Source organism: Lepisosteus oculatus, chromosome 14 (assembly GCF_040954835.1).
Source record: "Lepisosteus oculatus isolate fLepOcu1 chromosome 14, fLepOcu1.hap2, whole genome shotgun sequence".
Classification (NCBI taxonomy): domain Eukaryota; kingdom Metazoa; phylum Chordata; class Actinopteri; order Semionotiformes; family Lepisosteidae; genus Lepisosteus; species Lepisosteus oculatus.
In genome coordinates, this window is record NC_090709.1 from 50,827,160 (window position 1) to 50,899,248 (window position 72,089).

The following is a 72,089-nucleotide window of genomic DNA, read 5'->3' on the forward strand; positions in this document are numbered from 1 at the left end:
AATGTTTTATTTTCAATTATCTAAATAATACAAAACACAATCACTCATCGTAAGCGTCTGACCATTGATATTCCGGAATTATAAGCCCGTACACAGGCATTGCGAAATCAAACGCTCACAAGCAATTCAACGAATATGATGCCTTTCAGGGGCCGAATATTAGATACGAGTCATCATGCGGAGCTTTTTCCTCCTCTACCGCAGTCTTTGCTTCGGACCGCCCCTTTGCCGCATGTGCGCTTTATTTTCGATTTTCGAATATCTTGAAGAAGTCTGGCAAGCGAGGACTGCTGGATTATTGACGTGTAAACATTGGTTCAAAATCAACATCCTCTGCTATTGCCGTTGCTTCTTTGATAGTATCTTCAAATTCCTCATCTGACTTTCAATATCGAGGGATATTGTGCATAATACCATACTATCTGTAGCTTTCTTTTGATCACCTGTTTTATTAAAATGCCAGCCTCTTTTACAGTTATTTTAGATGTTTGGCAAGGTGTAATATCCTCCCTCGCATCCTCAGCTAAAATATTTTAAAAGTACAACAAAATTACATTATATTGAACAGCACTAGGTTAACATTTAGAATTCAAATTAAGGTAAATATACGAAAATATTAAAATATAACTCCGGCGATCTGTCGTTTTTGCTTGTCAAGTTCTCAGATAATTTTGCATTGTATTTTTAATTATTTTAGCTGAGGATGCAACAGGAGTATAAGTGAATTTTCCCGCCACACATTGGGACATAAATTTCCATGGGTAAATACTATCTGCTTGAAAGTTTCCCTTGTCGGTAATTATTGGAAATTCCCGGTAATGTTGACTCTACCGCAGTCTTTACCTCTGACCAACCCTCAATTGTTTACTACTGCAAATATCAAAATAGTTAAGGTTTTGCGGACAAATTAAATATCTGTGGTGATGATGTTCACTATGGGAGGAAGTGCGTCCCTGGGTGGGCTCAAAACACCCAACGTTGGGTAAGAGCTGAACACGCCAAACAAATGCTTACCTGCCGCTTTTTGCCATTTACATACTTTTGGTGAACACAAAATTCGCTCACATTTCATCTTTCGTAAGATATAAAATTTTAAAAAGTTCCACAAAGGAAATGAATACATGCATTAAACCAAATCAAGCCCTCTGTGAGTGTCCCAAATTATCTGTTCTGTAAAACAAGACAGGAAGAAAGGTTTCGCTAGAATTTGAACGCACGATGTCCTCTTTATTAAACAGGTGCTTTTACCAGCTAAACCACAGCTCCTGCAGAGCACTATTCTTACAGCCATGTGGACATACAGTATGAGGTCCTGGGTTCAGTCCCCGGCATCTCCACGTGCTTTATATTACTCTGCTCATATCACAATCTTCTGTTGAGTGAGAACTCTTTGCTCGTGTTCATGGAGAGCCAGGTTTACACAATCAATTAAATTAAGACACATTCGAAGTGCTACAGTGTTTCTCTGCTTTTTCAATTATACCTCCAAAACATTTAGTTCTGTTAAATACTAAATGATTTGAACTAATTTAACGTCATATTCGGGAAATCCAGAGAACGTCTTCACACTTGTCGTGGCTGCTGCAGAAAACACCTGTTGAATCTCACTCGGGATTTCTTGAGAGATCATTCAGCGAGCGAGTTGTAATTAGGAGATAATTTGGTAGAACTCAGGATTTTTTTCCTTGGTGGCAATGCGCTTCCGCAATAAATCATAGACTCTGCTTTCAACATAGCTGCACCAGGCACTCGGACACAGATAAACACAGGGATTTAAAATTCAGGAATATGAATGGTCAGCTGCTTCCATTTGGGGTTTTTACATTTCGTATTTAGTGATTTTTGTATCAATCTTTTAAAAATGCATTAAAATGCTAACAATATGTAAAATAAAAACAACAGCACCGACAAATGCTGGGGAGACGGGTAGTTTTTTTTGTAATCAGATTCCAATGTCGAATACTGTGTGTGAGAGCTTACTGAACGTAACTTTCCTTTTCTTATATTTTCTGACGACTATTCCAAAGGCACCCTGTCAACTCCTAATACTCCTACACTGACCAGACTAATTGAAATGGTCTGATTCAGAGCCTCTGCAGTTCGTGCTAATTAGTACAATGCCAGTACCGTACTGACTACTACGCACAAGTTCAGCTGTTCTCCATCTTTGTAACGCGCAGTATTTGCATTGCTATGGAGCTCAAAGCAGGAGGTGATCTCCAGACAGTAGTGTTAAATTGTCTGCAGCCTCATGCAAATTTCGACAATTTATCCAACGCGTTTTCTATAGCTTCAGGGGCAGTTCATTTATATAAAGGAAGATAAACCGTTATAATGCAATCTGAACCAGGCAGGAGTTGAACCTACAATCTCTTGGTGAAAAGGTTTTACATCACTGGCCCTGGTCTTATTACTCCATTGTGAGCTCAGCGACACTATTAGTAATACATTGCCCCCAGTCCACAATTTCTAAGTAAAAAAAAACATGTTTTCTACACTTTTGTCTGTTTAAAAATATGAAGACAAAGGGTTTGTGTGTGGGGCTAAAATTCTGCTTCATTTTGAATGCAAATAAAAACAATTTTCTTCCAATAAATCATACATTTTGTTCCATCCTTCTTACTATACTTCTCTCTTGTAGTAGTAAAACATTTTGATTGAAACCGAACAATACATTAAAGTTTTCATCTATATACTTATGCTGCTACACGTCCGGACCCCCGCTGAACGATCACCAATCAATAACATTTGAACTCTGCGATATAGGCTCCTGCGCTCCGGATCATGTGTGAGAGAAGACACTGAAATAGTCGTGTTGAAGTGGATTTTGCACCTGCACCAATGCTGTAGTGGTATCATACAGACGCCCATACAAATCCACGACATGTTGGAAGCTCTGGAAGGCAACGTAAAATATTACAAGTAATAGGTTTATTCCATGCTGAAAAAAAGAAGAAGAAAGAGAACACAACGTTTCGGCCGTGGAGCCTTCTTCAGGTGTGAGAGAGACAGGGCAGTAGGCAAAGAGAGAGACAGGGCAGTTTTGCCTACTGCCCTGTCTCTCTCACACCTGAAGAAGGCTCCACGGCCGAAACGTTGTGTTCTCTTTCTTCTTCTTTTTTTCAGCATGGAATAAACCTATTACTTGTTCCTTTGCAGCCTACGCATGCTGACGCAGCTACCCACCTGAACTACAACGTAAAATATTGTTCTGCCCGTTGGTTGATGAGGTATGCACGCTATATTTCAATTTAAATATACATTGAACCTATCAAAAAATCGATTTTGAGTCAATGTAAAAACTGATAAAGGTAATGCTTTTTTCAGGGCTATAGCTACTGTTTTTAAGAAGTCTATCGCGATTATGAAAATTAGATAAGGTGTACCAGCGGGTCTTCATATCGCCAGCTTCAGTCTTGCCTGTAGCTTGCCTGTAGCTGCGAGAAGGTTAGAAGCGCACGTGTGAGCTGTCTTTCGTCAAAATAATTGCTGGAGCAGCAGGACGTAGAGCACCATCCAGCAGCTGTAGACGGTGCTCGTGGAAGAGCTAATTCCGTTTTCAGCACAGGGAGTGAGAATGAGCTCAGTTCGGCTCCCAGCAGAATCCGTTCTGGTTTGGTCACTGTCAGACTGTTTGGATCGCAATGTGAAAAAACAATCGTTCTCATCGTGTGACTTCAACTAGAGGAAGGGAAGATCTCATGTTTAAAAAAAATCAGGACTGAAGATAACGGGAACTGAATCCGGGGCTTCACACTTATCAAATTATAAAATAATAATTATTAAAATATCAGGTTGTTTTATGCGGCATTTTGTGCAAAGTACGTCGTATTTATCTAACAAAAGAACAACAGCCTACCTCAAGGAGGGCTTTACACACAGTCTGGGGTATTTTCCCCTTTTACATTTTTGCAATTTTATATCGAACCTGTTATACTCCCAAAAGTGCACAGTAGCTTGTACTGTGTGTCCTGTTTGCCTTTGCAAGCATTTGTTTAAAAAAAAAGTTCACAATACGATAAAAATAGAGAAAGCACAAACTTAATAATATAACGATTCAAAATCAAAACCAAATCATAAAGTCAATTAAGTACCTAACTTTTGAAAACACTTTTTATCTACAAAAAACTTGACATTTGCATCTATTTTTGAATTACAAAGCAGACAGAGCAGTCCCTGAATTCAAAGAACAGATTTGTTAAAATCCTTTGTACCACTTTAGATTGATCTCAGTCAGAACAAGACCATCAGACGTGAGGGGAATTCGGAACAGGAGCCTCTGCTTCGTCGTTTATTGAGCTTCTGATCAACGTCTGAGTGAACATTATTTATTGTCTTTGATTAAAGTACACAAAAGGCACCTTCCTACAAGCCGGAGTCAAACCAGCGACCTAAGGATTCAACACTGTTTCCACAACAGTTCTCCGCTCTATCAACTGAGCTATCGAAGGGATGACAGGAGTTGTTTCCTCACACATACTGCCCAATGTAGTGTTATGTTCCGGGTGATTTAAATCCCACTTTAACATCAAGTTTCCAACTTGTTTCCTTAGTCTTGTTTACCTTGAATTTAAGACACGAACCAGGATTCTACTGTATAAACGTCCAGGAATATTACACAATGTTTGATGGGGCATCAATCACTCCAGCCGGAAATTGACTTATTTTTTTCAAAAGGGATCATATTAAACCTTTCATTTGGATCGAGAAGAGGATCACCATGAGACACAAAACATACCTGTCTTTTTTCAAAATCGAAGAATTCTTGAATTTAAGACTACAACGAACTCAGCCCGCAGCTCCTTAATTAACCTGTTCTTAACTTCAAGGAACCCAATCCTGCGCCCTCTAGAGGTTACTGAAATAGAGGACTGACTGAAATGAAGAAATTCAGAAGCAAACTAAGCGGAACACTGGATCAAATTAGAATATTACCCTTTATAGTGGGAATAAAACTGTCATGACATAATTAATTTACGCATCAGTTGCTTGGAATATCATTGTAATATTTAATATTGTAATATTTTCCTGTCACACCACTTTTATTAATTATGAAGTTTATCAATACACATTTATTTAAAACAATGTCATTTATTATTAATACAGTTTCATTCCGTCTTTATTAGAAGCTGTATCACAGATAATGTACGTAAAGCCTTCAGTATGCGATTGTGAGTTCAGTTATCCCAGGGAGTGAAGAGAACTGAAATTAAGTAAAATGACATTTAAATAGAGTGTAAATCTTCAAAGTTATCTCTCACTTCAAAATACTTACAAGACCCGATCAGGAGTGGGGCTTGAACCCACGTGAAGATTTGTCCATTGGATCTTGTCCAACACCTTAACTACTCGGCCATCCTGGTCAGCACCTTTGTCTCCGTTGTTTAACATTTCAATATGATTCAACTATTCTAAAAAATAAACCAGGGCCCTGTAACAAAAACGTACCCCGTTCTGCCGCACAACAAACAGGGGTACTTAGCACTGTTCTAAAGAGGAGCTGTGTTTAATGTCAGCAGACATTTCCTCATTTCGAAAGACATTTTCGCCTTCTCTCAGCATTTTAAAGATGCTCATAAATGATCAAGAAGTAATTAATTTCAGTTTGAAGTCTTTTTCTTTTGTCTCCACTTTTGATGAAGAAAAGCTGTGCGTGGGAGACTCCCTCTCTGAAGAAGATTGCCTTGCTGGTCACATTCCTAGGCTCATGACAGCATTTACAAACACTCACCACTGTGTTGGCAGGGAAATGAACCCGGGTCAACTGCTTGGAAGGAAGCTATACTCACCACTATACCGCCCACCGTCACCCTGCAAGAGAGAAGATCCATCATTCACCGAGGCAACCACTGAGGCAATTAACAGTAATTAACGTGAAATGCAAGATGCTTTCTACCTAGGGATTTTATCATTTCTACTTTGTCAGAAGTGGGATTTAAACAAAGGTCTCCAGGAAAAGCTGCAACCTAAACGCAACGCCTTAGACCACCAACCATCCATCCTGTGTTTCTTATATGGAATTATATTTTATTTCTTTCTACTTGTTGAAAAGAAAAAAAAGTGAAATCATGTAACGAGGGAAATGTCTTTTTTCATGGGAAAAACTAGTACGAGCAAATGTAAAGTTTAGAGCAGCGCTCAATAAAAACGATCAGAAACCGAAAGCGCTTCTTATGCGGATCAGTATATTCCGATACCAGTGGTTCTGCAGAAGAAATAAGAATAGCTGGACTTCAAGCACTGTGTTGCCATTACGGCTACTCTGGCTGCAGCTGTTTTAAGATTTACTCAGCGGGCACAGAAAGTTGTAGGAGGTCAGACTGGTTGCGCTCTCTGAATAACAGTATGCGAATTTAAGCTTATTTAAATAAGAGTATTAACAATATAGTACATGCTCCAAAACCGTTAATCCTACAACGGTGGAATTTGTCAGGATGGCCGAGTGGTCTAAGGCACCACATGCAAAGACTCATACTCCCTGTTGCTTGGGTGTTCTGGTCTCTGAATAGAGGTGTGTTTTCAAATCCCACTCCTGACAGCTAATAGCTTTTCTCTGTCTTTCATTTTCCCGTCTTGTTTTGCTCGCTGACAATGACAGGAGAGGAAAACGGATAAACCGGTTTGCTGGCACATGATGGGCAGGGAAATGCTTCGTGAACACTTCAATGTGATTAGCAGAAAGTCAAATAGGCTTTGATTCTGCCTTAAGTTTGGGTTGCCTGTAATCGAGGAAAGATTTACTGCAAAGTATGTATTCAAATGTGAAAGACCGAAATATAAAACCAGAAGAAGATTTATTAAAACATATCTGTTGTCCCTGCGGTTTCTCCTTTATTTAATTAAACGTGGCATTGTGAAATCAACCTGTAGCTCTACGGAATGCAGTCACTCTCCCAGTGACAGTGGCAGGAGCAGAGAGATTATATCAGAGCTCGAACAGAGAGTTCGGAAATCGAGGGAAATTGATTTACAGAACATTTTATAAACTTTCCCATCTGCTAGGCCTTCCTGAAGTATTTTAGCTTTTTTGTCTATTTCTATACTTTACAGTAGAAAACTTAAACTTCTCTGTTTAGCCAGAGAAGAGAGATATAAGCGCTAAACCCCACAGTAACCTTTGATTCCAATAACCTTAACTGAAGCAGGGAGATCAGTTTCTGCTCGAGACAGCCGTTTTCTGAACTGTTAATCTCCAGCAAAGGCTGGGGACGCTGTATGTCCGAGTTCAGCGGTTATACAATTCGCGTGTCCTCCCTCCTTTATTACCTTCATACACTCCTCTTAAACCACAGCAAACTCCAGGAATATTTCGGTGAACAGGTAGTGGGTCTTTCTTTCCGAGATCACAGGCAGAAAAAATAAACACGCTGAAATAAATTTCCTAAAATCCAAAGAAGTCAAGCCACATTCAGGTACGATTCTGATGTATCTCAATAGTTTTGGCACGGATTTGCAATGCTAATCTATTGGGCTCTGCACGCGTGTTTTCGAATCCCAATTCCGTCGGTTTGTGCCTTTGTGTTCTGTTTCTAAGTCGGGTTGGCGGTCTTTTGCTACTGTAGGAGAGCAGCAATATTTCTAGCGTTGGCTGAACATGGCTTAGTAGCTGACAGACAATAGTCTCTTAATATTTTGGCTAAATTTATGTTTTGTACTGCTTTCACCTGATATTAATAGTAGTCCTGATAAACGGTTTTGGGACATGGCGCATCTTAAAAAATGTTCTTGTGAATTTCAGTTTGAAAAAAATGCACTCACCAGAAACCGGAACTGGTCGTGTTTACATAACGCGCAATGCAATAGCAAAGTTTGGGTTTGAAAAAAAAATAATCTTGCTATGAGTCCTTAGCTGTTACAGGAGGCGCTTAAGGACTTTTAGCTCAAAAATTCATCTTACATTTCTACTCCATCAATATTAGTAATGTTATCTTTATCTAGCACTAAATGTAGCTCTAAATAAATGCAAATGTTAAAATACAATTAAAAATAAATGCTATTCCATATATTGTAACTTTGTGGTATTTAGAATTTTTATCTGAGGATGCAGGGGAAAATATTATACAACTGTGAAAGAGGCTCAAATTTTAATACAATTTCGATCAAAAGAAAACCAAAATCAGTAAGATTTTACCGTTAATATCCCTCGATATCGACGTTCAGTTGAAAGATTTGAAGAAACTCTCAAAGAAGCAACTGCAGTATCAGAGAGTCTTGATTTGAACCGATGTTTGCACCTCAATAAGCCATTAGTTCTCGAAAGAAGCAAAGACAGGTGATTTGAGTGTCACCATGATCCTCTTCTCAATACCGGGGTAAAGTTAGCTCGAAGTTCGAAAACGATTTTGGCACGCCTGTAGCGCTTTCACGAAACCTCTTAGAGTTACAAAAACACTTGCTTTGTGTATAAAATACATTGTGGATGATTTCTCAGCCTTTACTTTTTCGGTTTTATGACATTTTTTTTACCAAGCACGAATATTCTTTTGTCCATATCTTCGCAATGGAAGCACAGAACGCCGTCAAACCAAATGCATTTTAAAGACCACGACTTGTGGATATTTCCACAGCCTTTACATCAAACTATCAGTGAGCTAATTATCTTTTTTTAAACCTCCAGTTTTTCATCGATGCGTAATTACGCACGAACTGGAACCCGGGGGACCGCTGTGTGCACACGTTCACAACGCGAGAAATACTGTTCAATACGGCTTCATGCGAAAAACCCGTATATGACCATAGGAAGCAGAACAGCGCAGTCTCCCATTACCCAGACTGTAAGCACGGGAATAAAGCTTTGTTTGATTTCTGAAACCCTTCCTTTACATCCTGTTTTCATTCAGGTAAGAGTCAACTATATGCACAATACTACTGACAGCAGGAAGATTAAAATATTCTTTTCTCAGCAGCTTATTAAAAACAGCTCCCATGATGTTCAAACCGACGTTTTACACAGAACACTGACACAGCGAAGTCTGTCGCGATTGTGAAAGTTAGAGAATGTGTTCCAGCGGGTGCCTTCATCTCGTGAGCGTCAGTCTCGCCCGTAGCTGCGAGAAGGTTAAAAGCGCACAAGTGATCTGTCTTTCGTCAAAGTAATTGCCGGAGCAGTAAGACGCAGAGCACCATCCAGCAACTGTAGACGATGTTCGGGGAAGAGCTTATTCTGTTTTTAGCACAGGGAGTGAGAATGAGCTCAGTCCGGCTCCCAGCAGAATCCATCCTGGTTTGGTTACAGTGCGTCTGAGGCTCTTTGGATCGCAACGTAAAAAAAACAATTGCTCACATCCTGTGACTTCCACGACAGGAAGGAAAAATATCACTTAAAAAAATCAGAACTGAAGATTTGGATCCTGGGCCTCAATTTGATCAAATTATTAAAATAATAATTATCAAAATATCAGATTGTGTTTCTGCAACATTTCGTGCACAGTACACCATTTTAATCTAAAAAAGTCACAACGAGGGCTTTACACGCAGTCTGGGGTATTTTCCCCTTTTATATTTTTGCCACTTTATATCGAACCTGTTATACTCCCAGAAGTGCACAGTAGCTTGTACTTAATAAAAATGTACAATTCACCACTGGTATAAACAGATGTGTGCCGTGTTTGCCTTTGTAAGCATTTGTTTAAAAAATAAGTTCACAATACGATATAAACACAGAAAGCACAAACTTTATAATACAACGATACAAAATCAATACCAAATCATTATGCCAATTAAGAACCTATCCTTTGAAAACAGAGAACACCTTTAAATCTACAAAAAAAATTGACATTTGTACAGATGCAGACATTCAAAATGGGTGAGGTATTTCACGGCATACCGCAACACGCCCACCGGGGTATCACGCGGTATCACGTGTGTCACGTGACTAGCTATCCAGCGTCGCCTTGTAAAACCGCCAGGGGGAGCTTAACCTCTCATGTACAGCATTCGAGCCTTTAATTTTGAACTGTGTATTACAGCATGTTAATCATCAGTCATTCAAATGTTGGTATATTTTATGAAAGCAAGATTGCTCAGTTGGACAAAAGTACACAACCTACCTTTATCAGAAATATTTATGCATCAAAGCCTTTACTGAGATATTACTAATAGTATTAATAATGGATGACTTTGGACAAGCTGTATACTCAAAGTATAATTTCTTTAGCACATTTGTACAAGCACTTGGAATCTGTCCAAGCCATACTTTGTCAGGCATTTTGTTTTACTTCAACGGGCATAAAAACTTCCTTGCTTTTAACAGGGCGTTTCATAATTTCTAGCTACGAAAATGATTTAAAATGTGACACCTATCATTCAACTAGAGCTTAAAATATCACAAGGAAAAATACACACCGGTATTCCATTTCTCCCTAAACATTGTAAGCTTCGAAGTCTTTAACTAACGTGATACCGGAGTCAACAAGCATACTTTTAGAATTTGATTAAAAGGGAATATAATATGGAATCGCGTATCTAAAGAATTTAATAACGGCATGATTATATCCGTGTACTGCGGCAGGGCTGTGTAGGGCTGTTTCGCCTGCCTGATCATGCGAGCTGTCTTGTAGCTTACTGGTCTAGGTGCGTGACTACTAGCTGGCAGGTTGTGTGTTCGAATTCAGCTGGTGCTGGACTTTTCATTTTTATTTATTTATTTTTTAATCGCGTAACATAAACATATTATCGTATGCAAACTGTACTGTATACAGTATGTATATGTATATTTAATGTCTTAACTGTGCCCGTTTAATTGAATTTAAAAAAATTATTTAACACGAACATTAAGCTGTTTACATCTTCCGCCTGAGAACAGTCACCCGTTGCTACCCAACGCAGAATGGTGATTGGCTGACACCATCTGACACCCCTCTGATTGGAGAAAAAAGACGTGCTGGTTTGCTATACATACTGTACCAGGAAGAGGATTTCTTTCTATTCAAAACATGTATTTTAAAAGTTTAAGAAGTAAAAACCTTACAGCGTACACAAATTTCTAAACTGATCAGGATCGTTATCTTTGTCTTATGCATAATAATGGTCACCGCTCTGTCCAGCAAATTAATAATAAACTTTCTTTTATATAGCGTTTTAAACGAATAAGTAATTAGATTGCTCATAAACCTAATCACTTGCTTTTTCTTTTTATTTAGGCTCAGATTTCAACTATAGATCGTATTATTAATAACCATAATAACAACCAACCAACAAAAACAACCATATAAACATAATGGTGGTGCTGGACCTTCCAGTTTTATTTATTTATTTTTTAATCGCGTAACATAAACATATTACCGTATGCAAACTGTACTGTATACAATATGTATATGTATATTTAATGTCTTAACTGTGCCCGTTTAAGTATTGAATATTCATATCTAATTTTACCACTGAAGGGAAATCTTAACATAAACATACAGTATATGGCTGGTCTCGGTACTTTAAAGAAAAATATACACACCGGTATTCCATTTCTCCCTAAACATTTTAAGCTTCGAAGTCTTTAACTAACGTGATACCGGAGTCAACAAGCATACTTTTAGAATTTGATTAAAAGGGAATATAATATGGAATCGCGTATCTCAAGAAATTAATAACGATATAATTATATTCATGTTGCAAAAGAACTGCAACGGACATAAAAACTCCCTTGCATGGTTTCATTACGACCAGAATCGGTCTTCAGATATTTTTAACTTGATTTACAGTATTTGAGAGGTATGTCTTAACACCGATACTACAGTGCTTAAGTACTGCTCACGTATATGTTTCTAGGTTTATATTATGCATTTCATACGGTCAAATTACTTTTGAGCAACTAATAAGAAGCGCGAAACGGTATGCGTTTTACTTTCGTTTTGTGCTGGGACCCGTGGATTGATTAGAGATATCAAGTACATACAAGTCATTTTTTAAATGTTGTAGTTCGTCTTGAAAAAATGTTACGAGTACATCATCTATCAACAATTACACAGGTTCTGTTTCCATATTGCGGATATTGGTTAGGTAATATTATTTTCTAGATTTCACGTTGTGAATATGATGGGATGTCTGATGGGATGTTTCTAAAAATCCATCCTCTGTAAAACGTCTTCTCTAGTTGTCCTGCATATGTATTCGCTAATGAAGCTGTGTGTTCTGAGCCTGGATCTCTACATTTCTGTATGAACCAGCTTAGAGGGCTAAAGACAGCTTGTGTTTAAATTGAGTGTAAGGCAATTTATGCTTCTAAAGTCATGGTCAGCATTTATTTTTGTACTGTGCTGTAAACTTGTTCTGTGCCAAGTCACATTATTTTATAGCGTTTTTATAGCGTTATCAAATACGGTGTTACTGTAGTTTACTGAGTCCCATGTCACATGGTCTATGATTGAAACCTGTAAATCCGGTTTAATTCGTCACAGCCAGCACTCAGGTGTGAGGGTCTTCTGCTCAGAATGAAACGCTAAAATGTTTGTGTATATTCTAATGGTAGTGGGGGCAGGGTGTGTGGGAACAGGTTTGGTTGAAATTGCATTGGAGATCTATGTTCTTCACACCTGAAACATTTTCTCTGAAAGCATTTTCTTCGCAGTTTAACCGATCTTGTTACAGCATGTTACGGTTTACTATTATTAACCATATTAATTTTAAATGCTTAATGTAAAATCTTGTAAAAATATATTTTCATTGTTCAAATATACATTAAGTCTGACTATCATATAATAAGTTAAATACAAAACTAAAGAAAAAATAGGGTTAAATATAATTCAAAATATTTTGCTAACAATGTTAACTGTTTATGAATAATAAAATGTATTAACTAAGGAGTAGGATGGCACAGTTGTTAGTATGTTTTTTGTTTTGTTTCTTTTTCATAAATACAACAGTAGTACCTGATGTCTCAGTGGCTTTCAAAATTAAATTATGCATGCAAACCTGTGAACTAGAAAGATAACTAAGATATCCATCCATTATATTCCATAATATCCATGAAATATATGGCGCTGAAATACAGTATGTGTGACGCATAAAAGACACCAAGGGATTGGGTGAGCTCCCATCACAAAAAAAAACTGCGAACCTGCACTACAGCGACCATAGTACAGTATGGAGACCAAGGCGTTTTACGGAAGAGACGGGGTGCTTCTGCCGCCCCAGCTTCCAAAGAGCGAAGGGTAAGCAAATACAGCAGACTTCATCTGAAATACGCGATTACAGCGCATATTACAAGGTATTATTGCCGTTTTGAATTTTAAATTCAATTATAATTATTTCTTCGTAGCCTGTTCTTCAAGAAAACACCGCACCGGCGAAACGATCTACCACCAGGACAGTAAAAAAGAAAGTGGTAAGATGGAAAAAAAGAAAAGTTTATTTTGACTTCTGTTCCGCGACTGATGAATACTACTGTGTGACTTTATTTCTTACATGAATTATGTTATTTTGCCACAGGCCGTGGGTCTCTGCTCTCGGCCACTGGCCAGGGTGCCAACCTGTAGAAGCAGCACCTGTATGGAGACATTTCGGCAGCAGCGGGAGCATTATGATGCATTACTGGGGAGAATTGGGAGGCTAGAGTTCCAGCAGTCAAACAGTTGAGCAGCTGTCTCCCGAAAAGTGCCTCTCCCCACCGCGCAGGCTGCAATGCCTGGCGGAAGCTCTGCCCCCCGCAGAGCACACACCGCCTCAGGACACTCCATCCCGGCCTCTCAGTTCACCACCGCGCAGGAATCTGTTGATGCTGTCCCCGCCGGCTATCTCCCCCCAGGAAGCACAGCGGAATTCACAGATGCCAGTGGGACGAATAATTCTCCCAGATGTCCAACTGCTACCCATCACCCCGGAGATGGAGGGGGGGTTGTACTTGCAGTGCATCGGCATAGACGGGAAAGCAAGAGCCGACCGCTACGCCGCCCTCGTGTTTCGAAATCTTGTGACTTTTGAAATTTACTGGGGGTGGACCACGTCTGTAAATTTCGATGGGTCCAGAGGCAAAAGAGCCTTGCCTTGCAATCTCCGGGAAACCATTAGTACGATGGTGAATCGGAGATTCTCAACCCTTGCTGCGTACGACTGGAAAAGAATTCGTGATCGGATCAACGAAATGCTTCGTAGGAGGAGGCGGTCTTTTCCTCTTGTCTAACAGTCTGTCCACAAACAAAACATTCCTGTTAGACAAGAGGAATTGAAAAAAAACAATTTTGTCAATGAAAACCGGTGTGTGTGTCTCTCCCTGCTGGATGTCCCTCTCACAAACTGCTGAATGAATAAAATAATTTTATTGAAAACGAGTTTGCGATTGTCTGGTCTTTAAATTCTTGAGATACGTGATTCCATATTATATTCCCTTTTAATCAAATTCTAAAAGTATGCTTGTTGACTCCGGTATCGCGTTAGTTAAAGACTTCGATGCTTAACATGTTTAGGGAGAAATGGAATACTGGTGTGTATGTGTGTAAGTACCGAGACCAGCCATATACTGTATGTTTAAGTTCCAAAATTAATATCGTTTATGGGCTTCACACGCGTTGCAGTATGCTCAGGCACTAAGTAAAAGGAGATGCTTCGTATTGCTTGACTAATTTTAAAAACTAAGTTATAAATGCAGACGCTCCCTCGATGCGCTGCTCTGGTGCGTCGGCTCCTACACAGTGCCTGTCTGCCGTAAGCGTTACAATATACTAAATACTAAATACTAAAGCCAATACTGGCTCAATGGGCTTTGACGTGCTAATGCGTTGGTTTAACAGTCCGGGTGTGGCAGGCTTCCAATGTCAACTCGACTCGATTGGAAGACAATGAACGTATTTTAGCCCTAAATGAATTAACAGCAAACATGGTTTACATAAAATACATTTTTCCAAGAAAGTTTATAATAATACGATCTATAGTTGAAATCTGAGCCTACTTTAAAAATAAAGGAAAAGCATTTTCAGAGAGCAATCACACTGTGTTTATGTAGAAAAAGTGATTAGGTTTATGAGCAATCTAATTACCTATTCGCTTAAAACGCTATATAAAATAAAGTTTATTTAGAGATGAATGATCAGTGTCGCCGTTTAAATAATGTGAGTCAGGAAACTAACACAGCGCCACCGGATTTAATAACGCAATAAAAACGCTATAAAATAATGTGACACAGTACAGCACAGTACAACAATACTGACCATGACTTTAGAAGCATAAATTACCTTACACTCAATTTAAACACAAGCTGTCTTTCTGTATGAACCTCTAAGCTGGTTCATACAGAAAATGCAGAAATGCATTAGTCTGATCATGATTAAAAAACACATAATTAAACACGCGTTTGCGATTTAAATCAGAACACGATTTAAATCAATATAAATGTTTATATTGTAACGCATACTGTCCAGCCTCCATTTCTCTATAAAAATTTACTGTTGCACACACACACACAATAGAAGCAGGAACCGCTGTCAGGAGGGAAGATATGTTCAAAATATCGCAAATATCGATCATGTTGCGATATTTTGAAATATAAAAGTCAATTGATTGTCCATAATATCGCTTACCTATTTTTTCGAAGAAATGTTTGTTAAAATAAAAGTCCAGCACCAGCTGGATTCAAACACACAACCTGCCAGTTGGTAGTCACACACCTAGACCAGTAGGCTACAAGACAGCTCGCATGATCAGGCAGGCGAAACAGCCCTACACAGCCCTGCCGCAGTACACGGATATAATCATACCGTTATTAAATTCTTTAGATACGCGATTCCATATTATATTCCCTTTTAATCAAATTCTAAAAGTATGCTTGTTGACTCCGGTATCACGTTAGTTAAAGACTTCGAAGCTTACAATGTTTAGGGAGAAATGGAATACTGGTGTGTATTTTTTTCTTTAAAGTACCAAGACCAGCTATATACTGTATGTTTACGTTCCAAAATTAATATCGTTTACGGCCTTCACACGCGTTACAGTATGCTCCTATTCTTTTTATGCTCAGCTACTAAGATTTCCCTTCAGTGGTAAAATTCAATATCTACAACGGGCACAGTAAAGACGTTTACAGTAAGTCTTTCTATGACAGACCAACGGACCACGAGTGCCCCTGTCGGTCAACCAATCACGCACCGCGGTACCCCGTGTCATCATACCTGCGGTACATTTCTGTACCGCTCACTTTGAATGGCTGCATCTGTAATTACAGTGACATAACCTTGTTGCTAGATCATATTGTTCCTAAAGGTTTACAACATCCTGTAAAAAGGAGGAGGCAGATTGGCGGATACATGACCCAAATGATGAAGAAGTGTCCATCTAAATTAAACCACACGGACATGGAGAGGAAAAGATAGGCGGCCGCTTCTAAAAAGAGGTAAGGACTCCTCTTTTCTAAAAAGTCCCTTGTCCTCTCCATGTTGCTGTGGTGGGTTCAGGGTTTTCCTGAAGCTGAAGCAAATACAACAGAAAAATGAGTTAATGGTGTATGTGTTTTTAGATGCCTCTTTTGTGAAGGTGGGGTAGAAAAAGAGGGATTGCTAAAGGAATAGCGTCTCGCCCTGCCCGTGCGAAAAAATCCAGGTGTTGCATCCTGGTACACGACTGCAGTACGGCTGAAGGTAGTAACTAGAACTGTACTCGCAGAAGAGCCGAAAATGGTAACTCAATTCAACTGTGTGTTTAAAGCCAGGATTTGGAACCTGGTCCGTGTTCCCGTATTGTGATAGTTCGTCAGTTTGTCTCGACTGGGGGATTCCGCGGGGCGCGTGGGAGAAGTGAAAATGGTTTGGTGTGAAGAAAAAAAGTTTGATTAATCCAAAGTGAAACTTAAAAGAAATATTGACTGTCAGACGGAATTTAGGCTGAACAGGAATGTAGAAAAGTGTATGAATATTTGGATAAAAATAAACAATAGTTAGAGGAATATTTGAGAATTCAACAGAATATCATAGATGAGACGCAAAAATCCCTGATGGAAAAGCTAAAAGCAATGGCTGAACGAAACGAAGTTATATATGCAGAAAAAGAAACAGCAAAAGAAGAAATAGAACGCCTTAAGAGAGAATCTGGGAGAAGGGTGGGAATTAGTGTGGAGATTTTTGAAAGAGCATTACCCACCGAAAACTGATTAGAGAAAAGTAACAGCATGTCAGCAGAAGGAAGTGAGGATGTTTTCAGATTTTACAGAAAGGTTTATAGCTTTATGGATAGTATACTCGGGGTTAGCCGATGAAAAGGAAGTGAATGAAGATACTTCCACAGTAATAAACCAAATTTACTTGAGTGTGTTAAAACCTGATGTTGCCAAGAATGTACAACTATGCTTTCCTGATATTACGGACAGTGGAGACAGATTTGATTTAATAACTCGCGAAGCATGCATGCAGAAGTGCGAGCGCTGCAAATGGGAGGTAAAAAGACTCCCAAGGAGGAGAAAAGGGAGCCGCCAGTTTGTCGAAACTATTGTGCGACTTTCATGTTATACCGAGATATAAAACCCCAAAGACAAAACTACTAATAAGCTGGTGTGCAGTTACTAAAAAAAATGTGTTTTTTGGAGAAATTGGAAGAAAGAGGCTTGATTTCACAATTAAAGAACATGTCAGAAGCTGAAACGAGAGCCGTGCGTGAACTAACAGCTTTAATCTAGTAAACCCCTCTTTAGCCTTCCTAAATTTATCTCAGGATTGAAATAAAAGTGAAATAATCTTACAGTGTGCAGTAACTGGGGGACACAGGAGCACAGCTGTTCCGTTTTTAGACTAAAACAGCATAAAAATGTGATATAAAGTTTTCTAATAGGTAACAGGAGGCTACAGGAGAAGGAGTGCAAGGGTTGTGTTTAAAGCAAATATAAGCTGTCAGAGTCTGCTTGGGTAAAGATGTACAGTTTCAACTACTGATGTGGGTGGGGGACACCCCAGACCTATTTTAGGCCCAGACTGTAGCATTTTATAAGGAATTACTGCATGAAATAGCATTTATGTAAACCTAACTCAATAGAGTTATGTGATATTGTGATTGTTTTACCTAATGAGGGAATCCATAAGGCCGGGCTACTCCAAGTACTGGATCTTGAAAAAAAAAGGAGTATAAAACCAACTACATGATAAAGCCAGGGTGAATGCCTTCTCAGAACGAGCTTGTCCAGTGACGTATTGGTTTAAGGGGGGTAGTGCAGTCTAAAGACAAGATTGCCTTGACCCCTGCAGCAGAAACCGGTTTTGATGTTTTGAGACAAGCTTTTTTGCAGGCACTGGCCCTGGACTGGATTCCCTCAGACGGATCATCTGTATGTAATCTGTCTGTAAGTGAAAGAAATGGGTTGTGAGCCGTTGTGCTGGTGCAGGAACATGGAGATAGGCATCGTCTGGTGGGTTATTATTATTCAGGACCCCTTGATGCGGTGGCCAAGGGGCCGTGTTTATGTGTTGTGCAGGCTACCTGCCTGGCTGTATAAACTGTGAATAATCTGGTGTAGAACTAGCAGACCGAATGAAAATATTTAATTGAAACTTGTAAATATGCTAAATGGAAAATTGTAGCAATTTATATAGACTGTATATATACATTTGGTGTATGCTACAATTTTGGATGGCAGTGAAGGAATAGGGATTTCCCCAACATGGAAGGGACTCCAGTCAAGAATGCTGGGTTTGTCTCTGAACTGTTAGAAGCTTTGCAGCTACTGGCTGAAGTAGCTGTGGTAAAGTATAAATCACATAATAAAGAAATGTTTCCAGTAACTCGAGGGAACAACTTTGCAGATGTAGCTGTCAGGTGCACAGTCCAGGTAGAACAGGAGTCTGAGACCCCTGTGAGACCTCTGTTGGTGAAAAGGGGACAGCTACAGGATATTCAGGCTGAGGCCTCTAAAGCAGAGAAAAGGACATGGTTAGAAAAGAGTGTGGTGCTGCCAGCACACTGGACGCCCTGCATGCCCTCACAGCCTAATGCCCTTTGTAGCTCGACAAATGCACTCTGTCGGACACCTGGGTGGGGACCGTGTTTGAAGCAGTAGCCACTTATGTGGTAACTCAATGTGATGCTTATCAAAGGATCTCAACTACAGTTCAGGTGCAGGTGCTACAGCTCAAAAGGCCTGCTCCTGAGAAACCTTTCATGCAGTAGCAAATGTTTACAATTTACAATTGTAAAGGGAAACCTTGGCTCTTATCATCTGTTTTCCCAATGGGTTGCTGTCACTGCCTCTGTGTCTACCAAACACTTGATGATGGAGATAAGCCCTCGGTGGGCACTGCCCTACCGCTTGTATTATGATCAAGGGACAGGCTGTGGCTGCATTATTCGGGGTAAATGGACTGAGATCACCCTCAGTCTGCTGGAACAGTGGAATGAAGGAACAGAACTCTTAAAGATCGACTAGACCTCAGACTGAAGGAACGCCATGGGATGCGGGCTGGATCAAACAGAACTGTGTAATAGAGCCTGTTTGATATCATCACAGGCCAATCAACGAAACTTCCTGGAGGGATGAATTTGGCTAATGGATTGTTGAATTTGCTAATTCTCTATTGTAGTATTGTAGGTTGTTAAAAGCATGGGGCTGGTGAATAGGTGCTGGACGCTTGGAGACCTCCAGTAGAGGGAAGACACGACCTGATACCTGGCGAGTGGGTGTGGTGAGGAAGATATACCCTGCCAGATGTTGCAACCCTGCTGGGAAGGACCATATCAAGTGCAACTGACTACCGACTCTGCCATCTGAGTGACAGAATGAGATCGCTGGATCTACGCATTGCGCTGACACCGAACCACTGCACCAGAGACTGAGTGAACATTAATTATTATATTGTCACTGTTTCTGTGTTTGTTGAGCTTCCTGAGGGGGGGCGACAGTGTACCTGTTAAGTGTAAGGAGCTTTACTTTGATAAAATGGGGATATGGAATCAATACTTTATCAGTCAGCCACAAATAATAACCAGAGCTCATGTTGGGATTGTATTGCTATAAAAGATGCTCATGGGAGTAATCCCCTTTGATAGAGGTGATTATTTAGGTTTACTGGCATGGGTAAATAGCCCTGCTTTTAGTCTGAGTGTAACTCAGATGTATTAGAATGGAAATAACTGTATGCTCCTTGCTATAATCACAGTTTTAGGCCATTCTCTATTAGTGTGATAGACAGCTGTTTAGGTGAGCAAAGACTAAACAGTACTTGTATTCTAGACAATTATTAGCAAATTAATGACTTAGCAAAGCACATCTATGATGAAGAAAAATATATATCATAATTATAATCCAGATGATTGGGGCATTGGTGCATGGCTACAGTCTGTGCTAGGAACCTGGAGAGGGTCTCTGGTTTAATACATATTTGTGTGTCTGGTATTATTCATTATGATCATACTGTTAATATCCTGCTTGAAAAACATGTGGACTAAAGCTGCTGCTTCTGTGCTAATTGTACGCCCTGAAGGGATCATGAAGGTCAAAAAATGATTTCATGGGAAAGGTTCTCTTATCTAGTGGCAGAACCTGATGGGTAGAACAATATAGTTTTAAGGGGGGTTACCCTTGGGAGTGATTCCCCTAGATGCAAATTATTATTATGGTTCATAATAATATTGTTCATAATAAGATGTTTTGCAGGAACGGACCAAAGAGAAATTTTACAACTTCAGCTGGAATTGTTCTGCAAAACGGCACAGCTGAGGCAGTGGAACAATGTGTAGATTTTTCTAAGAGTTATTACCCAGCTGTTGACCAATCTTGTAAAAAAAAACCCTAAGAAAAATGCTGGGCTCCAGCGCACAGGGATTTACCTGTGCTGTAAGAACTAAAGCGTGAATAAGGAGACTGGATTCTGGTGAAAGACAGGAAAAAGAAGTGGTGTTCGCTCAGGTGGAGGGGAACGTACCAAGGCTGCTGATCACTGCGACTACTGTGAAAGTCACGGAAAGGGTGCCCTGAATTCATGCTTCCCACTGTAAAAAGGTCACAAACGAACTGAGCAAGGCACAGGAGTGATGTCTCCACAGGGATAGATGGGGATCACATGCTTGGTACTGATGTGCCCAGCCCTTTTCCTTTTTATGTGGAAGCCTGTCACCACCCAGAAAGAGGAAGAATCTAAACGCGAAGCCTCTTTGTATACAAACTGGCTGAATGAAACTGATAATGAGGGGGATATGAGTAATTTGTGGTATAAACTTATAAATCATACTGTAAAATTAAAGAAATGTAATGCATCTTGTTATGTATGTGCTTTAATGCCTCATTCTACAGCCTCACCCATTTCTCTCCTGGTTAGAATCACTGTTTGGGCCAGGGGGAATGTTTTTCTTTAAGTTACTAACACCGATTATAGTAGCTGTGATACTTGTCTTCCTGTTTTTGTGTTGCTGTACGACATATATTTTTCCAATGCTTTGAAATATGGTAATGAATATGTTTGCGCATCAGTATGTTCTGATAAGAACGCAAGAATCCGAAGTATGGGAGCCTCCTGGGAGTCCATATTGTAACACCCTCGCCTGGTGGTGAGGAGGAAGCGCCCCTAGGCGCTCGTAGTACAGCTGGGCATGCTGGGAGTGGTAGCCGGGGAGAGTCTGAGGGTCAGCACGATGACCAGCGGCTGACCCTACCTGTGTAAATAATGGCCTAGTAATTCTAGTGCCCTGTGTAGTCCTGTAAAAGTATAGTGTGTTGTTAGGTAATTACCACCCTAAATATGTGTACGTGTTCCATCAGTCTCGTCATGTGTGTGTAGATCCTGTGTTTGGTTTTGTGTGGTTGTAAACGAATAAAGTTAATGCTTGTTTGTTAATCGCGTCTCCACTCGTCCTTGTTCTGAAAAGAACCTGCAAATGCTACATTGGTGTCAGAAGCGGGCAGAATGGACAACTCGTGGCAGACACTACCCGATTCTGTTAAGCACCGGCTGACGCTGGAAGAAACAGAACCCATTGGCAGCGCACATAGGGAGCCTGAGCAACTCCTGGGTGCGATAGGTGGCCACAGCCCTTACCAGGGCTATTCAATAGTGGTTCTGCCGGTAGAATTGGGGCAACTGGCCGCTACTCCTGGTCAGCGGGCACCCCAGAGGATACTCTCCCTGCCGGAGCCGATCAGAGATTCCCACACCCATCAGCGCGGGTGCGACCAGGTCGCTACAATGGGGAAGCGCCCTGGGAAATCTACGAGGTGCAGTTCCAGCTCGCGGCCCGGACGAATGGCTGGAGCCGGGCGGCGGCGCTGGAAGGAGCGGCCTGCCAGGCGCTCCTGGACGTCCCGGAGGAGGACAGAGGCGAATACACGGCGCTGGCGGCGGCTCTCCAGCTGCGTTTCGGTATAGAGGAGGCGCCGGACTTGATGCGGGAGAGGCTGGCCCTGCGGCGGCGCCGACCAGGAGAGCGACTGGGCCCTGTTGCCGCTGATGTCGCGTTCCTCGCCCGCCGAGGATACCCAACTTTCCCCCGGGAGGCGCAGCGGGAGATGGCTCTCCAGGCTTTTCTCAAGGCCCTCTCACCCGAGGAGCTGCAGCGCCACGTGCAGCTGGCCGCGCCTACATCGCTGGAGCAGGCCTTGGCCCTTGCTACACGGGCTGAGGCGGTGTTCGGGGTGACTGGAAGTGCCAGCAGACGCAGTGCGCCCTGCCGGCTGACCGAGACGGCGACGGAGGAATCCAGCGAAGGGGAAGAGGAGCCAGCCCGGGCAGCGACCCCCGCGGAACAGCCCCGCACGCTGATTTGCAACCGCTGCGGGAAGAGAGGACACCGAGCCCGGTTCTGCCGGGCACCCGAACCTCGCACTCCCCGATTGGCGTAGGGAAATGGGAATGGGGCAACTCAGCGTGGGGAAGGCCGCCCCTCGAACACCTCAACCCCCGCTCCGGAGAGCTTTGTTAAGACCGGCGCCCCTCACGCCACCGTGGGGCGAGTCGGCTGTAGCCGGGGCCTGTACCTCCACTGCAAAATCGAGGACCAACCTTGCCTGGCCCTACTCGACACCGGTTCATCGGTAACTCTACTCCGGCCGGGCGTCCTCCCCGACACCGAGGGCACCAACCCCCCAGGATGGGAGGCCTCCAGTCTGCGGCTAAGGACCGTGACAGGACAGCTCGCTGCAGTCCGGGGGAAACAGGTGCTTGCCTTCCGTCTAGGTGCAGCGACGGTGCGCCACCCCTGCTACCTCGCACCCATCCAGGAGGACTGCATTCTGGGGCTGGACGTACTGCAGCGAGTGGGGGCCAGTTTGGACTTGAGTTTGCAGGAGTTGGTGTGGCAGGGAGAGCGACTTCACCTGGTGGAGGGCAGGCCCGTCGAAGGCCGAGGGACGCGGGCTTGCCAGAGCCGGGGGAAAAAGAGGCAGTGGCAGCGGCGGAGGCAGTCGCCGGGGAGCGAGCATGTCGGATCCTGCCCCTGAGTTGCTCAGGCTCTGTATGTGTGCTGCCAGTGGGCTCGGTCTCTTTTAAAGTCAGCCAGTGCTTGACAGAATAAGCTAATGTCTGCCACGGTTTGTCCATCCTGCCCACTTCTGACGGCAACGTAGCGCATTCAGGTTTCTTCCGGACAAAGGATTAGTGGAGACGTGATAACTTAACCAAGCAACTGTTTTTATTCTTTAACAAGCACAAAACCAAACACAGCATCTACACACACATGAGGACACTGACGGAACACGTACACATCTTTAGGGTGGTAATTACTTATCAACAGGCTATACACTTATATACACTTATAAGACTACAAAGGACACTAAAACTACCATGACACTGTTTACATATGCAGGGTCAGCTGCAGGTCATCGTGCTAACCCTCAGACTTTCCCCGGCTACAACTCAGAATCAGAATCAGAATCCTGACCAGATCTAGTGCAAGTGTTCACATTACTCCTATCCTGGAGTCCTTGCACTGGCTTCCGGTCAAATTCCGCGTAGACTTTAAAATCCTCATGCTCACCTACAAGGCTTTGCATGGCTTGGCACCTCAATACCTGTCTGAACTTTTATCGCCCTACTCCCCACCTCGCAACCTCCGCTCTTCAAATTCTGCCCTCCTTACTGTCCCCCAAGCCCGTCTACATTGTATGGGCGACAGGGCCTTCTCCTGCTATGCCCCCAAGCTCTGGAACTCCTTGCCCAAGGATATTAGAGAGTCACCTTCTCTAAACTCCTTCAAATCCAGACTCAAAACCCTCCTTTTCAGAAAAGCCTTTACTTAACTGGTTCCATTCTTCACCCCTCTGCTCTTCTTAATACCATCTTCCACGGTCTCCTCTATTGTTATTGTTGTATTGTTGTAATTATAATTGTGTCCTGTCTTGTGAAATTTTCTTATTTATTGTTGTAGTCTTCTTATTTATTGTTATTGTCATCCTGTAAAGCGCTTTGAGAAGCCACCTTTAAAGGCGCTATATAAAATAAAGTTTATTATTATTATTATAACTCCCAGCCTGCTCCGCGGTACTATGAGTGCCTACGTGCACTTCTTCCTCACCACCAGGTGTGGGCGTTACAATACTAATGAGGAAGACATCGCTATCTCCGACCCCAGGCATCGTGTCCCGACCCAGCGTGCTGGAAGCCGACGCGTGCTGTGATTCCTTTACGGAGCAGAAATGACAACCGAGGAGCCGAGAGATCATTTCAGCATTTTGCGTCTGAATGGAAAACACAAACGACCAACTCGGAATGACTTGCCTTTGACAGTTTTCAAAGTGTTCTTTGTGCATGACGGCTGTGCCGCCTAGCAGATACAAATGGGTTGTACAACTTTGAACTAGCAAATGGAAGAGGGCTTAGCCCCCTCTTTTATCCCAGGTTCGATCTGTCTCCCAGAATCACCAGGGCACACACACACACACACACACACACACACACACACACACACACACACACACACACACACACACACCAGTACCGTTGAAGTGCTCTGCTTCATTTCTAAGGGCTACTCAACAGTCACTCCTACCCCGAGAAAAGAAAAGACCTCAGTTGGGAGAATGTTAGACTGAAGATCTAAAGGTCCCTGGTTTAATCCCCGGTTTTGGCATTTTGTTTCATCACACCCTTTGCTCCACTCTCCAGCGCCCCCTGCCTAAAGTGACGCTTCCCTTTCTCAGCCCGAAATGCAAGCGAGACACCAGCAGCAGACCCTGCAGGTTTCCATAGTGTAGCGGTTCCGTTACACCCTGCCTGGATGTTCGCGAATGTGGTCCCTTGTGTTAGCTTGTCCCGCACTGGACAAACATGTATCAGCTTGTTCCCTTCTCCCACCCCTCTCTGTGTACAGTACAGCCTCCTGTCCTAACTGGAGGACCTCATCCAGCAGTGTTTGTAGAGATGCCAAAGTACCAGCTTGTTCCACACCCCCACCCTTCTCTGTGTACAGTAGAGCCTCCTGTCCTGACTGGAGGAGCTCACCCAGCTGTGTCTGGAGAGAAGCCTGAGTTTCGGCTTGTTCTCCCCTCCCACCCCTCTCTGTGTACAGAAGAGCCTCCTGTCCTTACTGGAGGGGCTCATCCAGCTGTGTTGGGAGAGAAGCCAAGGTATCAGCTTGTTCCACACCCCCACCACTCGCTGTGTACAGTAGAGACTCTTGTCCTGAGTGGAGGAGCTCACCCAGCTGTGTCTGGAGAGACGCCAGGGTATCAACTTGTTCCCCTCTCCCACCCCCTTCTGTGTAAAGTAGCGCCTCCTGTCCTGACTGGAGGAGCTCATCCAGCTGTGTCTGGAGAGGAGCCAGACTATCAGCTTGTTCCACACCCCCACCGCTCTATGTGTACAGAAGAGCCTCCTGTCCTTACTGGAGGAGCTCACCCAGCTGTGTCTGGAGAGAAGCCAGGGTATTGGCTTAATCCACACCCCCACCCCCACCCTTCTCTGTGTACAGTAGAGCCACCTGTCCTAATTGGAGGAGCTTGTAGGCAGGGTATCGGCTTTAACAACAAGGCTGGGCAGTTTGTTCCCTTGTCCCAACCCTCTCTGTGTACAGTAGAGCCACCTGTGTTAACTGGAGGAGCTCATCCAGCTGTGTCGGGAGAGATGCCAGGGTATCGGCTTGTTCCACACCTCCACCCCTCTCTGTGTACAGTAGTGCCTTCTGTTCTAACTGGAGGAGCTCATCCAGCTGTGTCTGGAGAGAAGCCAGGGTATCAGCTTGTTCCGCACCCCACCTCTCTCTGTGTACAGTAGTGCCTTCTGTCCTGACTGGAGGAGCTCATCCAACTGTGTCTGGAGAGAAGCCAGGGTATCGGCTTGTTCCACACCCCCACCTCTCTCTGTGTACAGTAGAGCCACCTGTGTTAACTGGAGGAGCTCATCCAGCTGTGTCGGGAGAGATGCCAGGGTATCGGCTTGTTCCACACCCCCACCCCTCTCTGTGTACAGTAGAGCCTACTGTCCTTACTGGAGGAGCTTGTAGGCATCCTTTCATGAGGCACCAATAAATGTAGGCGTCTTGTGCATTTACTGGGACAATTATTAATTGTAGCAGTATGTCACAAAATGATTCTTTGATGGTTATTAGAAGATCGACCCAGCGGGATAACTCAGCAACGCACACACACATGGATACTAATACACGAGAATACATTTATTATTACATAAAATGTGCATATCAACATAACAGATCTTATAGTGAGGTTTAGCAGAATACAAAAGGTATATATTCAATCACGAAGACTTACAAACCAAGAGGGACATACTTTCCGTATATCATTCATTTAGATCATTTTGTAAATGAACTTTGTTACAACTTGTACAATAGATACTCAAAAGCAAGTACATGATTCATAGGAATTCAATTGATATCAACTCAGGGTGAGGTAACAATTGAATTCTTGAGCTGTAATGCAGAATGTTGAATACTAGTCCGCTCTGTGGGGATTCAGATGTCCTGCGGAGGCAAAGAAGCAGTGGCAGGCTGTTGCTGCGTCCAATCGGCGCTCTTTGGCCCAGTGCCAGGCAGTGCTGTTTCGATGTGAGAGAAGGAGAAGGAGGAGAGAGATTTCTGCTGCGGTGCGCTGCTGATGCTCTCTGAAGACTGGTTAGTTAGTGTTGGCTTAAACTAACGAGAGTTTGCACACAGAAAAGTGACTGCAGATCCGAGAAAGTCACAATCTTTAGACAGGAAGAAGACTGGTTCGTTCCCGATGTAGCGCGAGTCCTGAATACTGATATTCAGCTGTCCACAGCTCTGACTGTAGTTCACTCGTTGATCAGGTGAGCGTTCGCGGTGGGTTCACGAGGCTTGCTGCTGGGCTAACCTCGGGTGGATCCTTTGGTTACGCGCGGGCAACATCCGTTCTCGACTCTTAGAACAAGGAAAAGTCCTGGCACTCGGACACATTGGCCGTTATGTGACTGTCTGAGCTTAGTCTGAGGATGTCCAGGAGGAGCTGGAGTTTTACCTGGAGTTACTACGGTCGCTCATTGGTTGAAAGTTCCATGGGCATTCGAGAATCATTTTGTGACTTACTGCTACAATTAACAATTGGCCCAGTAAATGCACAAACCCCTACATTTATTGGTGCCTCGTGAGAGGATGCCTACATTTATTGGTGCCCAGTGTGAGTAACCATGCACTCTGACCTTGAGGTTGTAAACCACTTGGGATGAGACTCTCCCTTGGAATCTCCCAGACAGTGAGATTACCGTGGTTCAACAACGACATTCGCAATAAAATAAAAGATAGATCCATCGCATTCAAATCGGGGGACAAAGAGCTGTACAAGAAATCACGGTATGCATTACAGGAAGCCATAAAACGCGCCAAACGGAGCTACAGAGTGCGGCTTGAAACGCAGTGCGCTGACACCCGGAGGCTGTGGCAGGGATTACAGTCAATCACAGGATTACAGTCAATCTCCTGCAGCCAGGAGATTGACACGAACAACGCATCCCTGCCTGACGAGCTGAACCACTTCTATGCCCGCTTTGACGCTCTGAACACGGGCAATGCTGAGAAGACCCCAAGTGTGCAGGGCGAGTTTGTTCTGAAACTCTCAGAGCAGGACATGCAGAAGACTCTGAGCAGGGTGAAAATCCGTAAGGCTGCAGGGCCTGATGGGATACCACCTCGAGTCCTAAGGACATGTGCAGCCCAGCTGACCACAGTGTTTACGGACATCTTTAACTCCTCCCTGTCACAGTCCATGGTCCCCACCTGCTTTAAAAAAACCACTATTGTTCCAACCCCCAAAAAGACAAAAGTGACATGCCTGAATGATTACCGCCCAGTAGCATTAACATCTGTGGTGATGAAATGCCTGGAGAAGATGGTGTTGTCACACATCAACTCCTCCATCACAGAGTCCCTGGACCCCTTGCAGTTTGCCTACCAGAACAACAGATCAGTGGATGATGCTGTCTTCCTGGCTCTGCATACAGCCTTGGAACACCTGGACACTAAGAACTCGTATGTGAGAATGCTGTTTGTGGACTACAGTTCAGCATTCAATTCCATCATACCCAGTCAACTGGTGACAAAGCTCAGGGGATTAGGTCTTTGCAACTCTGTCTGCAACTGGCTGCTGGACTTTCTTATTGAGAGACCACAGGTGGTGCGGATAGGCAATAAAACATCAACACCACTCACCCTGAGCACTGGAACCCCACAAGGCTGCTGTCTGAGTCCAAGGTTGTACTCCCTATTTACTCACGACTGCACAGCAAGACACAGCAACAACCGCATCATTAAGTTTGCAGATGACACCACTATAATAGGACTGATCAGTGATGATGACGAGTCCACTTACAGGGATGAAGTTGTACAGCTGCTTAGGTGGTGTCATAGCAATAACCTGGACTTGAACATAAAGAAAACGAAAGAGCTAATAGTGGACTTTCGGAGACACAGGCCATACACTCACAGCCCACTCAGTATTGATGGAACGGAAGTGGAAACAGTCACCAGCTTTAGGTTTTTGGGAATTCACATCTCTTAAGATCTAACCTGGACTGTGAACACTGACTCTATCATGAAGAAGGCTCAGCAGCACCTTTATTTCTTGAGGTGCCTCAAGCGATGGGGGATGCCAATACATGTGTTGGTGAACTTCTACCGCTGCACTATCGAGAGCGTCCTCACCAACGGGATCACCGTGTGGTATGGCAACACCTCTTCGCGAGAAAGAAAGGCACTACAGAGAATGGTCAATATGGCCCAAAAGATCATCGGCTGCGGTCTCACCGAGATTAAACAGCTCTATGAGGACCGCTGCCGTGGTGGAATTCTGGCCATCACAGAGGACAGTCACCACCCCGGGCATGAGCTCTTCACCCCACTGCCCTCAGGCAAGAGATATAAGAGCATACGGACACTTACCACTAGATTCTTCAATAGCTTCTATCCACAAGCAGTGAGACTGGCGAACACATTTAGCCATCCCCCTCGGACCACACCTACACCATCACCATCTACCTCATTGTAATTTATTTATTGTACGTCTCCTGTCATTGTTTACACGTCTGTATTGTTTACATTCAAACTGTCTGCATGTTTACTTGCACATTGTCTATTGTTTGTTTGGACATTGTCTTGATGCACTGTTTGCACTTTGTTTTGTATTTTACACTTGTTTTACAATCGAGAGACTTTCTGTAAGTAAGAATTCCATTGTACCAGTACCGGTTACATATGGCAATAAAGTTCAAGTTCAAGTTCAAGTTCAACCACTACACTACGGAAACGGTGGTAAGACGTGCCCAGCGGCCCAGCGCTGAGCTTCGCCAATGCGATTCAGCTGCTTCCAGTGCCTTTATTGGAGTGCACTGATGGACCTTGCTCTCTCTCCAGAGACCAGCACGCCTGTCATGGACGGAGCAGGAAAGGCGGCGCCACATTCTACAGCCCTCTCCACGCAATCGACGAAATCGGGCTACTGAAGTGGAGAAAATCGCCTCTCCAGAAAGTGCAAATATCATCTTGGAGACTATAAATCCTATTGCCGAAGGTCAGCCCTGTCTACCAGAATAACCCTCCCACAGCGATGATCAGCTCGTCTCACACGCGAGAAGTTTCGGTTGGAAACAAGCGCCCCCTCTTCTCGCACGTTTTGCACGTTCGAGTAGTTTTAATGCGGCTCTTTCGTACACGGTGCTGATCTTTTGGAAAGCAGGAGGCAAAACCGAGTCGAACCGCCTGGGTGAAAACCAGGAACCCTAACCGCTAGACTATATGGCAGCGAACAACCATGCTGTTCCCGGCATCATGCAAGCAAACTACATAAATATGAGAAAACACGCAAGAGAGTTGTCACTCAGAGTGTCGAAGGGTCGATGTATACTGGGGCTCAGTTGAAATGCAACGTCAGGACTTTTCCGAATTATGTCACACGAAGAGAGCACAGCCCTTTCCGCTCTGCCGCGTGTGTCTCGGTAACTCGCTGTGATCGTATAGTGGTCAGTACTTTTCGTTGTGGCCGCAACAACTCCGGTTCGAATCCGGGTCACGGCAGAATAGGGGCGTCTGCTTTTACTACTCGCACGAATGAAGGCAAATAAAAGCCAATCGATGTGAACGAACGGCGCTTTACAGAGGAGTACTGCCTGACTGGATCGTTGATGAACGACAGAGGCCACTCCGACCTCTTCTCGGTTTTCTTCAATGACTTACTAAGGATCTTCTTCACATTCGCCCATGCAGGGGAAGCCAGTTACACCAAAGCAAACGCAGGAAAGTGCATTTCAAGCAGAGACCAGGAGGGACTTGTTTACACCGAGAGTGGGCGGAGAATGGAACAATGCGCCCAGCCCTGTTGCTGGAGCCGATTCTTGATGAGCTCTTGGGCTCACTAAGAGGCCCCCGCTGGATGCTAATCTTTCTGTTGTTCTTGCAGGTCCTGCGCTGCTTTTGAGCCGACAGAGCTCGTCCTGGTCTGTCGGCACAGCCCAATTGCAAATGATCGGCTCCGCGTACAGAAGGAACGTGCGTTTGGTACAAGAGTGCACGAAGGCACCGGAAATACATTGGGAACAAATGAGCGGTCGCTCAAGACCTCTGTGAAGTACAGGAGCGTGCAAAACGAGGCTGTTTCCGCCCGGTATCGAACCGGGGACCTTTCGCGTGTTAGGCGAACGTGATAGCCGCTACACTACGGAAACCTGTAGGGACTGCTGCTGGTGTCTCGCTTGCGTTTCGGGCTGAGAAAGGGACGCGTCACTTTAGGCAGGTGGCGCTGGAGAGAGGAACAAAGGGCGCGATGAAACAAAATGCCGAAACCCGGGATCGAACCAGGGACCTTTAGATCTTCAGTCTAACGCTCTCCCAACTGAGCTATTTCGGCAGTGCGCAAAGCCCACAGCCACCTGCTCCAGCCTTCCTGTGTTGTGGCATGAGCGCACCAAGAGTAGCGGGAGAGTGTTGCAGGAACGTCACTCAGAAGGAAAGCCACCCAGCTGCGCCCTCTGAGCTCTGTCCAGCGCATCTTCCTCGCATGGACTCCTGCCTGCGACGGGCAGGAAACAATTAGCAAGAACAGAACGACACGCCATGGGTGTCTCATGACCGCACCTTAGGTTGTGACACGTGCAGGTGTGAGGGGTTGCCGGGCTACTTTGGAGCAGAGCTTGGGCGGAGGGGGGGCGGGAAAGCAGACAAAGAGGTGACACCTCAAGGTCTGCACGATCACAGCTCTCCGCCGCCCCAGGCTTCCGCTCGATAAGCTACTGGACACACCCGCCCCTCCTCACACAGACCGTGGAAAAGCCCCCGAGTGGGAGGGCTCGCTCTTCCTCCCAGGAGCTCTTGGACACGACGCCCAGACAGGGCGCGGGGAGCCGCCGCCTGCAAACACGGCTCCAGGCAGGACTCCACTCCGCAGGAGCCGCAGAGCAGAGGAGATGAGGGCAGCTTAGCTCCTGTGCAGAGACCTGAGCTGTTGTTGCTGTGGATGCTGTCTTTTCTGCACTCGGGGTAGGAGTGAATGTTGAGTTGCACTTAGAAATGAAGCAGAGCACTTCAACGGCACGGGTGTGTGTGTGTGTGCGCCCTGGTGATTCTGGGAGACAGATCGAACCTGGGCTAAAAGAGAGGGGGCTTAGCCCTCTTCCATTTGCTAGTTCAAAGTTGTACAACCCCTTTGTATCTGCTAGGCGGCGCAGTCGTCGTGCACAAAGAACACTTTGAAAAGCGTCAAAGGCAAGTCATTCCGAGTTGGTCGTTTGTGTTTTCCGTTCAGACGCGAAATGCTGACATGATCTCTCGGCTCCTCGGTTGTCATTTCTGCTCCGTAAAGGGATCACAGCACGCGTCGGCTTCCAGCATGCTGGGTCGGGACACGATGCCGGGGGTTGGAGAGAGCGATGTCTTCCTCGTTAGTATAGTGGCAAGTATCCCCGCCTGTCACGCGGGAGACCGGGGTTCGATTCCCCGACGGGGAGTAGCTTTTCTTTCACCTCCTTAGAGAAATGACTGCCTTTCACTTCTCTGTTTTCTTTCACAGCGTCGTGCACCTTTTCATTGCTCTCGCTTTCAGAGCCTCCGCACGGCAGTCGACTCGACATCAGGAAGCACATTGAAGTGAAAGCAGGAAGCGCTGCGACATGCACTGTGCAGATCCCGCCACACTAAGAGGTGAGTGGGTCTGTTCGATGCACAAAGAACGCTTTGCGAAGCGTCAAAGGCAAGTCATTCCGAGTTGGTCGTTTGTGTTTTCCATTCAGACGCGAAATGCTGAAATGATCTCTCGGCTCCTCGGTTTTCATTTCTGCTCCGTAAAGGAATCACAGCACGCGTCGGCTTCCAGCACGGTGGGTCGGGACACGATGCCGGGGGTCGGAGAGAGCGATGTCTTCCTCGTTAGTATAGGACCTGTCACCTGTCCCCACCTGTCACGCGGGAGACTGGGGTGCATCAGGACGCGCCTTGAAGTGAAAGCAGGATGCGCTGTGACATGCACTGTGCAGATCCCGCCACACTAAGAGGTGGGTCCAGTGGGTCTGTTCGATCACAGCGCTAGGCGAATCCCCAATCCCCTTTTGTGCCTGGCGACAAAAGATGTCTGTTTCCACCCGGGGACCTTTCGCGTGTGAGGTGAACGTGATAACCACTACACTACGGAAACGGTGGTAAGACGTGCCCAGCAGCCCAGTGCTGAGCTTCGCCAATGCGATTCAGCTGCTTCCAGTGCCTTTATTGGAGTGCGCTGATGGACCGTGCTCTCTCTCCAGAGACCAGCACGCCTGTCATGGACGGAACAGGAAAGGCGGCGCCACATTCTACAGCCCTCTCCACGCAATCGACGAAATCGGGCTACTGAAGTGGAGAAAAGCGCCTCTCCAGAAAGTGCAAATATCATCTTGGAGACTATAAATCCTATTGCCGAAGGTCAGCCCTCTCTACCAGAGTAACCCTCCCACAGCGATGATCAGCTCGTCTCACACGCGAGAAGTTTCGGTTGGAAACAAGCGCCCCCTCTTCTCGCACGTTTTGGACGTTCGAGTAGTTTTAATGCGGCTCTTTCATACACGGTGCTGATCTTTTGGAAAGCAGGAGGCAAAACCGAGTCGAACCGCCTGGGTGAAAACCAGGAACCCTAACCGCTAGACTATATGGCAGCGAACAACCATGCTGTTCCCGGCATCATGCAAGCAAACTACATAAATATGAGAAAACACGCAAGAGAGTTGTCACTCAGAGTGTCGAAGGGTCGATGTATACTGGGGCTCAGTTGAAATGCAACGTCAGGACTTTTCCGAATTATGTCACACGAAGAGAGCACAGCCCTTTCCGCCCTGCCGCGTGTGTCTCGGTAACTCGCTGTGATCGTATAGTGGTCAGTACTTTGCGTTGTGGCCACAACAACCCCGGTTCGAATCCGGGTCACGGCAGAATAGGGGCGTCTGCTTTTACTACTCGCACGAATGAAGGCAAAAAAAAGCCAATCGACGTGAACGAACGGCGCTTTACAGAGGAGTACTGCCTGACTGGATCGTTGATGAACGACAGAGGCCACTCCGACCTCTTCTCGGTTTTCTTCAATGACTTACTAAGGATCTTCTTCACATTCGCCCATGCAGGGGAAGCCAGTTACACCAAAGCAAACGCAGGAAAGTGCATTTCAAGCAGAGACCAGGAGGGACTTGTTTACACCGAGAGTGGGCGGAGAATGGAACAATGCGCCCAGCCCTGTTGCTGGAGCCGATTCTTGATGAGCTCTTGGGCTCACTAAGAGGCCCCCGCTGGATACTAATCTTTCTGTTGTTCTTGCAGGTCCTGCGCTGCTTTTGAGCCGACAGAGCTCGTCCTGGTCTGTCTGCACAGCTCAATTGCAAATGATCGGCTCCGCGTACAGAAGGAACGTGCGTTTGGTACAAGAGTGCATGAAGGCACCGGAAATACATTGGGAACAAATGACCGGTCGCTCAATACCTCTGTGATGTACGGGAGCGTGCAAAACGAGGCTGCTCCCGTCCGGTTTCGAACCGGGGATTTTTCGCGTGTGAGGCAAACATGATAACCGCTGCACTACGGAAACGGTGAGAAAAGGGACCCCCCGGCAGTGAGTATTGAACCTTATTGCATTACTGCTCCCAACCAGTTGATATCAATTTAATTCCTAAGGGTTATGTACTTGTTTTGAGTATCTCATGTAGAAGTTGTAAACAAGTTCAATTACGAAACGGTCTAAATGAATGATATACGAAACTTATGTCCTCTTGATATGTGTAACTCTTTGTAACTGAATGAATTTATATCTTTTGTATTCTGTTAAGCCTTACGATAAGATCTGTTAGGTTTGCATGCATATTCTATATATTAACAAATGTATCCTCGTGTATTAGTACCTGTGTGTGCGTTGTTTGAGTTATGTCGCATGGTTGGATTCTAAGACCATTAAAATAATCAATTTTGTGATTTACTGCCACAAAAATAATTGTCCCAGTAAATGCCCAAACCCCTACAGAACTGGTGCCTCGTGAGAGAACACTACAACAGTGTGTGATATCCTGTCCCAGCCTGAGGAGCAGACAGCGAGCCTGTCTCTTAATAATGCTAATAATACAGTGTGTGATTCCCTGCCCCAGCCAGAGGAACAGACAGTGAGCCTGTCTCTCAATAATAATACAGTGTGTGATCTCCTGTCCCAGCCTGGGAAACAGTGAGTCAGCCTCTCAATAATTATAATACAGTGTGATCTACTGTCCCAGCCAGAGGAACACACAGTGAGCCTGTATCTAAATAATAATAATACAGTGCGTGATCTCCTGTACTAGCCTGAGGAACAGACAGCGAGCCTGTCTCTCAATAATAATAATACAGTGTGTGATTCCCTGCCCCAGCCAGAGGAACAGACAGTGAGCATGTCCCTCAGTTATAATAGAACAGTGTGTGTTCTCCAGTCCCAGCAGGAGGAACAGACAGTGAGTCTGTATCTCAATACTAATAATACAGTGTGTGATCTCCTGTCCAAGCCTGGGGAACACTGAGGCTGTCTCTCAATACTCATAATACAGTGTGTGATATCCTGCCCCAGCCTGAGGAACAGACAGTGAGCCTGTCTCTCAATAATAATAATACAGTGTGTGATTTCCTGTCCCAGCCTGGGGAACAGTGAACCAGATACTCAATAATAATAATACAGTGTGTGATCTCCTGTCTCAGCCTGGGGAACACTGAGCCTGTCTCTCAATACTAATTATACAGTGTGTCATTTCCTGCCCCAGTCAGAGGAACAGACAGTGAGCCCGTCTCTCAATAATAATAAAACAGTGTGTGATCTCCTGTCCCAGCCTGAGGAACAGACAGGAGTGAGCCAGTCTCTCAATAATAATAAAGCAGATTATGATCTGCTGTCCCAGCCTAAGGAACAGTCAGGAAAGAGCAGGTCTCTCTATAATAATAATACAGTTTGTGATCTCCTGTCCCAGCCTGAGGAACAGACAGTGAGCCTGTCTCTCAATAATAATAATAGAGTGTGTGATTTACTGTCCCAGCCTGAGGAACAGACTGTGAGCCTGTCTCTCAATAATAAAAATACAATGTGTTATCTCCTTTCCCGGCCTGGGGAACACTGAGGCTTTCTCTCAATACTAATAATACAGTGTGTGATATCCTACCCTAGCCTGAGGAACAGACAGTGAGCCTGTCTCTCAATAATAATAATAGAGTGTGTGATTTACTGTCCCAGCCTGAGGAACAGACTGTGAGCCTGTCTCTCAATAATAATAATAGAGTGTGTGATCTCCTGTCCCAGCCTGAGGAACAGACTGTGAGCCTGTCTCTCAATAATAATAATACAGTGTGGGATCTCCTGTCCCAGCCTGGGGAACAGTGTGCCAGACTCTCAATAATATTAATAATAATAATACAATGTGATCTACTGTCCCAGATTGAGGAACAGACAGTGAGCCTGTCTCAATAATTATACAGTGTGTGACCATCTGTCCCAGACCGAGGAAAAGACAGTGAGTCTGTCTCTAAATAATAATAATACAGTGTGGGATCTCCTGTCCCAGCCTGGGGAACAGTGAGCCAGACTCTCAATAATAATAATACAGTGTTATCTCCTGTCCCAGCCTGGGGAACAGACAGTGAGCCTGTCTCTCAATAATAATAATACAGTGTGTGATCTCCTGTCCCAGACTGAGGAACAGACAGTGAGACTGTCTCTCAATAATTATAATAATACTGTGTGAGCTCCTGACCCAGCCTGGGGAACATACAGTGAGCCTGTCTCTCTATAATAATAATTCAGTGTGGGATCTCCTGTCCAACTCTGAGGAACAGACAGTGAGCCTGTCTCTAAATAATAATAATACAGTGTATGATCTCCTGTCCCAGCCTGAGGAACAGCGAGCCTGTCAATCAATAATAATACAGTATGTGATGTCCTGTCTGAGCTTGAGCAACAGAGAGTAAGCCTGTCTCTCAATAATAATAATACAGTGTGGGATCTCCTGTCCCAGCCTGGGGAACAGTGAGCCAGACTCTCAATAATATTAATAATAATAATACAGTGTGATCTACTGTCCCAGCCTGAGGTACAGTGAGCCTGTCTCTCAATAATAATATAGTGTGTGACCACCTTCTATGGTCTGTTTCAAATCCGCCCGCGATGAGACACCGAGGAGAAATGAAGAGCCCCAGTCGCGCTAGAAAATCACCCGGGAAAGAGACTTTCAATGTAGGAAAAAAAAGTCGTTAGTAACAGACATAATATGTTTGTTTTGTTTTTTTAATCGCTGCGATGTGTGACTAAGCTCATACGACTAAGAGTTGCCCCCTTTGTCTAGATCTGGTAACCTGCTCGTCGCTGGTGGGCCAGATCGTGTCCCCCGTCACTACACTGGGGCATTAAGACCCACACAGAGCGCAGGGTGAGTGCCCCCTGCTGGCCCCACTGAGAGGTTGTATCCCACCTCCTCCGCTCTCTGCGAAAAGCAGTATCTTCAGGCCCTGACATCCCACCCCTGCCACTCTCTGCGTAAATAAGTATCGTCAGGCCCTGACATCCCACCCCCGCCACTGTCTACGTAAAGTAGTATCGTCAGGGCCTGACATCCCACCCCCGCCACTCTCTGTGTAAAGTAGTGTCATATGGCCCTGACACCAATCTCTCCACTCTCTGCATAAAGCAGTGTCTTATGGCCCTGAAACCCTCCCCTCCACTCTCTACATAAAGCAGTGTTGTCAAGCCCTGACATCCCTCCCCCACCACTCTCTGCGTAAAGCACTGCCGTATAACCCTGACACCCACCCCTCCACACTCTGCGTTAAGCTGTGTTGTCAGGCCCTGATATCCCACCCCCGCCACTCTCTGTGTAAAGCAGTGTCATATGGCCCTGACATTCCACCCCCACCACTCTCTGTGTAAAGCACTGCTGTATGGCCCTGACATCACACCCCCACCACTCTCTGCGGAAAGCACTGTCATATAGCCCTGACACCCACCCCTCCATTTTTTGCATAAAGCAGTGTCGTCAAGCCCTGCCACTCTCTGCGTAAAGAAGTGTCGTATGGCCCTGAAATCCCACCCCCACCACTAACTGTGTAAAGTAGTATCGTCAGGCCCTGACATCCCACCCCTGCCACTCCCTGCGTAAAGAAGTGTCGTATGGCCCTGACATCCCACCCCCACCACTCTCTGCCGAAAGCACTGTCGTATAGCCCTGACATCCCACCCCTCCACTCTCTGCATAAAGCAGTGTCGTCAAGCCCTGACATCCCACCCCCACCACTCTCTGTGTAAAGCAGTGTCATATGGCCCTGACATCCTAGCCCCGCCACTCTCTGTGTAAAGCAGTGTCATATGGCCCTGACATCCCACCCCCACCACTCTCTGTGTAAAGCACTGTTGTATGGCCCTGACATCACACCCCCACCACTCTCTGCGGAAAGCACTGTCGTATAGCCTTGACACCCACCTCTCCACTCTCTGTGTAAAGCAGTGTCATCTAGCCCTGACATCCCACCCCCTCCACTCTCTGAATAAAGGAGTGTCGTATGGCCCTGACACCCACCCCTCCATTCTCTGCATAAAGCAGTGTCGTCAGGCCCTGACATCCCACCCCTCCACTCTCTGCGTAATACGGTATCGTCAGGCCTTGACATCCAACCCCCGCCACTCTCTGCGTAAAGCAGACACGTTACAGACATTTACAACAAAGACATATTATAAAATATTGACATATACTGTAGGCGGCTGGAGCATTATTGGGAGACAGACTCACTGTTCCTCAGGCTGTGACAGGAGATCACATACTGGGCTGCCAGATCAACTGAGTTCACTCCTCCCTCTCCCAGTAGGATTGGGACCCGTTGTGATTCTGGCAGGTGTGGGAACTCTGGGATTAGATTTCTGAATTTCGGGAAGAATGTTTCTCTAATCCCAGAGTATCTGTCACAGTGCAGTAGGAAGTGCACCTCTGTCTCTATTTCTCCCCGCTGGCAGTGGGAGCACAGCCTGTCCTCTCTGGGCAGCCAGGTCTGCCTGTGTCGCCCAGTTTCTATGGCCAGGTTGTGGTCACTGAGCCTGTACTTCGTCAGGGTCTGTTTCTGTTTGTTATTTTTTATTTTGGTCAAATATTCAGCTAGTGTGTATTGTCTGTTTAAGGTTCTGTAGCATTCCAGTTTATGTTGTGTTTGTGTGTGTGTGTCCCAGTGTGTGAGATATTGCTGTTTGATCTGTGCTGTGATGTGGTTGAGTCTGGGTTGTGGTGCTCTAGCAGTGCTGTCCTGAGGCTGGTTAGTGTCGGTGTCACTCACTGCGAGTGTGATCTCAGCAGAGTCTCTGTACTCTTGGGACACTTGACTCACCTGTCTCTCTCTTTCTCTCCCTGTGCTGTCCCTCTCCTGCCCCCTCTCTCCCTCCTCGGACTCCAGCTGGAGGAGGTCCAATCACCACCTCCTGTGAGACAGAAGAAAAATAAGGTGGGTAATGCTCTGATCCTCTCTTTACTCCTGTCCAGTGTCCAGTCAGTGTCCAGTCAGTGTCTCTGTATGAACCCCTCTCTCTCTCAGTGCAGTGTTCATGTACTGGAGTGTCCAGTCAGTGTGTGTGTATGAACCCCTCTCTCTCTCAGTGCAGTGTTCATGTACTGGAGTGTCCAGTCAGTGTGTCTGTATGAACCCCTCTCTCTCTCAGTGCAGTGTTCATGTACTGGAGTGTCCAGTCAGTGTGTGTGTATGAACCCCTCTCTCTCTCAGTGCAGTGTTCATGTCCTGGAGTGTCTAGTCAGTGTGTTTGTATGAACCCCTCTCTCTCTCAGTGCAGTGTTCATGTCCTGGAGTGTCCAGTCCGACTCTTAACGTGACTCTCCTGTCTCTGCTTCAGAAGCGCTGGTGCGTCTTTTTAAACTCCCTGAGCTGCGTGTCGGTGGAGAGAGATGATCAGGACGAGCCGATGGAGGCGGCGGAGACCGTGGGTCAGGAGAGGAAGAGCGAGGGAGAGGAGGAGGAGGCTGCCGGGAAGGACAAGAAGAGGAAGAGGAGGGGCAGGTGAGCAGACAGGAGGGCGCCGCCCGGTCGTGTCTGTTATTCAAGGAGGAGTCTCCTCTTGCTGTTTGATGTCATGGTGACGTCTGTGTCTGTGTCCCTCACACCTGCAATAACAATATTCTTTCCAGGTTCCTTTTCCTGTGCCTGCTAAGATCCGGACTGGACTGGACTGGACTGGAGCTGAGGGACACCAGTCTGGACTGAAGCTGAGGGACCCCAAACTGTGCTGGACCGAAGCTGAGGGACCCCAGACTGTGCTGGACCGAAGCTGAGGGACCCCAGACTGTGCTGGACTGAAGCTGAGGGACCCCAAACTGTGCTGGACCGAAGCTGAGGGACCCCAGACTGTGCTGGACCGAAGCTGAGGGACCCCAGACTGTGCTGGACTGAAGCTGAGGGACACCAGACTGGACTGGACTGAAGCTGAGGGACCCCAGACCCCAGTCTGGACTGAAGCTAAGGGACCCCAGACTGGACTGTGGAGAACTTTCACATTATCTCCACCTGAGTCCTCAGACCGTCTGCATGACCTTGTATTATTAAGTATTATTTTAAGGTCCTGTGATGATCGTAAGGTGGGGGGGGGGAGTGGGGTCACTAAATAAACCCTTGACATTAATCTGTATTGTAATTTTTGTTCTTTTGTTAAACATCAATAAAATGTTTAACAAAAAATCTATTTAGCTTTTGATTTTTTCCCTCCCCCCCCCCCCCCCGGAACAACGAACAGAGTCTGTCCTTCTCTTTCATCCCGGAGAGTTTGTGGTTGACGGATTGAGGCCGAGAGCCCTCGTCGTCGGCGTGCCACCAGTTGGCGGGGATATAGCAGGGGGGGCATCGTGTCCAATACTCCTTGAAACGAGACAGATTTCAAGCCACCTCCGTCTGAAGAGAAGGAAGTCGACCACGAAGTCCAGGGTGTCCTAGGAAGATCTTTAGCCCTCGTTTGCCCAGCAGCCATCTCACCCTGCAGCTCCCAGCTGGCAGCCCCCTCCCCACTGGAGCCCAGCAGGTGGGAGCCTGGTCAGTACCTGGAGGGGAGACTCCTGGGAAAAACTGAGGTTGCTGCTGTGAGAGGTGTTAGTAGGGCCAGCAGGGGGCGCTCACCCTGTGGTCTGTGTGAGTCCTGATGCCCCAGTATAGTGACGGGGGACACTGGACTGTAAACAGGCGCTGTCCTTCGGATGAGACGTCAACAGACGTTAATGAGACTCATTAACAATCCCGAGGTGTCTCTGGAGAAGAGTAGGGGTGTTACCCCAGTGTCCTGGCCTGATTCCCCCCCTGGTCTTGACCCATCATGGCCTCCTAATCACCCCCCTCTCTGAACTGGCTCCATCCCTCTGCTCTCCTCCCCACTGAGAGCTGCTGTGTGCTGAGCGGACTGGAGCATCATCCAGGGGGGGCTGGAGGGGATCCCCCTGACCTGGGAAGAGCTCTGAGGGGAGGGTCCAGACTTATTAATTATTATTATTATTCGTGCTGCACTGGGCTTCAGTCCTGGTAGTGAGAGGGGGACTCTGTGATCAGGACAGATACTTATGACTGTATAATAACACACGATAGAAATGGAAAACAGGGTAGCGCTGTAGTCCCTTCGAAACGTTTTGAACTGCCAGAAGAAGTTTTCACAACCCGGACTCGTGAAGGTACAGGTCTTCTCCCATCGTCCAGAGCAAGGTGTATCGTGTCCTGGTGATTTTAATGTCGCGTTTCTGCTTTATTAGAGAGAGGCACTGAACTTTGGGGAACGTGACATCCACCCAGTATTACTAGTAGGTTGATAAATATAAATGTTTTTTTTCCCCCCGTATTATACCTCGCGAAATATAATATGTGTGTGTGTCCTGTGATGGACTGGTGTCCTGTCCAGGGTGTGTGAGTGTGTGTGTCTGTGTGTCCTGTGATGGACAGATGGTACCCAGCCTGGACACCCATGAGACACTGGCTGTGGTGGACTGGTATCCTGTGAAGGACTGGTGTCCTGTCCAGGGTGTGTGTGTGTCCTGTGATGGACTGGTGGATCACAATATTAATTCTCCTCCTTGATTCCCTCCTTCATCGCCAGAGTGAAAGCGGGACACGGCAGTAAAAGCTCAGCCCTGGGGGTGGTGGTCCTCTCGGCCACACGGGGGCGCTGTGGCCCCACGGGGGGGTTATGTTCACGTCCCGCTGGGAATCGCACCGACGAGTTCGTGAACGTCCCAGACACCAAGAAAACGAGAGAGAGAAAAAAGGTCGTTTTCGGGGTTCAAGAAGCAACCCCGAGATTCAGGGAGTTTCCCCGCTGAGCTTACTCTGCCGAAAACACGCAGGTTTTATTTTTTTCCCGTGTCCCCCCCCACACAGGCCGTTTCTGTAGCGTGAAGTTGTGTTTTTTTGCGCAACGGTCGGTGAGGGGCGAAATTTTATTTATTTTTTTCCCACGGTCTGAAACAGAAACGGCCGGGTGGTGTTGTAGAGAGGTCGACGTGCCTGGGTTTCCTCGTCTGCGAAGCCCGTTTTTTTTTTTGGGGGGGGGGTCGTGAGGTCCCACGCAGCGCTCGGAAAAGAAAATGGCGTTTCTTTTCCCCGCAGGACGGGGGGGGGGACCTGTGTTTTTTGGACGTGGCGTGGCCCGAAATTTACGCCCTTGGGCGCTAGAGGGGGGTGGAGGTTGGTCTTTCTTTGATTTGGGGGTCGGGGGGTGGGGTGCTAATTTCACTGAACCAAACCCCACGGAAACCCGTGTTGGACGTGGGGGTGCTGAATGCGCCCTCGACGTGATTTTGTCTTTAAATTCAAGTGCAGCTTTTGTAACCCTTGGGCCGGAAACACCTGGACCCGTTTCCCCTGCCTGTCCGAGGTGGCGACTACCGGGGTCGTACAGGGACACCCGGCTGGCCGCCGAGAGTTGGAAGAATAAAATGTCCACCCAAAAAAAAACAGCAACCGTGAAAAATGTCGGCCATTTTTGTTTTGCGGCCGAGCCGTGAGCGCGTCGGGGGCGACGTCACGGTGGCGTCACAATGAGCCGCCTGACGTCACAGAGCGGCGGATTCTAGCGGGGGGCGGCGCCGGAGCCCCGTGAGCTCAGAGGAGTGAAGAGAGAGGAGGAGGAAAGCGCTATATAGTCTTTTCTAAATACGTGTTTCTTCCAATAAAGTTACTTCGACTTAGATCGTTAGTTTCAGCTTCAGAATCGCTCTTCAGAATCCCCGTGAAATCGGTAAGTCAGTCAAAAGCGCCGCTGGCGAGAAATAACAAAATAAGTGGAGAAATAAGTTGTTTTTTTTACCGTTACTCCACTCTTATGGGTGTGAAAGTGCTGTAAAAAGATATTGAGAGGAGGTGCACCTCTACACAGAGAGTGGTGGGGGTGGGGAACAAGCTGCCCAGCCCTGTGGTTGAAGCCGATACCCTGGCTTCTCTCCAGACACAGCTGAGTGAGCTCCTCCAGTCAGGACAGGAGGCTCTTCTGTACACCGAGGGTGGCGGGGGTGTGGAACAAAGCTGATACCCTGGCTCCTGTCCAGACAGAGCTGGGTGAGCTCCTCCAGTCAGGACAGGAGGCTCTTCTGTACACAGAGGGTGGTGGGGGTGTGGAACAAAGCTGATACCCTGGCTTCTCTCAGGACACAGCTGGGTGAGGTCCTCCAGTCAGGACAGGAGGCTCTTCTGTACACAGAGGGGGGCGGGGGTGGGGAACAAGCCGCCCAGCTGTGTGGCTCCGCCCCCTCCCCTCCCCTCTGTGACTCTGCTTGTCTCGGCAGGACGATGGACCGACAGAGATGCCGCACGGCCGTGCGCGGTCGCAGCAGGACCCAGGCCCGGCGAGGCGTCGTAAGTCCACCCCTCCCGCCCGCCGTCCACAGGGTCGCAGGTCCATTATAGCCTTCTGAGAGCACAGATTGCCTCTGAACGTCCCAGACTCTCACTGGACACACTGTAGAGACTACCCAAGGCCCCTAGTCTCGACACGACTGGGCTGGGCTATTTGGTCAGAGCTGTCTCGGAGATGGGCTGTTTGGCGTCTTCACAGGTCACACCGGTCAGGCCGAACCCGGACTGGCAGCGGGAGAGGTCCCGGCCCAAGTCCCGGTGCTTTTCCGTAAGTCTGACCCGGTCGCCTTCCGCGAGACTGGACCGGCGGCCCTGTGGTGGGCCCGGTGCCCCACATCTACCCTACAGCTCCCCACTCTGACCCCTAAACTCCCGATACCCTACAGCTCCCCACACTGACCCCTAAACTCCCGATACCCTACAGCTCCCCACACTGACCCCTAAACTCCCGATACCCTACAGCTCCCCACACTGACCCCTAAACTCCCGATACCCTACAGCTCCCCACACTGACCGCTAAACTCCCGATACCCTACAGCTCCCCACACTGACCCCTAAACTCCCGATACCCTACAGCTCCCCACACTGACCCCTAAACTCCCGAAACCCTACAGCTCCGCACACTGACCCCCACAGTCCTGATGGCCGAGAGGTCTCTGCTTGCTGTAGTGATTGAGTGAGCTCTGTGGACCTGACCTTTGTCTTGTGTCCTCGTTTCCAGCGTCTCCTAGTGGTCCGGCATTTCACACGACCTGAAGGTGAGATCTGGGGAGGAGACAGAGCACCCCCTAACACCCCTGAGCTGGGTTACAGGGTAAGACAGCTTCTTACTGTTGGACACACCTGTCCACACTCTTACTGGACACACTGGACACACTCACCTGTCCACACTCACCTGTCCAGACTCTTACTGGACACACTCTCACTGGACACACTGTACACACTCACCTGTCCACACTCACTGGACACACTGTACACACTCACCTGTCCACACTCTCACTGGACACACTGTACACACTCACCTGTCCACACTCTCACTGGACACACTGTACACACTCACCTGTCCACACTCTCACTGGACACACTGTCCACACTCACCTGTCCAGGCGTAGTCTCTGCTCCTCATCCCCCCTGCGTTGTGTCTCCCCCTCTCCCCGCTGGACAGAATCCTGTGGTGTCTTCATGTCTCCCCGAGCTCGTCCAGAAGCTGGAGAGGGCGGCCGAGCTGCAGCTGGAGCTCCCGGGGTCACCCGGCTCATCCCGCTCGGGCTTGCCCGACTCCTTCCGCTCAGTGTCCCCCCCCTCCTCGCCCGAGAGCCCCCTCCGCTCCCCGCCCCCGGCCCCCCCCTCCGGCCCCCTCAGGCCCCTGCCCACCCCGCCCCGCCGCCCCCCCTTCATCCCCGCCATGCCCCTCGAGCCCCCCCTGCTGCCCGGGGCGGTGCCCCTGCCCCTGCCCCCACCCGTCCTGCCCCCCATCGCCCGCCCGGCCCCGCCAGGCCCCGCCTGGGGCTCCCCGGTGCGGAGGGCAAGGAGAGAGGCGGAGATGTCTGACGAGGCAAGTGGGGCAGAGTCTGTCCGTCTGTCCGTCTGTCCGTCTGTCCGTCTGTCCGTCCATCTGTCCGTCTGTCCATCTATCCTTCAGTCCATCTGTCCCTCTGTCCGTCTGTCCTTTTCTCTATCCTGTCCTTCTGTCTTTCTGTCCTTTTCTGTGTCCATCTGTCTTTCTGTCCTTTTCTGTCTTTCTATCCATCACTCTATCTATCCTTTTCTCTGTCCATCTGTCCTTCTGTCCATCTGTCTTTCTGTCCTTTTCTCTGTCTTTCTGTCCATCTGTACTTCTCTCCTTCTGTCTTTCTGTCCTTCTGTCTGAGTCTCTCTTTTTCTCTGTGTCTGTCCCTCTCTCCCTGTCTCTCTCCCTGTGTCTTTCCATGTCTCCCTGCTCTCTGTCTGTCCTGCGTTGTCCCAGCTGGGTCTGTCTCCCTGTGTCTCTCCGTGTGTCTCCCTGCTCTCTGTCCTGCGTTGGCCCAGCTGGGTCTCTCTCCCTGTGTCTCTCCGTGTGTCTCCCTGCCTGTCTCTCTGTCTGTCCTGCGTTGTCCCAGCTAGGTCTCCCTCCCTCCTCTCTCTCTCCGTGTGTCTCCCTGCTCTCTGTCTGTCCTGCATTGTCCCAGCTAGGTCTCCCCCCCTCCTCTCTCTCTCCGTGTGTCTCCCTGCTCTCTGTCTGTCCTGCGTTGTCCCAGCTGGGTCTCTCTTCCTGTGTCTCTCCGTGTGTCTCCCTGCTCTCTGTCTGTCCTGCGTTGTCCCAGCTAGGTCTCCCCCCCGCCTCTCTCTCTCTGTGTGTCTCCCTGCTCTCTGTCTGTCCTGCGTTGTCCCAGCTGGGTCTCTCTCCCTGTGTCTCTCCGTGTGTCTCCCTGCTCTCTGTCTGTCCTGCGTTGTCCCAGCTGGGTCTCCCTCCCTCCTCTCTCTCTCCGTGTGTCTCCCTGCTCTCTGTCTGTCCTGCGTTGTCCCAGCTGGGTCTCTCTCCCTGTATCTCTTCGTGTGTCTCCCTGTCTGTCCTCTCTGTCTGTCCTGCGTTGTCCCAGCTGGGCCTGTCTCCTCTGCTCTCTGACTTCAGCTCTGTTCGCCGATGTCCTGCCAGCCCGTCTCTCTCTCAGCCTGTCTCTTGACTTGCAGGAGGAAGAGGAGGTGGAGACAGCTCTTCCGGCAGGAGAGAGGAAGGAGGTCAGTGCTGGTCCCACCCTGCCTCCTGTCCTGTCTGTGGTGGAGTTTCGCCGTCTTGTCTGTCCCTGGGTCTCAGTGTCTCTCTCTCTTTCAGCCCTGTCTGTCAGTGTCTCTCTCGGCCTGCTGTCTGCCTGTCCCTGCCTCTCTGTCTCTCTCTCTTTCAGCCCTGTTTGTCAGTGTCTCTCTCCTCCTCCTCTCTGTCCTCAGTGTGTCTCTCTCCTCCTCTCTGTCCTGTGGTGTCCAGTGGGTCAGTATTAGTGGGCTACACCCAGGCTCACTCACTGCGAGTGTGGTCTCAGCAGAGTCTCTGTGCTCTTGGGACACTTGACTCACCTGTCTCTCTCTTTCTCTCCCTGTGCTGTCCCTCTCCTGCCCCCTCTCTCCCTCTTTGGACTCCAGCTGGAGGAGGTCCAATCACCACCTCCTCTGAGACAGCAGAAAAAGAAGGTGGGTAATGCTCTGATCCTCTCTTTACTCCTGTCTAGTGTCCAGTCAGTGTGTCTGTATGAACCCCTCTCTCTCTTAGTGTAGTGTTCATGTCCTGGAGTGTCCAGTCAGTGTGTGTGTATGAACCCCTCTCTCTCTCAGTGCAGTGTTCATGTCCTGGAGTGTCCAGTCAGTGTGTCTGTATGAACCCCTCTCTCTCTCAGTGCAGTGTTCATGTCCTGGAGTGTCCAGTCCGACTCTTAACGTGACTCTCCTGTCTCTGCTTCAGAAGCGCCGATGCGTCTTTTTGATGTCCCTGAGCTGCGTGTCGGTGGAGACAGAAGATCAGGACGAGCCGATGGAGGTGGCGGAGACCGTTGCTCAGGAGAGGAAGAGCGAGGGAGAAGAGGAGCAGGCTGCCGGGAAGGACAAGAAGAGGAAGAGGAGGGGCAGGTGAGCAGACAGGGGGGTGCCGCCCGGTCATGTCTGTGATTCAAGGAGGAGTCTCCTCTTGCTGTTTGATGTCATGGTGACGTCTGTGTCTATGTCCCTCACACCTGCAATAACAATATACTTTCCAGGTTACTTTCCTGGTTCTGTGCCTGCTAAGATCTGGACTGGACTGGACTGGACTGGACTGGACTGGAGCTGAGGGACACCAGACGACTGGACTGGAGCCTAGGGACACCAGACTGGACTGGACCGGAGCTGAGGGACACCAGACTGTGCTGGACCGAAGCTGAGGGACCCCAGTCTGGACTGAAGCTGAGGGACCCCAGACTGCTGGGCCGAAGCTGAGGGACCCCAGTCTGTGCTGGACTGAAGCTGAGAGACCCCAGACTGTGCTGGTCTGAAGCTGAGGGACCCCACACTGGACTGCACTGGAGCTGAGGGACACCAGACTGGACTGGACTGGAGCTGAGGGGCCCCAGACTGGACTAGACTGGAGCTGAGAGGCCCCAGACTGGACTGGACCAAAGCTGAGGGACCTCAGGCTATGCTGTACCGAAGCTGAGGGACCCCAGACTGTGCTGGACCGAAGCTGAGGGACCCCAGACTGGACCGAAGCTGAGGGACCCCAGTCTGTGCTGGACCGAAGCTGAGGGACCCCAGACTGTGCTGGACCGATGCTGAGGGACCCCAGTCTGGACTGAAGCTGAGGGACCCCAGTCTGTGCTGGACCGAAGCTGAGGGACCCCAGACTGTGCTGGACCGATGCTGAGGGACCCCAGTCTGGACTGAAGCTGAGGGACCCCAGTCTGTGCTGGACCGAAGCTGAGGGACCCCAGACTGTGCTGGACCGATGCTGAGGGACCCCAGTCTGGACTGAAGCTGAGAGACCCCAGTCTGTGCTGGACCGAAGCTGAGGGACCCCAGACTGGACCGAAGCTGAGGGACCCCAGACTGGACTGATGACCTTTTGTTAAGCATCAATAAATTTTTTAAAAAAAAATCTGTTTAGCTTTTGTTTTTTTCCCTCCCCCCCCCCCCCCAAGGTTGCTGCTGGGAGAGGTGTGAGTGGGGCCAGCAGGGGGCGCTCTCACCCTGCGGTCTGTGTGGGTCCTGATGCCCCAGTATAGTGACGGGGGACACTGGACTGTAAACAGGCGCTGTCCTTCGGATGAGACGTCAAACCGAGGTCCTGACTCTCTGTGCTCATTAACAATCCCGGGGTGTCTCTGGAGAAGAGTAGGGGTGTTACCCCAGTGTCCTGGCCTGATTCCCCCCCTGGTCTTGACCCATCATGGCCTCCTAATCACCCCCCCCCTCTCTGAACTGGCTCCATCCCTCTGCTCTCCTCCCCACTGAGAGCTGCTGTGTGCTGAGCGGACTGGAGCATCATCCAGGTGGGGGCTGCACACTGGGGGGGCTGGAGGGGATCCCCCTGACCTGGGAAGAGCTCTGAGTGGAGGGTCCAGACTTATTAATTATTATTATTATTCGTGCTGCACTGGGCTTCAGTCCTGGCAGTGAGAGGGGGACTCTGTGATCAGTACAGATACTTATGACTGTATAATAATACACGATAGAAATGGAAACAGGGTAGTGCTGTAGTCTCTTCTAAACGTTTTGAACTGCCAGAAGAAGTTTTCACAACCCGGACTCGTGAAGGTACAGGTCTTCTTCCATCGTCCGTAGTAAGGTGAGAGGCCACACCCTCGGGGCGCAGTATCCCCGATGCACCCCCCACCACCCAAAACGACACACACTTCTGTGACGATTGGGAGACCCCGGTTCGACCACCCCCTGCGGTGGAGGAAACGACCCGCTGGAGAGAACACGCAGACTCCACACAGAAGGGTCACCTCGGCATTTATTCCAACAGCAAAACAACACCAGAGAGAAAAGGTCTCCGAAAGAGATGCTTACACCGGGAAAAACACGACAGGGTCATTACAAATGGGAATAGGAGTTCTTTTTTTCTTTTTTTTCCGGACGTCAGTTGTATCGTGTCCTTGTGATTTCTCCCGTTTCGAACGGAGTTTAATGTCGCGTTTCTACTTTATTAGAGAGAGGCACTGAACTTTGGGGAACGTGACATCCACCCAGTATTACTAGTAGGTTGATAAATATAAATGTTCTTTTTCCCCCCGTATTATACCTCGCGAAATATAACGATGGCCAACTCCTTAAGTCGAAATTTAAACCCTTTTCACACTATAAGACTCCGGACGTTTCCTTTTTTGTCCTCTTTGGCCTCCAAGATAAAAAAAAACTGGGATCCATCGTGGCGTTGCCAAATTAAAACGTCAACCACTTTTCGGGCTTTCGTGCTGTCCATGATGAAACCGTCATGGTTGTGTAAGGATACGTTACGTCACAGACCGGCGGCGCTCGGGCGTGAGGAGTGTCGTTACGTTTTTGAAACGGGCACGTCAGACAAGATCTCTGACAAGATCTCCGAAAAACCCAAACCTGTAAGATTCAATTTCAATTCAGTTTTTTATATAGCGCCTTTCACAACAAGAATGCCCCAAGGCCCCGAACAAAGGAGTTGTTCCACACCCCCGCCACCCTCTGTGTACAGTAGAGCCCCCTGTCCTGACTGGAGGAGCTCACCCAGCTGTGTCTGGAGAGAAGCCGGGGTATCGGCTTCAACCACAGGGCTGGGCGGCTTGGGCTTGTTCCCCACCTCCACCACCCTCTGTGTACAGTAGAGCCTCCTGTCCTGACTGGAGGAGCTCAGCCAGCTGTGTCTGGAGAGAAGCCAGGGTATCGGCTTCAACCACAGGTCTGGGCAGCTTGTTCCCCACCCCCACCCCCTTCTGTGTACAGTAGAGCCTCCTGTCCTGACTGGAGTGACAGCAGAGACGGGGTTCATGGGTTATCTGGAGGGGGACTTCGTTCCAACAAAACGCCCAGCCCTGCTGCTCCTACCTCGGACGGAAGACACTTTCCCCAGCTGCTTCATCGTCTTCTCCCTGCGGGAGACCGGCCGCCTGCCGGATCGGGGGGCGCTGTCGTCGGGGCGGGTCGCGGCCCCCGACGTCGAGGGGCTCTCGGGGGGGGGGCGCCCCGCTCGTCGTCGGCACCAGCGCCGCGTTCTCTGCCGCCGCCACCACCGCCACCACCGGCGTCGGGCCGCGGGCCTCACCTGGAGACAACACACCGGCTTCTTTTAACAGATCACCTCGGGAATCGGGAACAACGGAGCTGTGTGCGGCCGTTTGTACGGAGGGGTTCAGCGCGGGGGGGGACTGTCTGTGTGGAGTCTGCATGTTCTCCCTGTGTTCTCCGGGTCCAAAGACAGGCTTTTGGGCTAATTGGCTTCTGGGAAAACTGGCCCTGGTGTCTGTGTGTCCTGTGAGGGACTGGTGTCCTATCCAGGTTGTGTGTGTGTGTCCTGTGAGGGACTGGTGTCCTGTCCAGGGTGTGTGAGTGTGTGTGTGTGTTCTGTGAGTGACTGGTGTCCTGTCCAGGGTGTGTGAGTGTGTGTGTGTCCTGTGATGGACTGGTGTCCTGTCCAGGATGTGTGAGTGTGTGTGTGTGTCCTGTGAGTGACTGGTGTCCTGTCCAGGGTGTGTGAGTGTGTGTGTGTCCTGTGATGGACTGGTGTCCTGTCCAGGATGTGTGAGTGTGTGTGTCTGTGTGTCCTGTGATGGACAGATGGTACCCAGCCTGGACACCCATGAGACACTGTCTTCCTCAGAAGACTCTCACGGAGGGCACACTGTCCCTAACCCGGGTCTTGAAGAAACTACAGTGATCTATAATTCCTGCGCCTCGGAAGGGTTTATGACGTCTATGTCCGGCGCCCGCGCCCGCGGACTGGCGGTTCGGCGTCGCGCTCCGCAGCTCGAGCTTCGGTGCGAGGCAGGGCGGGAGGGAGTCGATGTGGCCTCGGCGCCATCTTTGCTGGTGAGTCAATTGTGACCGTTGCGGTACAATAAACCATCAATAAACCTTTTCCCACCCCGACCAGTATTTCTGTCGCGGCCCACGTCCCTTACAATCGACAAACTATAAAAAAACAGTAGCCCTTCGCAACATTACACGCCATTTTTTTTATTTTAAACGTCCGTTAGATACGCAGGTGGCTCGATACCTGTCTTAACCTCGCCGGCGTCTTTATACCTGCAAGTGAATTTTATTTGGGGTCCCTCAGAATTGTGACAGAAATGTCAGTGAAACACAATAAAAAACGAAACTTTTTTTTTAAAGGCGATGAATGGATTTTAAGAGTAACCGTGTAGCGACTGACGTAAGGGAAAAAAAAGTTGTCTTTCCCTACGAAGACGTTTTGGTACAGGACTTTCTTTAAATATCAGTTGTGCATAGCGTTTTACAAAAAGTTGATGATGATCTTGGAGATAATTGCAAAGGAAAATTGAGATAACTACCAAAACATTACGTGTGAAACGACAGGACAGAACTTTGAACCCACAAAGAAACAAAGGTATGAAATATTGCCTCTTCATGGGGGGTTGATAATTGTAATAAGTGTTCCTAATTTTCGGAAAGAAATGTATATTATGGGAGTCACACGTGAGATTTAGTGTATATACGTTTCATATTGTGGGGTTAAAAAGCGGAATGAGTATGATTATAAACTTGTGTGTCCTATAATCAGATCATTTTTGAACAAGCTTTAATTAGACAGGTGAAAAACAACATCATAATATATTCTCACGTCTGAATATCAGCTTCTCCCCTCTGGCCAACATTTCAGGGCTCCCAGGTGTAGATCCCAAATTGAAACAAATTTTCATTTGTTACCCAATTAAACAGTTAATAGAAGTGAGTGACCAGGGTAAATAAAGGTGGGTCAGTGTAAACTGTTTATTCTGGACCAGACTTTGTCATGTGTGATGTGTCATGACTTCTTATATTAAGTTTTATCTTTATATTTAGTTATACATGTGTAATAGATGCGATGTGTGTCCATAAAAAGGTTTCTCCAGGGGAAAATCAAGTTGGTTTTAAAACCGTGTTTCCTTTGTAGGGTACGTTTGCATTCCAAGTGTGGGGTTTTTGCCTTTTTATCATATTTTGGATGTGAATCCGTGGTATTTTTGCAGAGACAAGTTGCCTTTCTTATACGCGGAGGGATCTGCTCGAGAGATGTCCGCCCGGTCCATTTCTGAGCTCAGTATAAGGTGTAGAAAGCATGACTGTCATCATAACCCGCCTCTCACCCAGGTGTGGAATAATGTTGTGACTATTGCTTCAACAATAACATGCTGATTGCATGTTTCTAGATGGGTATAACAGAGATCTCAACTACTGAGGGGCTGAGCTATATAATTGCTAACACTTATATAGCGCTTTTCTGGACACTCCACTCAAAGCGCTGCACAGGGAATGGGGTATCCCTCTACCGCCACCAATGTACAGCCCCCACCTGGATGATGCGACGGCAGCCATAGTGCGCCAGAACGCTCCCCACACACCAGCTCTCAGTGGGGTGGAGAGCAGAGAGATGAAGCCAGTTCAGAGAGGGGGGTTATTAGGAGGTCATGATTGGTAAGGGCCAATGGGAAATTTGGCCAGGACGCCTGGGTTACACCCCTACTCTTTTCGAGAGACGCCCCGGGATTTTTAATGACCACAGAGAGTCAGGACCTCGGTTTTACGTCTCATCCGAAGGACAGCGCCTGTTTACAGTATAGTGTCCCCCGTCACTATACTGGGGTATCAGACCGCAGGGTGAGCGCCCCCCTGCTGTCCCACTAACACCTCTTCCACCTCTTAGTAGCCAATGAAAAATGGTAGCTTCCTCAGAGACACCGCAGGAAGACAGGAGTTTGTGATGAAAGTTCGAGAGGGATGGCCACACCCTAGTTCGGTCAGACTCGGCTGTCGATATTTTAGCAATCACTCCTGACTCCTCTCCTGAAACACTGTCAATACTGCACGTGATCCCCCTCTCTCCCTCGCGTCCCTCTCCCACCCCGTCTCCACCTGTGTAGCTGCCCCCCCTGGTCACTCCTCCTCGCTGTGCAGGGGGGGGTCCCAGCCTCCTCGTCCTCTGGCCAGGAGCCCTCAGCCAAGCGGGTTCAGCCAGATCATCACTCCATGATCCTTTCAGTATGCTAAATTCCTGGTGTTGTTTTTTTTCTCCCCAGAAAACTGACTGTCCGCCCCACCTCTGCGCTAAGTGGACGATGAAGTCAGGTTCCAGTGTGCCTGGTGTTTACAGGTAATACTTCAGACTGGTCGGCCTCACCTCAGGGTGTCTGGGCGTTTGATATTATACAGTTGCAATGCTGAGGCCTGTGACTGTGATGCTGTAAGGCTACAGGAGTCTCTCTGGAGATCCTGAGTGATTTCCGGCGTTCGTGCGGAAACACAGCCCCACCCTCCCGCGGTGTCCAGTCCACAGAATTTCCTGGAGACGTGGTCTCGCCGATGGGCGACCCCGCCAGCCAGAGACTAGCTGAGGCACAATGTTCTGTACGGTTCAGTTAATTAGACGCGCACAGATGTTGAGCTCATCGTCCTTTTAATTGTGCCATCTATGCTAACTGTAGCAGAGATCGAACTATCAAGGTGACAGATCAATAATTTTAAATTAGATAGATGCATGATATTGCTAGCGCTGATGCAAGAGGCAAGTCAGAGGAACTGAACACAGAATGGATAGGAGTCGCAGTGAGTGAGAGAGGAATGAGCTAAATTATTTTTAATTTAAAAATAATTAAAACACTGAAGAACAGGAGACACAGTGAGAGAGAGGAGATCACAGGAAATACCTCAGTAACAAACATACTAACACACAGGACAGGAGACACAGTGAGAGAGAGAGAGGAGATCACAGAGAATCCCTCAGTAACAAACACACAGGACAGGAGACACAGCGAGAGAGAGGAGATCACAGGAAATACCTCAGTTTTAAGTGCAGACAACCGGACAGGAGACAGAGTGAGGAAGAGTAAATGAAACACAGTAGGATTGATAGGAGACGGGTTATGAAGAGATGGGACACACAGAGATGGAGAGAAGGGAGGCGACAGTTGAACTCGCTGGCTGAGTTAATTGACGCTGCTGTTTCTTTGGCAGATGAAGTCGGGGTCCAGAGTTTCGCTGACATGGCAGAACCGTCCCAGCTCGGTCTCCTCCCATTCCTGCAGGTCAGTGCCCCTTCAGTCAGACCCTGTGTTCGGGGAGACACACAGGGAAGTCGCACACTGTGACAAAAGGCTCCAGAGACATCGCCGAACCACAGAATAGCTCCAGAGCATTTGTGCACCTTTTGGAATTCTTCACGTATAGTGAAAGGTGAAAATAAAACCAAGAATGGGTGACGCGTCTTTACACAAAGGCGGGTGGGGAACAAGCTGCCCAGCCTTGTTGTTGATGCCGATACCCTGGCTTCTCTCCAGATACAGGTGGATTAAATCATGGGTCCAATTAATCACTAACTACCAGACAGGTTTGAAAAACCAAATGGCGTTCTCTCGTTTTTAACCTTTCTTCAATTCTTAGAAAACCTGCACGCAGAAAAAAAATAATTTGCATTTTTTTACTACTTCCAACGGTCAGGTCTGTGGGTATTTAAATCTGACTAGAATGTGTATTGTTCAAAATCTCTTGTTCACTATCAGTGTTGTTGTTTTCAGTGTCATTCTCATTACTCCTGTGGGTTTTATACTGTGGTAAAGAGTTAAAAAAGTCCTCACTTTGTGCTTCTCTCGGTTTGTTGACGGTGGCGTACTCCACATCACTGTTGGGTAGTGTGATGTCTGTAGAGAACAGGATACGGGTCAATACTTATGTTAACTTATACTATACAGGATAAGACTTACATTAACACCATACTGAACAACAGGGCTCACTGTTCACACGCGTATTGACACTGTTCAGACGACAGGACTCACTGTTCACGCTTGTATTCACGCTGTGCACAACAGCAGGACTCACTATTATTACAAATGTTCACACTTGTGTTTAAACTGGACAGAGCAGCAAGAAGTTATCATGATGTTTTATTTCTGCTAGTTTAATAGATAGAAGTAAAAGATCCTCACTTTGTGCGGCTCGGGGTTTGTTGACTGTGGAGTATTCAACAGCAGTATCTGTCTGTGTTAATTCTGCAAAGAATAAAACACGTGTTCTCACCTGTAACACTGTGCAGAGCAAGAGGGAATTCAATGAGTTAACACTGTACAGAACCGGACTCACTGTTCACACTCGTATTGACACTGTACAGAACCGGACTCACTGTTCACACTCGTATTGACACTGTACAGAACCGGACTCACTGTTCACACTCGTATTGACACTGTACTGAACAACAGGACTCACTGTTCACACTCATATTGACACTGTACTGAACAACAGGACTCGCTGTTCACACTCGTATTGACACTATACTGAACAACAGGACTCACCGTTCACACTTCTATTAATACTTTTTTGATCAACAGGACTCAGTGTTCACACTCATGTCGACACTTATCACACTCGTATTGACACTGTACTGACCAACAGGACTCATTGTTCACACTCGTATTGACACTATACTGAACAACAGGACTCACTGTTCACACTTATATTGATACTTTTTTGATCAACGGGACTCACTGTTCACACTCGTGTCGACACTGTTCACACTCGTATTGACACTGTACTGACCAACAGGACTCACTGTTCACACTCGTATTGACACTGTACTGAACAACAGGACTCGTGTTGACACCGTTCACACTCGAATCGACGCTGCTCACACTCGTGTCGACACTTGACACTCATATCCAGTAAGCCTTTGCTACCATTATCAAACACAGAAATCGTTATAATTTAATTTTAAAAACATGGCTAAGCATGGGTTTAAAGTATATTCAACAGTGCAGGTGCATTCAAAGAAATAGAGTTTCCCAAGCCCTCGGAAAGAATTACCATTTCCAAAGATGTCTAGTCTCAAGCATTAACATCCAAAGTACCTGTCTTAGCTGGGGCAGGAAGTTTGCCAAGCCACCTGAAAGAATTACCATTTCAAAAGATGTCTGTTGTAAGCCAGGTTCAATCATTACCATCCAAAGTATCGGTCTTCCCTTGGGGCAAGAGGGTTTCCTGTGTGTCTAGGATGTGTACTTCCCTTAAATAAAGGATGAATATGGGTACCATAGGTATTAAATCTCCCAAAGCTCAGAGTTAAACTAAAAAACCCTTGGTGAGTGTGTTATAACATGGATGGGTATTTATAGTCCAGTGCCTCCTATTTTTACAGGATCTAATCGTTAGGTAAACAGATTTTCTCACAAGACGTTATTCTCCCCAGTCTCGATTCTAAACCTACAGTCGTTTCAGCATGTCTGGTTTCGAGACATTCGAATAAAACCAAATTGTTTCCACTATTGCAACTAATTGTATAAATTACAATTTATAATAATTTATAATAATACAAAAACTGTTTAACTACTTTTACGTCCACCTGTACTGTACTTATACGTTTCAGACGCTCTTATATTTTCCAATCTCCTTAAGTTGATTTTCGTCAAGTCTCTTTAGTTACGTCTCTAGCCAGTCCCGCTGGCTAAACACACTCACACCGTTATTTAGTAGACCAAAACTCACAGTTACACACATACATGCCGGCACACAAATTCATAAAACACACATACACATCGAGAATATATTATTTCTCTTCGTAATACAATGTGCTGTATTCTTGTTTTACTTCTACATGAATCATTTTAATTCCTGAAGCACACTCCAGGTTCGCTGCATTTCTAATTTCGGGTGCGGTACTTTAGCCCACCGGTCAATATCTTACGGTTTTGGATTTGATCGTATGGGGGAAATCAGGGAAGGTAGGTGCGATTGCAGACCCCCTCGACGGGGTGCGAGACAGTGTTAGAGTGGCGCTGTCATCAACGGCGCCAGCCCCTGCTACATCAAGTCCTTTCCCACTTCGAGTGAGAGTACAGATCTGCGGGCGCCCTCCCTCTAACAGGGAAGACCCTGATACGTCTTTATCACATTCATACCAAGTGTTATCCCAATCAGACCCCCCTTCTCCATATGGCCACTGAGGGAATTGATCCCAATTATTTTCGTTTCCTGCCTGTTTGTTCCCCTGTGGGAGAGCAGAACATAACTTAGTCGCCGGCTGCAGCACATTAACCAGTGCAGCGTGACCAGGAGTTAATTCCTTCTTTAGTTTCTCATTCTCCTGTACTGCCTCTTCTAGCTTTTTTTTTCTATACTCTTTCGTAGCGAGTAAAGTATCTTTTCTTCCGGGTTTTTGTTTTCCCCGTAAACACACTTTTAAATCACATCCCATTTTCTTTTTTTTTTCGTCATGTATCTGCCACTACTGGTGCCGGCCGTGCACCAGGGTGGGAGCTACATGCTTGTGCTTTTGCCAATCAATACTCATATGCTTTCTTTACAGGCGTCTTCGCCCCAAATTCCCTCTGACAAACTCAGCTTTTTCCATATTTTTCTCCTTCTTTTCCGTCAACTTACACTTTTCCGATATTTAAACGGACCCTTCCACCACTTTCTCAAACCATCAGTTAGCACACATGTTCGGTCTCTTTAAGATTTACTTTTGTCGTGTGTGAGGTAACAGCTCATTCAGTAGGGGGATGTTTTCACTTGGAAAAACCTGTGCATTACTGCACTCATTCAGCTAAGGGCGTCTGTTACCTCCAGATCTAAATGCCTCTCTGAGACTTTAGAGAGGACTTACACCGCACTGTTCACAGGTAAGAAACGAGACCTCGAAAACCCCCTTTCTTGATCAGTAATTCACCATCCCCAGAACGCCAGCATCGCTGCTTTTGCCCCGGGGTGGACTTACGCACTGAGCTCAATCAGGGCGATTCTCGGGTCTCAACGTCCTTTAAATCCTGCTACTTAATGCTTTGCTCTTTTATTATGAGGTGTGTTTATGTTAGTGTCGTGCGTGTGTATATGTATTTCACAAACAAGGAAAACACCAAAAACATACATACATATATCTCTTCTACTCCTGTTTCCACGCCACGCCAATCTGTGCACGATCAAGGCGTAGCTAATCTCAGGACCCCGGGCGTAATTAAAGCCCACACCAATCCTGGATTATACGTGCATTTAATGCACCACTCAGCTCCAGAACCCCGGGCGCAATTAAGGCCCACACCGATCCCGAGCCACAGAACTCCGGGTGCAATTAAGACCCACACCAGTTCTGACCTTCAGAACTCCGGGTGCAACTAAGACCCACACCAGTCCTGAACTACGTGCATTCAATGCACCACTTGCTCTAGAACCCCGGGCGCAATTAAGGCCCACACCGATTCAGAGCCTCAGAACTCCGGGTGCAATTAAGACCCAAACCAGTTCTGACCTTCAGAACTCCGGGTGCAATTAAGACCCACACCAGTCCTGACTTCACGGTAAGGGTCCAAAACCCGTTCAAAACTCCACGCGCAATTAAGGCATACACCAGCTTCGAACGCCTGTACACAATACCGCGGAACCCCTGCCAGACCAAATTCTGGGCTTACAGCAAACAACCCATTACATACACCGGTGCCTTCCCCGGGCCAGAGGAATTCAGAAACTCACGTTTACTCCGTCATCTCGGGCGATTCTCGCAGGGAGCAGAGATTTCCCAATCGGTCAGAGAGAGTCGGGACTTTTAAATAAAAGAGGCGTCCTTACCTCTTAGTTATGTGCGCGCTGACCGTCTCTCCTGCCGATGGGAAGTTCTGCGCCTTCTGGAGCATCCGCCGACTACGCCAAATTTGTTGTAACAGAAGAAATAAGGTTCTTGATCCCGAGATGAAGTGAAACAGATGAGTTTATTGCATGCAAGGAACAATAAAGCCGAAGTCTTGTTTCCCGCAAGAAACAACAAAACCGAAGTATTGTTCCCTGTATTGTTACAAACTTTTGGGTTACAGTTTTCTTCTCCGTTTCTGACGTCACTCGGTCTTATGGTAAAGAGGGGGGTTCATGGTATTTGGCCAGTTTATGATGTTCTGGGCAAATGGTCAGTTTAACATTACACCCAGGGGGGTTCCTAGCTGGCATCTGCACTCCTTATCAGTTAACCCCCTTTCCTGCCATAAACCCCTGCTTGTGACTTGGAAGTCTAAACCCCCTACAGAAAAGATTAAATTCAAACCCCCGTCTTCACATCTTTTTTCATTATTGATTAATTGGACCCATGATTTAATCCACCTGTATCTGGAGAGAAGCCAGGGTATCAGCATCAACAACAAGGCTGGGCAGCTTGTTCCCCACCCGCCTCTGTGTAAAGACGCGTCACCCATTCTTGGTTTTATTTTCACCTTTCACTATACGTGAAGAATTCCAAAAGGTGCACAAATGCTCTGGAGCTATTCTGTGGTTCAGCGATGTCTCTGGAGCCTTTTGTCACAGTGTGCGACTTCCCTGTGTGTCTCCCTGAACACAGGGTCTGACTGAAGGGGCACTGACCTGCAGGAATGGGAGGAGACCGAGCTGGGACGGTTCTGCCATGTCAGCGAAACTCTGGACCCCGACTTCATCTGCCAAAGAAACAGCAGCGTCAATTAACTCAGCCAGCGAGTTCAACTGTTGCCTCCCTTCTCTCCATCTCTGTGTGTCCCATCTCTTCATAACCCGTCTCTTATCAATCCTACTGTGTTTCATTTACTCTTCCTCACTCTGTCTCCTGTCCGGTTGTCTGCACTTAAAACTGAAGTATTTCCTGTGACGCTGTGTCTCGTGTCCTGTGTGTTTGTTACTGAGGGATTCTCTGTGATCTCCTCTCTCTCGCTGTGTCTCCTGTCCTGTGTGTTAGTATGTTTGTTACTGAGGTATTTCCTGTGATCTCCTCTCTCTCACTGTGTCTACTGTTCTTCAGTGTTTTAATCCTCTTAAATAATTTAGCTCATTCCTCTCTCACTCACTGCGACTCCTATCCATTCTGTGTTCAGTTCCTCTGACTTGCCTCTTGCATCAGCGCTAGCAATATCATGCATCTATTTAATTTAAAATTATTGATCTGTCACCTTGATAGTTCGATCTCTGCTACAGTTAGCATAGATGGCACAATTAAAAGGACGATGAGCTCAACATCTGTGCGCGTCTAATTAACTGAACCGTACAGAACGTCCTGCCTCAGCTAGTCTCTCGCTGGCGAGGTCGCCCATCGGCTAGGCCACGTCTCCAGGAAATTCTGCGGACTGGACACTGCGGGAGGGTGGGGCTGTGTTTCCGCACGAACGCCGGAAATCACTCAGGATCTCCAGAGAGACTCCTGTAGCCTTACAGCATCACAGTCACAGGCCTCAGCATTGCAACTGTATAATATCAAACGCCCAGACACCCTGAAGTATTACCTGTAAACACCAGGCACACTGGAACCTGACTTCATCGTCCACTTAGCGCAGAGGTGGGGCGGAAAGTCAGTTTTCTGGGGAGAAAAAAAACAACACCAGGAATTTAGCATACTGAAAGGATCATGGAGTGATGATCTGGCTGAACCCGCTTGGCTGAGGGCTCCTGGCCAGAGGACGAGGAGGCTGGGACCTCCCCTGCGCAGCGAGGAGGAGTGACCAGGGGGGGCAGCTACACAGGTGGAGACGGGGTGGGAGAGGGACGCGAGGGAGAGAGGGGGATCACGTGCAGTTTTGACAGTGTTTCAGGAGAGGAGTCAGGAGTGATTGCTAAAATATCGACAGCCGAGTCTGACCGAACTAGGGTGTGGCCATCCCTCTCGAACTTTCATCACAAACTCCTGTCTTCCTGCGGTGTCTCTGAGGAAGCTACCATTTTTCATTGGCTAATAAGAGGTGGAAGAGGTGTTAGTGGGACAGCAGGGGGGCGCTCACCCTGCGGTCTGATACCCCAGTATAGTGACGGGGGACACCATACTGTAAACAGGCGCCATCCTTCGGATGAGACGTAAAACCGAAGTCCTGACTCTCTGTGGTCATTAAAAATCCCAGGGCGTCTCTCGAAAAGAGTAGGGGTGTAACCCAGGCGTCCTGGCCAAATTTCCCATTGGCCCTTACCAATCATGGCCTCCTAATAACCCCCCTCTCTGAACTGGCTTCATCCCTCTGCTCTTCTCCCCACTGAGAGCTGCTGTGTGGGGAGCGTTCTGGCGCACTATGGCTGCCGTCGCATCATCCAGGTGGGGGCTGTACATTGGTGGCGGTAGTGGGATTCCCCATTCCCTGTGCAGCGCTTTGAGTGGAGTGTCCAGAAAAGCGCTATATAAGTGTAAGCAATTATTAATACAGCCCCTCAGTAGTTGAGATCTCTGTTATATCCATCTAGAAACATGCAATCAGCATGTTATTGATGAAGCAATAGTCACAACATTATTCCACACCTCTAACCTTGCACTAGGGGGCGTGCTTCAGGCTCGGGCCAGGGTGAGAGGCGGGTTATGATGACAGTCATGCTTTCTACACCTTATACTGAGCTCAGAAATGGACCGAACGGACATCTCACGAGCAGATCCCTCCGCGTATAAGAAAGGCAACTTGTCTCGGCAAAAATACCACGGATTCACATCCGAAATATGATAAAAAGGCAAAAACCCCACACTTGGAATGCAAACGTACCCTAAAAAGGAAACACGGTTTTAAAACCAACTTGATTTTCCCCTGGGGAAACCTTTTTATGGACACATATCGCATCTATTACACATGTATAACTAAATATAAAGATAAAACTTAATATAAGAAGTCATGACATATCACACATGACGAAGTCTGGTCCAGAAAAAACAGTTTACACTGACCCACCTTTATTTACCCTGGTCACTCACTTCTATTAACTGTTTTAATAAGGGTAACAAATGAATATTTGTTTCAATTTGGGATCTACATCTGGGAGCCCTGAAATGTTGGCCAGAGGGCAGAAGCTGATATTCAGACGTGAGAATATATTAAAAACAAGGATCTGATGTTGTTTTTCACCTGTCTAATCAAAGCTTGTTCAAAAATTATCTGATTATAGGACACACAAGTTTATAATCATACTCATTCCACTTTTTAACCCCGTATATATGCACAATATGAAACGTATATACACTAAATCTCACGTGTGACTCCCATAATATACATTTCTTTATGAAAATTAGGAACACTTATTACAATTATCAACCCCCCATGACGAGGCAATATTTCATACCTTTGTTTCTTTGTGGGTTCAAAGTTCTGTCCTGTCGTTTCACACGTAATGTTTTGGTAGTTATCTCAATTTTCCTTTGCAATTCTCTCCAAGATCATCATCAACTTTTTGTAAAACGCTATACACAACTGATATTTAAAGAAAGTCCTGTACCAAAACGTCTTCGTAGGGAAAGACAACTTTTTTTTCCTTACGTTAGTTGCTACACGCTTACTCATAAAATCCATTCACCGCCTTTAAAAAAAAAGTTTCGTTTTTTATTGTGGTTCACTTACATTTCTGTCACAATTCTGAGGGACCCCAAATAAAGTTCACCTGCAGGTATAAAGACGCCGGCGAGGTTAAGACAGGTATCGAGCCACCTGCGTATCTAACGGACGTTTAAAATAAAATGGCGTGTAATGTTGCGAAGGGCTACTGTTTTTTTATAGTTTATCGATTGTAGGGGACGTGGGCCGCGACAGAAATACTGGTCGGAGTAGGAAAAGGTTTATTGATGGTTTATTGTACCGCAACGGTCACAATTGACTCACCAGCAAAGATGGCGCCGAGGCCACATCGACTCCCTCCCGCCCTGCCTCGCACCGAAGCTCGAGCTGCGGAGCGCGACGCCAAACCGCCGGTCCGCGGGCACGGGCGCCGGACATAGACGTCATAACCCCTTCCGAGGCGCAGGAATTATAGATCACTGTAGTTTCTTCTGGACCCGGGTTAGGGACAGTGTGCCCTCCGTGAGAGTCTTCTGAGGAAGCCAGTGTCTCATGGGTGTCCAGGCTGAGTACCATCTGTCCATCACAGGACACACAGACACACACACTCACACATCCTGGACAGGACACCAGTCCATCACAGGACACACACACACTCACACACCCTGGACAGGACACCAGTCCATCACAGGACACACACACACTCACACACCCTGGATAGGACAGCAGTCCATCACAGGACACACACACACCAGGTCCAGTTTTCCCAGAAGCCAATTAGCCCAAAAGCCTGTCTTTGGACCCGGAGAACACAGGGAGAACATGCAGACTCCACACAGACAGTCCCCCCCGGGTCCAGACCCGAGCCCGGAGCCCCCCCGCGCTGAACCCCTCCGTACAGACGGCCGCACACAGCTCCGTTGTTCCCGATTCCCGAGGTGATCTGTTAAAAGAAGCCGGTGTGTTGCCTCCAGGTGAGGCCCGCGGCCCGACGCCGGTGGTGGCGGTGGTGGCGGCGGCAGAGAACGCGGCGCCGGTGCCGACGACGAGCAGGGCGCCCCCCCCCCCCGTGAGCCCCTCGACGTAGGGGGCCGCGGCCCGCCCCGACGACAGCGCCCCCCGATCCGGCAGGCGGCCGGTCTCCCGCAGGGAGAAGACGATGAAGCAGCTGGGGAAAGTGTCTTCCGTCCGAGGTAGGAGCAGCAGGGCTGGGCGTTTTGTTGGAGCGAAGTCCCCCTCCAGATAACCCACGAACCCCGTCTCTACTGTCACTCCAGTCAGGACAGGAGGCTCTTCTGTACACAGAAGGGGGTGGGGGTGGGGAACAAGCTGCCCAGACCTGTGGTTGAAGCCGATACCCTGGCTTCTCTCCAGACACAGCTGGGTGAGCTCCTCCAGTCAGGACAGGAGGCTCTACTGTACACAGAGAGTGGTGGGGGTGGGGAACAAGCCGCCCAGCCCTGTGGTTGAAGCCGATACCCTGGCTTCTCTCCAGACACAGCTGGCTGAGCTCCTCCAGTCAGGACAGGAGGCTCTACTGTACACAGAGGGTGGTGGAGGTGGGGAACAAGCCCAAGCCGCCCAGCCCTGTGGTTGAAGCCGATACCCCGGCTTCTCTCCAGACACAGCTGGGTGAGCTCCTCCAGTCAGGACAGGGGGCTCTACTGTACACAGAGGGTGGCGGGGGTGTGGAACAACTCCTTTGTTCAGGGCCTTGGGGCATTCTTGTTGTGAAAGGCGCTATATAAAACAAACTCAATTGAAATTGAATCTTACAGGTTTGGGTTTTTCGGAGATCTTGTCAGAGATCTTGTCTGACATGCCCGTTTCAAAAACGTAACGACACTCCTCACGCCCGAGCGCCGCCGGTCTGTGACGTAACGTATCCTTACACAACCATGACGGTTTCATCATGGACAGCACGAAAGCCCGAAAAGTGGTTGACGTTTTAATTTGGCAACGCCACGATGGATCCCAGTTTTTTTTTATCTTGGAGGCCAAAGAGGACAAAAAAGGAAACGTCCGGAGTCTTGTAGCGTGAAAAGGGTTTAAATTTCGACTTAAGGAGTTGGCCATCGTTATATTTCGCGAGGTATAATACTGGGGGAAAAAGAACATTTATATTTATCAACCTACTAGTAATACTGGGTGGATGTCACGTTCCCCAAAGTTCAGTGCCTCTCTCTAATAAAGTAGAAACGCGACATTAAACTCCGTTCGAAACGGGAGAAATCACAAGGACACGATACAACTGACGTCCGGAAAAAAAAGAAAAAAAGAACTCCTATTCCCATTTGTAATGACCCTGTCGTGTTTTTCCCGGTGTACGCATCTCTTTCGGAGACCTTTTCTCTCTGGTGTTGTTTTGCTGTTGGAATAAATGCCGAGGTGACCCTTCTGTGTGGAGTCTGCGTGTTCTCTCCAGCGGGTCGTTTCCTCCACCGCAGGGGGTGGTCGAACCGGGGTCTCCCAATCGTCACAGAAGTGTGTGTCGTTTTGGGTGGTGGGGGGTGCATCGGGGATACTGCGCCCCGAGGGTGTGGCCTCTCACCTTACTACGGACGATGGAAGAAGACCTGTACCTTCACGAGTCCGGGTTGTGAAAACTTCTTCTGGCAGTTCAAAACGTTTAGAAGAGACTACAGCGCTACCCTGTTTCCATTTCTATCGTGTATTATTATACAGTCATAAGTATCTGTCCTGATCACAGAGTCCCCCTCTCACTGCCAGGACTGAAGCCCAGTGCAGCACGAATAATAATAATAATAATTAATAAGTCTGGACCCTCCACTCATGGCTCTTCCCAGGTCAGGGGGATCCCCTCCAGCCCCCACCTGGATGATGCTCCAGTCCGCTCAGCACACAGCAGCTCTCAGTGGGGAGGAGAGCAGAGGGATGGAGCCAGTTCAGAGACGGGGGTGATTAGGAGGCCATGATGGGTCAAGACCAGGGGGGGAATCAGGCCAGGACACTGGGGTAACACCCCTACTCTTCTCCAGAAACACCCCGGGATTGTTAATGAGCACAGAGAGTCAGGACCTCGGTTTGACGTCTCATCCGAAGGACAGCGCCTGTTTACAGTCCAGTGTCCCCCGTCACTATACTGGGGCATCAGGACCCACACAGACCGCAGGGTGAGAGCGCCCCCTGCTGGCCCCACTCACACCTCTCCCAGCAGCAATCTTAGGGGGGGGGGAAACCAAAAGCTAAACAGATTTTTTTTTTTTTAATTTATTGATGCTTAACAAAAGGTCATCAGTCCAGACTGGGGTCCCTCAGCTTCAGTCCAGTGCAGTCTGGGGCCCCTCAGCTTCAGTCCAGACTGGGGTCCCTCAGCATCGGTCCAGTCCAGTCTGGGGCCCCTCAGCTTCAGTCCAGACTGGGGTCCCTCAGCATCGGTCCAGCACAGACTGGGGTCCCTCAGCTTCGGTCCAGTCTGGGGTCCCTCAGCTTCGGTCCAGCACAGACTGGGGTCCCTCAGCATCGGTCCAGCACAGACTGGGGTCCCTCAGCTTCGGTCCAGTCTGGGGTCCCTCAGCTTCGGTCCAGCACAGACTGGGGTCCCTCAGCTTCAGTCCAGACTGGGGTCCCTCAGCATCGGTCCAGCACAGTCTGGGGTCCCTCAGCTTCGGTCCAGCACAGACTGGGGTCCCTCAGCTTCGGTCCAGTCTGGGGTCCCTCAGCTTCGGTCCAGCACAGTCTGGGGTCCCTCAGCTTCGGTACAGCACAGCCTGAGGTCCCTCAGCTTTGGTCCAGTCCAGTCTGGGGCCTCTCAGCTCCAGTCTAGTCCAGTCTGGGGCCCCTCAGCTCCAGTCCAGTCCAGTCTGGTGTCCCTCAGCTCCAGTGCAGTCCAGTGTGGGGTCCCTCAGCTTCAGACCAGCACAGTCTGGGGTCTCTCAGCTTCAGTCCAGCACAGACTGGGGTCCCTCAGCTTCGGCCCAGCAGTCTGGGGTCCCTCAGCTTCAGTCCAGACTGGGGTCCCTCAGCTTCGGTCCAGCACAGTCTGGTGTCCCTCAGCTCCGGTCCAGTCCAGTCTGGTGTCCCTAGGCTCCAGTCCAGTCGTCTGGTGTCCCTCAGCTCCAGTCCAGTCCAGTCCAGTCCAGTCCAGTCCAGTCCAGTCCAGATCTTAGCAGGCACAGAACCAGGAAAGTAACCTGGAAAGTATATTGTTATTGCAGGTGTGAGGGACATAGACACAGACGTCACCATGACATCAAACAGCAAGAGGAGACTCCTCCTTGAATCACAGACATGACCGGGCGGCACCCCCCTGTCTGCTCACCTGCCCCTCCTCTTCCTCTTCTTGTCCTTCCCGGCAGCCTGCTCCTCTTCTCCCTCGCTCTTCCTCTCCTGAGCAACGGTCTCCGCCACCTCCATCGGCTCGTCCTGATCTTCTGTCTCCACCGACACGCAGCTCAGGGACATCAAAAAGACGCATCGGCGCTTCTGAAGCAGAGACAGGAGAGTCACGTTAAGAGTCGGACTGGACACTCCAGGACATGAACACTGCACTGAGAGAGAGAGGGGTTCATACAGACACACTGACTGGACACTCCAGGACATGAACACTGCACTGAGAGAGAGAGGGGTTCATACACACACACTGACTGGACACTCCAGGACATGAACACTACACTAAGAGAGAGAGGGGTTCATACAGACACACTGACTGGACACTAGACAGGAGTAAAGAGAGGATCAGAGCATTACCCACCTTCTTTTTCTGCTGTCTCAGAGGAGGTGGTGATTGGACCTCCTCCAGCTGGAGTCCAAAGAGGGAGAGAGGGGGCAGGAGAGGGACAGCACAGGGAGAGAAAGAGAGAGACAGGTGAGTCAAGTGTCCCAAGAGCACAGAGACTCTGCTGAGACCACACTCGCAGTGAGTGAGCCTGGGTGTAGCCCACTAATACTGACCCACTGGACACCACAGGACAGAGAGGAGGAGAGAGACACACTGAGGACAGAGAGGAGGAGGAGAGAGACACTGACAGACAGGGCTGAAAGAGAGAGAGACAGAGAGGCAGGGACAGGCAGACAGCAGGCCGAGAGAGACACTGACAGACAGGGCTGAAAGAGAGAGAGACACTGAGACCCAGGGACAGACAAGACGGCGAAACTCCACCACAGACAGGACAGGGGGCAGGGTGGGACCAGCACTGACCTCCTTCCTCTCTCCTGCCGGAAGAGCTGTCTCCACCTCCTCTTCCTCCTGCAAGTCAAGAGACAGGCTGAGAGAGAGACGGGCTGGCAGGACATCGGCGAACAGAGCTGAAGTCAGAGAGCAGAGGAGACAGGCCCAGCTGGGACAACGCAGGACAGACAGAGAGGACAGACAGGGAGACACACGAAGAGACACAGGGAGAGAGACCCAGCTGGGACAACGCAGGACAGACAGAGAGCAGGGAGACACACGGAGAGAGAGAGGAGGGAGGGAGACCCAGCTGGGACAACGCAGGACAGACAGAGAGCAGGGAGACACACGGAGAGACACAGGGAGAGAGACCCAGCTGGGACAACGCAGGACAGACAGAGAGCGGGGAGACACACGGAGAGAGAGAGGCGGGGGGGAGACCTAGCTGGGACAACGCAGGACAGACAGAGAGCAGGGAGACACACGGAGAGAGAGAGGAGGGGGGGAGACCTAGCTGGGACAATGCAGGACAGACAGAGAGCAGGGAGACATACGGAGAGAGAGAGGAGGGAGGGAGACCTAGCTGGGACAACGCAGGACAGACAGAGAGACAGGCAGGGAGACACACGGAGAGACACAGGGAGAGAGACCCAGCTGGGCCAACGCAGGACAGACAGAGAGCAGGGAGACACACGGAGAGACACAGGGAGACAGACCCAGCTGGGACAACGCAGGACAGACAGAGAGCAGGGAGACATGGAAAGACACAGGGAGAGAGACAGGGAGAGAGGGACAGACACAGAGAAAAAGAGAGACTCAGACAGAAGGACAGAAAGACAGAAAGAGAGAAGTACAGATGGACAGAAAGACAGAGAAAAGGACAGAAAGACAGATGGACAGAAGGACAGATGGACAGAGAAAAGGATAGATAGAGTGATGGATAGAAAGACAGAAAAGGACAGAAAGACAGAAGGACAGGATAGAGAAAAGGACAGACGGACAGAGGGACAGATGGACAGACAGACAGATGGACGGACAGACAGACAGACAGACGGACAGACTCTGCCCCACTTGCCTCGTCAGACATCTCCGCCTCTCTCCTTGCCCTCCGCACCGGGGAGCCCCAGGAGGGGCCTGGCGGGGCCGGGCGGGCGATGGGGGGCAGGACGGGTGGGGGCAGGGGCAGGGGCACCGCCCCGGGCAGCAGGGGGGGCTCGAGGGGCATGGCGGGGATGAAGGGGGGGTGGCGGGGCGGGGTGGGCAGGGGCCTGAGGGGGCCGGAGGGGGGGGCCGGGGGCGGGGAGCGGAGGGGGCTCGAGGGCGAGGAGGGGGGGGACACCGAGCGGAACGAGCCGGGCGACCCTGGGAGCTCCAGCTGCAGCTCGGCCGCCCTCTCCAGCTTCTGGACGAGCTCGGGGAGACATGAAGACACCACAGGATTCTGTCCAGCGGGGAGAGGGGGAGACACAACGCAGGGGGGATGAGGAGCAGAGACTACGCCTGGACAGGTGAGTGTGTACAGTGTGTCCAGTGAGAGTGTGGACAGGTGAGTGTGTACAGTGTGTCCAGTGAGAGTCTGGACAGGTGAGTGTGGACAGTGTGTCCAGTGAGAGTGTGTCCAGTAAGAGTCTGGACAGGTGAGTGTGGACAGGTGAGTGTGTCCAGTGTGTCCAGTAAGAGTGTGGACAGGTGTGTCCAACAGTAAGAAGCTGTCTTACCCTGTAACCCAGCTCAGGGGTGTTAGGGGGTGCTCTGTCTCCTCCCCAGATCTCACCTTCAGGTCTTGAGAAATGACGGACCACTAGGAGACGCTGGAAACGAGGACACAAGACAAAGGTCAGGTCCACAGAGCTCACTCAATCACTACAGCAAGCAGAGACCTCTCGGCCATCAGGACTGTGGGGGTCAGTGTGCGGAGCTGTAGGGTTTCGGGAGTTTAGGGGTCAGTGTGGGGAGCTGTAGGGTATCGGGAGTTTAGGGGTCAGTGTGGGGAGCTGTAGGGTATCGGGAGTTTAGGGGTCAGTGTGGGGAGCTGTAGGGTATCGGGAGTTTAGGAGTCAGAGTGGGGAGCTATAGGGTATCGGGAGTTTAGGGGTCAGTGTGGGGAGCTGTAGGGTATCGGGAGTTTAGGGGTCAGTGTGGGGAGCTGTAGGGTATCGGGAGTTTAGGGGTCAGAGTGGGGAGCTGTAGGGTAGATGTGGGGCACCGGGCCCACCACAGGGCCGCCGGTCCAGTCTCGCGGAAGGCGACCGGGTCAGACTTACGGAAAAGCACCGGGACTTGGGCCGGGACCTCTCCCGCTGCCAGTCCGGGTTCGGCCTGACCGGTGTGACCTGTGAAGACGCCAAACAGCCCATCTCCGAGACAGCTCTGACCAAATAGCCCAGCCCAGTCGTGTCGAGACTAGGGGCCTTGGGTAGTCTCTACAGTGTGTCCAGTGAGAGTCTGGGACGTTCAGAGGCAATCTGTGCTCTCAGAAGGCTATAATGGACCTGCGACCCTGTGGACGGCGGGCGGGAGGGGTGGACTTACGACGCCTCGCCGGGCCTGGGTCCTGCTGCGACCGCGCACGGCCGTGCGGCATCTCTGTCGGTCCATCGTCCTGCCGAGACAAGCAGAGTCACAGAGGGGAGGGGAGGGGGCGGAGCCACACAGCTGGGCGGCTTGTTCCCCACCCCCGCCCCCCTCTGTGTACAGAAGAGCCTCCTGTCCTGACTGGAGGACCTCACCCAGCTGTGTCCTGAGAGAAGCCAGGGTATCAGCTTTGTTCCACACCCCCGCCACCCTCTGTGTACAGAAGAGCCTCCTGTCCTGACTGGAGGAGCTCACCCAGCTCTGTCTGGACAGGAGCCAGGGTATCAGCTTTGTTCCACACCCCCGCCACCCTCGGTGTACAGAAGAGCCTCCTGTCCTGACTGGAGGAGCTCACTCAGCTGTGTCTGGAGAGAAGCCAGGGTATCGGCTTCAACCACAGGGCTGGGCAGCTTGTTCCCCACCCCCACCACTCTCTGTGTAGAGGTGCACCTCCTCTCAATATCTTTTTACAGCACGATCACACCCATAAGAGTGGAGTAACGGTAAAAAAAACAACTTATTTCTCCACTTATTTTGTTATTTCTCGCCAGCGGCGCTTTTGACTGACTTACCGATTTCACGGGGATTCTGAAGAGCGATTCTGAAGCTGAAACTAACGATCTAAGTCGAAGTAACTTTATTGGAAGAAACACGTATTTAGAAAAGACTATATAGTGCTTTCCTCCTCTTCTCTCTTCACTCCTCTGAGCTCACGGGGCTCCGGCACCGCCCCCCGCTAGAATCCGCCGCTCTGTGACGTCAGGCGGCTCATTGTGACGCCACCGTGACGTCACCCCCGACGCACTCACGGCTCGGCCGCGAAACAAAAATGGCCGTCATTTTTCACGGTTGTTGTTTTTTTTGGGTGGACATTTTATTTTTCCAACTCTCGGCGGCCAGCCGGGTGTCCCTGTACGACCCCGGTAGTCGCCACCTCGGACAGGCAGGGGAAACGGGTCCAGGTGTTTCCGGCCCAAGGGTTACAAAAACTGCACTTGAATTTAAAGACAAAATCACGTCGAGGGCGCATTCAGCACCCCCACGTCCAACACGGGTTTCCGTGGGGTTTGGTTCAGTGAAATTAGCACCCCACCCCCCGACCCCCAAATCAAAGAAAGACCAACCTCCACCCCCCTCTAGCGGCCAAGGGCGGAAACTTCGGGCCACGCCACGTCCAAAAAACACGAGTCCCCCCCCTGTCCTGCGGGGAAAAGAGACGCCATTTTCTTTTCCGAGCCCTGCGTGGGACCTCACGACCCCCCCCAAAAAACCGGGCTTCGCAGGCGAGGAAAACCAGGCACGTCGACCTCTCTACAACACCACCCGGCTGTTTCTGTTTCAGACCGTGGGAAAAAATAAATAAAATTTCGCCCCTCACCGACCGCAGCGCAAAAAAACACAACTTCACGCTACAGAAACGGGCTGTGTGTGTGGGGGGGGGGGCACGGGAAAAAAAATAAAACCTGCGTGTTTTCGGCAGAGTAAGCTCAGCGGGGAAACTCCCTGAATCTCGGGGTTGCTTCTTGAACCCCGAAAACGACCTTTTTTCTCTCTCTCGTTTTCTTGGTGTCTGGGACGTTCACGAACTCCGCAGCGTCGGTGCGATTCCCAGCGGGACGTGAACATAATCCCCCCGTGGGGCCACAGCGCCCCCGTGTGGCTTAGAGGACCACCACCCGCAGGGCTGAGCTTTTACTGCCGTGTCCCGCTTTCACTCTGGCGATGAAGGAGGGAATCAAGGAGCAGAATTAATATTGTGATCCACCAGTCCATCACAGGACACACACACACCCTCTACA

At 48.5% G+C, this 72,089-nt stretch overlaps 2 long non-coding RNA genes and 3 other non-coding genes across 5 annotated transcripts; 2 read left to right on the forward strand and 3 right to left on the reverse strand.

Annotated features, from left to right (window-relative positions):
- Positions 1-30,937: 30,937 nt before the first annotated feature.
- On the reverse strand, positions 30,938-31,010 carry trnav-aac (transfer RNA valine (anticodon AAC)). The gene has a single exon. It is a non-coding gene; the product is annotated as a tRNA-Val (tRNA).
- A 109-nt stretch (positions 31,011-31,119) lies between these two features.
- trnaf-gaa (transfer RNA phenylalanine (anticodon GAA)) lies at positions 31,120-31,192 on the reverse strand. Its single transcript has one exon. It is a non-coding gene; the product is annotated as a tRNA-Phe (tRNA).
- Positions 31,193-32,216: 1,024 nt separating this feature from the next.
- trnad-guc (transfer RNA aspartic acid (anticodon GUC)) lies at positions 32,217-32,288 on the forward strand. The gene has a single exon. It is a non-coding gene; the product is annotated as a tRNA-Asp (tRNA).
- A 14,461-nt stretch (positions 32,289-46,749) lies between these two features.
- LOC138243114 (uncharacterized) lies at positions 46,750-47,967 on the forward strand. Its single transcript, XR_011191976.1, has 3 exons — positions 46,750-46,833; positions 47,102-47,265; positions 47,394-47,967. It is a non-coding gene; the product is annotated as an uncharacterized lncRNA (long non-coding RNA).
- Positions 47,968-66,100: 18,133 nt separating this feature from the next.
- LOC138242760 (uncharacterized) lies at positions 66,101-67,356 on the reverse strand. The gene is made up of 3 exons (XR_011191703.1): positions 67,300-67,356; positions 66,868-67,031; positions 66,101-66,739 (listed from the first exon to the last, which is right to left on the reverse strand). It is a non-coding gene; the product is annotated as an uncharacterized lncRNA (long non-coding RNA).
- Between the last annotated feature and the right edge of the window lie 4,733 nt (positions 67,357-72,089).